This window comes from Bubalus kerabau, chromosome 5 (assembly GCF_029407905.1).
Source record: "Bubalus kerabau isolate K-KA32 ecotype Philippines breed swamp buffalo chromosome 5, PCC_UOA_SB_1v2, whole genome shotgun sequence".
Classification (NCBI taxonomy): Eukaryota; Metazoa; Chordata; class Mammalia; order Artiodactyla; family Bovidae; genus Bubalus; species Bubalus kerabau.
The window spans coordinates 6,478,106-6,539,034 of NC_073628.1; the positions used below are offsets into that span (position 1 = coordinate 6,478,106).

Genomic DNA, 60,929 nt, shown 5'->3' on the forward strand with positions numbered 1-60,929 from the left:
TGGTTTAATCTCTAGGTCGTGTCTGACTCTTTTGCAACCTCACGGACTGGAGCCCACCAGGCTCCCCTGTCGACGGGATTTTCCAGGTAAGTATACTGGAGTGGGTTGCCATTTCCTCCTCTAAGTGATCCTCCCAACCCAGGGGTTGAACCTGCATCTCTTATGTCTCATGCATTGGCAGGTGGGTTCTTTACCACTTAGCGCCACCTGGGAACCCCACTGTGAACAGAGATCACCCCAAATACTGATCTTTAGAGACGTGATCTTCTGAAATGGTGAATATCCTTCATAAAGATCTGAACTCATACAAAGAAAATTCCCCCCGGATTTTCATTTTAGTAGACTTCCTGGAAAACTGTTTACATATACAACAGAGTTAAGGGTTCTTGGTGCAGATAACTATAAACAGATTTTTCCTCTTTTAGAAATTGTAAGGTGAGTGTGAAGAAAAAGGGAGCAAGCTGGGCCTTCAGGCAGAGAAAGATTTATTATAGGAAGAAAGAAAGAAAGTGACTGGCTTTAGAGAGAAACCAGTGCTCTCTTTTTACAGCCAACCCTTCTTATATCCTATCGATGGGAAATTGTGCCCCAGAGGGAGGGGGCCTCAGTTTGCCTTTAGCCCACAGATGGGGTCTTGTGGTCACGTAGTCGAAGAGGTCTCATGGTTGGGTGGTCCTGTAGTCTTGAGAAATTGGCACCAGCAGGGAAAAACAGGATATCTCCTTAAGGAAAAAACAGGATGCCCACCAGAGCAATGTGGCCACTGTGACTTCATCCCTTGTTTGTCAGGTCACCACAGTGGGCCATTTTTAACTACATGGTATGAGCCCCTTGTGAATCCTCACAGAAATAATCAGTGGCACATTAGACAGCTGTGCAGGACATGGAACTATTCTCAGTAACGTGGGACTGTCTTGAACACTGAAGAATGTCTAGCACCGCTGGCTCCTGTCTACTAAGGACCAGAAGAGCTCCTGCTGAGTCGCTTCAGTCGTGTCCGACTCTGTGCGACCCCATAGACGGCAGCCCACCAGGCTCCCCCGTCCCTGGGATTCTCCAGGCAAGGACACTGGAGTGGGGTGCCATTTCCTTCTCCAATGCATGAAAGTGAAAATTGAAAGTGAAGTCGCTCAGTCGTGTCCGACCCTTAGCGACCCCATGGACTGCAGCCCACCAGGCTCCTCCGTCCATGGGGTTTTCTAGGCAAGAGTATTGGAGTGGGGTACCATTGCCTTCTCCGAAGATCTCCTATCAATGTGATAAACAAAAATGCCCCTACAAACGTCCAAATTCAAATTTCCAGGGACAGTAGATCTCCTTTTGAGACCTTTGGTGTATGTGAAAGCCTAGCCATCTAATCTCTGCTTTATTAGCCTTCTCTTTCTTAGCTCCCCTTCTCCACCAAACACCTGGGCTTTCACACTCCATTTCTCATCCCACCCTTTAGGACTCTCTCTGCTAATATTTGTTTGCTGCTAGGAGGTTAGAACTGATGTGATAAATGAGGTGCATTCCTATCTTCTTCCTATGTCTACAAAAAGGCTCAGGGGGGATTCTAGTAAAAGATAACAAAGTAGATGGACGTGTGCTCATCTCCTCCTGCAAGAGCACCAAAATCACAACTAGCTGTTGAACAACCATCGACAGAAGGACACTGGAACCCACCAAAAAAAGATACTCCAGGTCCAAAGAGAAAGAAGAAGCGAGACGGTAGGAGGGGCACAATCACAACAAAATCAAATCCCACTCCTGCCGGGTGGGTGACCCACAAACTGGAGAACAGTAATACCAAGAAGTCCTCGCACTGTTGTGAAGGTTCTGAGCCCCACATTACTTTGCCAACAAAGGTCCATCTATCAAAGCTAGACAGAGATAAAATGTTAAAAGCAACAAAGGGAAAACAACAAATAACATACAAGGTAACTACCATCAGGTTATCTGCGGATTTCTCAACAGAAACTCTACAAGCCAGAAGGGAATGGCATGATATATTTAAAGTGATGAAAGGGAAGAAACTTCAACTAAGAATACTCTACCCAGCAAGACTCTCCAGCAGATTTGATGGAGAAATCAGAAGCTTTCCAGACAAGCAAAAGTTAAGAGAATTGAGCACCACCAAATCAGCTTTACACCAAATGCTAAAGGAACTTCTCTAGGCAGAAAACAAGAAAAGGAAAAGACCTACCTACAGAAAATAAACCCAAAGCAATTAAGAAACTGATAATAGGATCATACATACTGATAACTATCTTAAATGTAAATGGATTAAATGCACCAACCAAGAAACATGGACTGACTAAGCAGATGAAAACATGTGCATGTAGGCACTTCCACTTACCGCATCACTCTGCCTGACCCCTCAGATTGTATGTAATTATCTTATATTGTTAAGTTAATCATGTTCCCGTTATGGCTTGCAGTTGTAATTATCTTTTATTTTTTTGTCTGGCTGTTGATTGTGAAAACTGATGAACATTTGTCACTGTTATGATTATGTAACTATTACTCACTTAATACCACAGTATCATGATTAGTCAACAGAAAAATAAAAGAATTCTATATCACCAAAACTATCACTTAATAGAAAAACCTGTAATCACTTTTAAAAATCTAGATGCATATCAGAATTATCTTGGAATGTTTTGAAAAATACAAATGCCCTGGTATTGCTTTTTTTCCTCCAAAGCACCAGGTATCTTTCTAACGAGCAGCCCTGTTTAAAAATAACTGGACTGTGTGAGGATCTTTTACTTTTCTCTAGTCTGTTTCACTTTTTCTATTTTATATTCAGTCGTCCCACTTCATTTAGTTTATGTTTTCCAATTTCTCCATCTCTTCTTTTTTTATATATATTCTTTCTCAAGTCTTTCTCAAGCATAGTAGAAAAACGTGTATACATGTATACAAAAATAATATGTACTATATATATATAAGAAAACTTATGAATTTTTGCCAAACTAAAAAATTTATGACATTTTTATTCCACTTGTTTGACTTAGTATGAATATAATGCTAGATTTCTAATTAAAAAAAGATATGCAATAAGCAACAAAGATTTATTGTATAACATAGGGAACTATAGTCAATATCTTATAATAACCTATAATGAAAAATAATCGGAAAAATAATATATTGTATATGTATAACTCAATCATACAAAAAAAGAATCCTACTTTTTGAAATTTAGTAATGTCTATCTTTCTGCCAGCTTTTCTAATGTCCTATGGATATCTAATAACAATGCATGAGATACAAATTTTTAAATATACTTGTGTAGGATATAAGCTTAATATAAATTAATATAAATAGAGATCTATTATATTTAACTTGTTAATGACATCATTCAAGATGCTCCTATTTTTATTTTTCTGCACTTGATAAAATATTCTCAGAGAAATGTTAATATGTCTATGATTATACATTTCTTCTGATTTTTGCTTTATGTATCTTTGTTTCTTTGTTGTTAAATGTCTAACTGAAAGTTGTTCAGTCATGTCTGACTCTTTGTGACCCCATGGACTAGTCCATGGAATTTTCCAGGATAGAATACTGGAGTGGGTAGCTGTTCCCTTCTCCAGGGGATCTTCCCAACCCAGGAATCAAACCCAGGTCTTCCGCATTGCAGGCGGATTCTTTACCAGCTGAGCTACTAAGCCTGGTTTTGATGGTTTGGAAATAGATGGGGAAACAGTGGAAACAGTGTCAGACTTTATTTTTGGGGGCTCCAAAATCACTGTAGATGGTGACTGCAGCCATGAAATTAAAAGACGCTTACTCCTTGGAAGGAAAGTTGTGACCAACTTAGATAGCATATTGAAAAGCAGAGATATTACTTTACCAACAAAGGTCCATCTATTCAAGGCTATGGTTTTTCCAGTGGTCATGTATGGATGTGAGAGTTGGACTGTGAAGAAAGCTGAGCGCCAAAGAATTGATGCTTTTGAACTGTGGTGTTGGAGAAGACTCTTGAGAGTCCCTTGGACTGCAAGGAGATCCAACCAGTCCATCCTAAAGGAGATCAGTCCTGAGTATTCTTTGGAAGGACTGATGCTGAAGCTGAAACTCCAATACTTTGGCCACCTCATGCAAAGAATTGACTCATTGGAAAAGACTCTGATGCTGGGAGGGATTAGGGGCAGGAGGAAAAGGGGATGACAGAGGATGAGATGGCTGGATGGCATCACCAACTCGATGGACGTGAGTCTGAGTGAACTCCAGGAGTTGGTGATGGACAGGGAGGCCTGGTGTGCTGTGATTCATGGGGTTGCAAAGAGTCGGACACGACTGAGCAGCTGAACTGAACTGATGTCTATCTTCTTTGTGAATTGTACTTTTTATCATTAAAAATATTCATCTTTGCATCATTTAAAAATACATAATTTAATAAATTTAAAAAAAAAAAGATTCACAGGGGCTTCCCTGGTGTCTCAGTGGTAAAAAATCTGCCCGCCAGTGCAGGAGACTCGGGTTCGATCCCTGTTCCAGGAAGATCCCACATGCCCTGGAGCAATTAAGCCCGTGGGCCACAACTACTGAGCCCATGTGTGGCAACCACTGAAGCCCACTCACCCTAAAGTCCGTGCTCCACAGTAAGAGAAGCCACTGAAATAAGAAGACCTCTCACGGCAAGCAGAGAGTAGCCCCACTTGCTGCAACTAGATAAAAGCCCACAAGCAACGGAGACCCAGCACAATAAAAAATAAAATAAAGTAAAACCTTCTCAAAAAGGCTCAGAGAGGTAATTTTCTCATAGTCTCACAGCCAATTTGAAGTGGCCAAGCCAGAATTAAAAGCTGGTCAGTCAGTCTGAACCAAAAATCTACGATTTTGCCCTCTTTCCTCCTCACTGTCTCCTACCTCTCAGGCTTGGGGAAACAAGTCTTATGAAACTGAAGTATTTCACTTACTGGGTAAAATTTTGATAAGTTGCCCACCATTCCTGAAGGTGGTGATGTCTGGAAATGATTCAGATTATACAGTTGTTAACTATCATTTTCATAAATCAGGTGAAATTCCCAGAAGGAAATCCTGCTGTTGGCCTCACTTTGTCTTACAAAGTCCAATTTCATCCCACCATGTCCTGGCTGTTGGGGCATCCCCTGGACACTTTCATTTCTGGGCAGCATTTGCTTCAGTGTAAATGCAGACTTTCTCAAACCCTAGTGGCAGAAGAAGGTAACATCCACACCTTATCCTGGGACTTAGGGATGAGTGGCCATTCACTGAAAATTCAGGTCTTTAAAGATGTGCTGCGGGAATGCTCTGGCAGTCCAGTGTTAGGACTCCGTGCTTTCACTGCCATGGTTCAATCCCTGGTTGGGGAACAAAGATTCTGCAAGCTACACAGTGTGGCCAAAAAAAAAAAAAAAAAAGTGCTACAAATTTTGCACGCCATTCCTAATATCTGGGGGATGTTCCAATAGAAAATAAAATAAACTTCATCCCAGTGTAGACATTGACATAAAAGGGCATACTTTTCCAGCAAAAGTATTCCAAAGATTCACCCACATATCCCAAGATCCTTACCTAGACCTACTGAAGCAGAAGCTGGGACTGTGCATGGTCAACTACCCCCCACCTCTCACTCTAGACCCCGGGCCACTGGTGATTGATCACTTTAGTTCATGAGTGTGCCTGGAGGAACAACACTCTGTTTATCCTGACTTTCAGTGGCACCCCTCTTGTACTCCAGGGTCTGCAGAGGCCATTTGAGAAACAGAATCTCTGTCTCTATTAGAACTGGATTCAAATCCTGTTTCCAACTTCACCCTTTCTGCAACTTGGGCAAGTAACTGAATCTCTTGTTTTATTTTAAATTAATTTGGCTGCACCGGGTCTTAGCACAAGGTATCTTTGTTGTTGTTGTTGTTTTAAGATTTACTTATTGATTTATTTTTCACTTTTGGATCCATGACCCCTGCATTGAGAGCCCACAGTCTTAGCCACTGGACCACCAGAGAAGTCCTTGAATCTTTTGTTGTCTTAGTTTCCTTATTTGCATCATAGCTGTGGGGTGGTTTTGTGGGGTGGTTGTGGGGTTCAACGGGCTGATACATGTACATGTGCTGCAAATGCTGAGTGCCTAGCATGTAGATATGCTGTGCTGGCCTCAGTCACTTCAGTTGTGTCCAACTCTTTGTGACCCTATGGACTGTAGCCCACAAGGCTCCTCTGTCCATGAGACTCTCCAGGCAAGAATACCAGAGTGGGTTGCCATGCCCTCCTCCAGGAGATCTTCCCAACCCAGGGATCGAACCTGGATCTCTTAAGTCTCCTGTATTGCAGGTGGATTCTTTACCACTGAGCCACCGGGGAAGCCCAAGCATGTATTATTTTTACTGTTGTTAATATTTTGAGGTACTGGGGGCACACCTGGGGAACACTCATGGCAGACAGACTCCTGAGGTGACCCCCATGACCCCCACCTCCTGAGGTCCACATCTTTGTGTACTCCCCTTCCCACCCCTTGTGTATGGAGAGACCCATGACTTGGTTCTAACCAACAGAATTCAGCAGAGGTGATGGGTACATGTGATCACATGTGTGACTGTATTAGACAAGATATTAATAGCCTCGCTTTCCCTCACCTGCTTTGGGGAAGCAAGCAGCCATGGTGGGAAGATCCACATGGTAAGGAGCTAAGGGTGGCAGACAGCCACCAGCCAGGAAACAGCTGAGGCACCAGACTGAGGTCCCATGAGGGACTGAATGCTGCCAGCAGCTGCACTGGGGCAGGAGATTGATGGGTCCCAGGGCAGACAGTTGGAGTTTAGTTTCTGTGGACTGATATTCCAAGATGAAAACAGCAGGATGATCGGGGGAGGAGGTCGGGCTCTGCCCAGACAGAAGACAAGAGACCCCATATTTCTCATCCTTGAAGTCAGGAGACCTCTCCGACTACACATGTGCAGAAAGACTCCTTGGAGGTCATAAGGGGAGTGATGCCAAGTGATGCTAACCACCCATAGACCTCCTGGGTAGAATCCATCTTGACCAAGGGATGTGTATGCACACATGGGAGGATCCTGAGTTATACCAAATATGGACTCTGAACCAGGTAAATCAAAATGACTGGCCAAAGGAAACGTGGAAGAAATGTCCCACAAAGCTACCACGAGGACACAAATCTGTCTTTCTCTTGAGTCCACCCATGTGTCTATCCACAGGTACTATACTCTCTTTCCTCCTAATGAACACTTTACTTGTTTCTCTACTGCGAGGAGCTGGTGGGAGGACCTCCACCCATGGCAAAGGTCATGAGGAAGGAGGCTCGACATACGCAAAGGCGGGATCGAGCCTCAGGAGTCCCCCTGGAAATTCTTGAGCATCTACCCCCATAACTAGAGCCTGCCTACTTTACTACTTTGTGCTCTCACCTACACCTCTGACTTTACGGGGGGTTGTCCCCCACCACCTCTTTCGGAGAAGGAGTTAACTTAGAGCTCCAGTTAATAATAATTCCTGGGCGTGACAGGAGTTTTCCAAACTTACAAACTCCTCTGAAGGTTCTCTAGCCTGCCTGACAGGCTTGTCCGGCCACATGTGATTGCTCACAGCCTCCCAACTGTGAGAGGCATGAGATGCTTTAAACCTTCTAAAAACAGGTTCCTTAGAAAAGTTAGAAAACCATTAGTATAAGTATAGTGGGCTGATTAGAAATTGTATTGGTGAAGGGTTTTTCATTTGTTGAGCCAATGTTTGTTGCTAAGTCTCCACATCACCTGCCCTTACACACATTAATGAATATATAGAAGAAATAAGTATTAATCTTTGATATAAATCACGTTAGACCTTAGGCTAAGTAAATTCTTTCCTTAACTAAAACCCACTACACCCTCACCCTATAGGAATGTAACTTTATTTGGGTGGCGTCTGTTTCAAAAATAATCACCCCTGGAGAAATAAGTGTTCTGGTTGACTGACCGCTGTCACAAGGAGAGGGTCATAAATTGTCAGCAGGCCCCCCTGGCCAGAAGATGATGTAACACCCCTAAGACCTCTGTATACATTTGTATGAAGCACCTGACTTTAATAAAAGTCAGGACTTCTGTCCCCACGTGACTTTTGCATAACATCTCAGTGTATAAAAGTAGACCATGGAAAATAAAGAATTGGGATCAGTTCCTCGAAAGACTGGTCTCCCCATGTCTCTCTCTCTCTCAAACTCTGGCTGAGTCTCCATGTGGAGCACAGAGCCCGCCATGCTTACTAATTATGCCTGGGTTTCTAAGATCCGACCGGGGAGGCCTCAGTGTCTCCTCTCCTTCGGGAGAACGGAAGGATGCCTGCGGCCTACGTAAGTGGTGCAAGCTTCTTGTCTTGAAGTTTTATTGGTTTCCCGCGTAAACCAAGATACTCAGCCTCTTTTCTCCACTGAATTTTCCTGCTGAGCTATCCTCGTTCTATTACTCTTTATATCTTTGATGAATATTTAAATTAATCACCGAAGCCATCTTCCCTTCGAATACCCTGGATCAGCTGGGGCCGGACCCCGGCACTCTACGTGCTGTCTTTATGGGAATTCTTTTCTGCAAAGCCAAAGGGCCAGGGCCTTGTCACTGACCGCTGATCTGGTAGCGGGATTTGGTGCTCTCATCACCCCTACCCAACCTCAGTCTCTGGCCAGGAACTGAACCCTTACTTCAAACCGCTGCAGGCCAAGCTACCCAGGACCAACATGAGCTTGGAAGCAGATCCTTCCTCAGTCCAGCCTTCAGTGAGACTGCAGCCCTAATCATTCATTTTGTGTCAATGTTCCACACAGCAGTAGAGAACTACCATCCCTCTCCTTTCAAGTTCTTCATTCCTATAATTCTCCCCTTTCTCTCCTGAATCATCAATATCTCCCTTCCTATTTCATTAAGTCATAAGCATGCTCTAGGGTCTCTCATCTTAAAAACGCTTTTTTTTTTTCTTTGACTGTGCCCTGTGGCATGCAGGATCTTAGTTCCCTGATCACAGATAGAACTTGTGTCACCTGCAGTGGAAGTGCAGGGTCTTAACCACTGGACAGCCAGGGAAGTCCCCCAAATACTCTAGAGATGTCCCATGCTCCGCCCCCTCCCCCAGTACTGTATTTCTCTACTCTGCTCCATGGCAAAAATTATTGAAATCTTTGTCTCCATTCATGCCCATATTTCTCATATTATCTCCTCTTCTTCTTCTTTCTTTCTTTTTTTTTTTTTTTTTGCTGCACAATATGGCTTATAGGATCCTAGTTCCCCTAACAGAGATTGAATCCGGGCCTCTGAGTGGAAGCTCAGAGTCTCAACCACTGGACTACTAGGGAAGTCTCAACCCGACACTCTTTAAAAAAAAATTTTGTTTTAAATTTAGTTATTTATTTCATTTTTGGCTGTGTTGGGTCTTTGTTGCTGTGCGTGGACTTTCTCTAGTTGTAGTGAGCAGGGGCTACTCTCTAGCTGCAGTTCTTGGGCTTCTCATTGCACTGACTTCTCTTGTTGTGGAGCACGGGCTCCAGGACACACAGACTTCAGTAGTTGTGGTGCCAGACTTAGTTGCTCCTTTGCATGTGGAATCTTCTGGACCAGGGATCGAACCTGTGTCCCCTTCACTGGCACACAGGTTCTTAACCACTGGACAGTCAGGAAAGTCCCCAGTCAAGCACTCTTAATGAGATCCCCAGTGACCTACCTGTTGCCCAATCCCCTCATCTTGTCCTCTCCATGGCTTTCAATGCAACCAGCCACTTCCTCTTTCTTGAAACCCACTCTCTTCCTCTACTTTCTTGACATCACTCTTTCTTCATCTTCCTCTTCACGCAGTGTCCATTTCTTCCCAGTCTCCTCTGCTGTCTCCCTCTTTTCAGTTCAGCTTCAGGAGACCCAGGTTTGATCCCTGGGTCGGGAAGATCCCCTGGAGAAGGAAATGGCAACCCACTCCAGTGTTTACTTGCCTGGAAAATTCCAGGGACAGCAGAGCCTGGTGGGCTGTGTCCATGGGGTGGTAAAGAGTCAGACATGACCGAGTGACTAACACTCACTTTTTCTGAATGTTGACACATCCCTGCTTCACTTTCCTCATGTGTAATCATACAGTTTCTCTCTTGAAAGTTGTTGTAAGAATTGCCTGAGATGCCATACACATATGTGGCTTAAAAAAAATCCTCCTTTCCCTCCATGAATTACAAGTATGCTGTCTTCCCTTATTCTGATGAGATGAGCCACCCTTTCCTCTAGATACTTGTCAGGTGTCTCCAGTGACGAAGAAACAGACTTTGGGGAAGATGACTGTTTCCCATGAGGGTGAACTATGACACCAATCTCTGGAAACTCAGATCTAAGAAAAGTCTCACTGCTTCTGCTGGGCCTAAGAAATTCCTGTTTTTAATTCATTCGGCTTTAGATCTTTCAGAAGGAGGAAGTTCACAGGGCTAGGAGTCTAGGAGTACAGAGACAGTGCTATTGAGTTTAGTCAGGGGCAATGGGCGTGGGTCAGGAAAGCCTCCCTGAGAAGTCGTCCTCTAAACTCAGAGCAGCGAAGTGTCTAGGAGTTTGAGCAGTGTGAAGGTTCCAGAGTGTGCAAGAGCTTGAATTTCTGCAAATAGAGTGTCACTGGAGTGTCAAGTGCACAGCACAGGATAAGGTCCAAGACCTGACTGGAGCTTGAAGGGCCTTGGAAGTGAAAGTGTTAGTCGCTCAGTCCTGTCCCACTCTTTGCAACCCCATGGACTGTAGCCCTCCAGGTTCCTCTGTCCATGGGATTTCCCAGACAAGAAAATTGGAGTGGGTTGCCAAAAAGTCTCTTCTGTTTCCTCTCCCACAGTTGGTAACACCTTGGAGAAAAATTCCTTTTTCTCATCTATCTCTCTGCTAGACTGTCAGCTGCTAGCAGGCAGCATTATGCCCAGCGTATCTGCTCATGCTTCCTGTTGCTCCGCCCCGGAACACAGCAGTGACTGCTTGAAGGAATGAAAGAAGGGCCCCAACCCTGTGCACTGTTGACATGTTTGTGTTTGATCTGCGCAACAGCCCGTGACACTGCCAGTCCACGGAATATTAGCTGCCATCCTGCTGATGAGAAGGGGGGCCTCAAAGAGGTGATGGAGCTGTGAGCTCAAGCTCTGAAGTCCACTCCCTGCGTTCAAGTCCAGCCCTTTCACTTAGCAGATGTTTGACAAGCCACTTAGTCTCTCTAAACCTGCTGTTCTTGCTGCTGCTGCTGCTAAGTTGCTTCAGTCGTGTCCTCTGTGCGACTCCATAGACGGCAGCCTACCAGGCTCCCCCGTCCCTGGGATTCTCCAGGCAAGAACGCTGGAGTGGGTCGCCACCTCCTTCTCCAAAGTGTGAAAGTGAAAAGTGAAAGGGAAGTCGCTCAGTCGTGTCCGACTCTTAGCGAGCCCACGGACTGCAGCCTACCAGGCTCCTCCATCCATGGGATTTTCCAGCAAAGAGTACTGGAGTGGGGTGCCATTGCCTTCTCCGTCTAAACCTATATTTCCTCAATTACTAGATGGGGATAATAACATTTATTACTTCACAGGATTGCTACAAAGATTAAAGGGAGAGGGCATATAACCTGCAACATAATAATAAGTATGCAATAAGTGGTAGTTGTTTTAATTCTCTGGCCAGTATCGTTTCCTGTCCTCAAACAGCAGTTCCCAGACCTAAGAAGATCATTTCAAGGTCGGGGATCGGGCCACGTCTCCCCAGATCACGCTGGTTTTGCAAGACTGCCTACTGTCGAAACTGGGTCCAGCCCGCCGGTCTTGCACAGCCAGCGCACCCACGTGCCTGGCGTAAATAAGCGAGCGCGCAGGCGCCCTCGGCCGGCGCCCATTGGCCGGCGCACCGCGGCCCCGGAGCTTGGGGAGGACTAGGGCCCCCCGGCCGCGGGCTGCTCCGCCCCGTCGGTTGGTCCGCGCGTCCGTCCGTGCGTGAGTCCGGGCCGCCAGCTTCGCCCTCGTCATGGCACCCCGGCTGCAGCTGCTGTTGCTGCTGGGGCTGCTCTCGGCCGCCGCTCCGGCCTCCAGCAAGCCCCCGGCGGCCGGCGCGCAGGCCTGGGAGCTGGCGTCCCCGGAGCTGCGGGAGCCCGCCCGCTTCGCCTTGGAGATGTACAACCGCGGCCGGGCTGCCGGGACGAGGGCCGCGCTGGGGGCCGTGCGCGGTCGCGTCCGCCGGGTGAGGACGCGCTTGGGGCGGGGCTCCTGGGTCCGCGGTGAGCGGGGCTCTAGTCCGAGGGTTGGGAACTTTGGGCCTGACTTGGGGCGGGGACGTTGGACTTCTAGTGATGGGGAAGGGGGAAGAGGGCACGGTGGGGCTGCGGGCCCCATGAAGGCTGGACAGATGAGAGGGTGGCCGTGCCGCCACTCACCCGCCCTTCTGTCCAGGCGGGCCGGGGGTCCCTGTACTCGCTGAAGGCGACCCTGGTGGAGCCGCCCTGCAACGACCCCACGGTGTGCCAGCTCCCGGTGTCCAAGAAGACCCTGGTGAGTGATGGGGTTCCTGCCATTCCCTTGCCCCCAGATCGAGTCTGGCTGTAGCTGGGACGATCTGTCAAGTCAAGGGGGCGGGATCTGAGGCCGCATCTACCCAACCCTGTCACTAGCCAGGCCTGGAAGGGTAAAGGGAGGGGGTCTGGATGCTCGCTCCTGGACGGTGCCTCCTTTCCACTGTGGGCGAGATTGCCTTCGAGATTGTCCTCATCTGAGGACCCTCCAGCTCCATCTTGCCAAAGGCCTTGCTCTCCTCGCAGCCCCCTGACTGGCATCCTCCTTCCTTTTCCTGCAGCTCTGCAGCTTCGAAGTCCTAGACGAGCTAGGAAAACACATGCTACTGAGGCGGGACTGTGGCCCAGTTGATACCAAGACTACAGGTGCTGGGAGGGCCCAGGGGTGCTGGGATGGTTCAGATCAGACTTCACTCAGGGTTCAGTCCTGCTTCTCCTCTCTTCCAACTCTCTCCAGATGACAGAAATGAGACTTTCAGTTCATTCCTTCCACTGCTGAACAAGGATCCCCTCCCCCAGGTGAGGAGCCTTGTCTGTCTGGGGAACTGGCTGCACCTTTCGTTCACTCTCTTCCCTCTACCCTGGCCTGGGGCTCCCACGTCTGTCTGAGAAGGACTGCTTGTAAAGACTCCCTCTCTCTGTCTTTCCAGGACTTTTCTGTGAAGATGGCTTCGATCTTCAAGGACTTTGTCACCACCTATAACCGGACATATGATTCGCAGGAAGGTGAGGACCTAGCCTTGGCTGGATGTGTCCTGATCGGATCAGGACCTCCCCTCCAACTTGGCACCTTAGTGTTGGAGTAAAGGAAAGGGCAGAGGGACCCCTAAGTCCCCCCGTGTTCTTGTTTAGCCTCCCAGGACTTGGCAGTCACCTCAGGGAGCTGGCGCTTCTCCCATCTGATTTTCCTAGTCAGAAGCCATAGATCTCCATCATTCTGGGTAGAGTGGGTTGGGGCAAAGGCCATATTTTCTCTGCTGGAGGACCCCTGGCTTGGTGGCCTTTTCCCATGACCTGTCTTTGGAGCCCTGAGTTCTGGTTTGGGAAGATCCCCTGGAGAAGGAAATGGCAATCCACTGCAGTACTATTGCCTGGAAAATCCCATGGACAGAGGAGCCTGGTAGGCTACAGTCTATGGGGTCACAAAGAGTTGGACACGACAGAGCAATTTCACTTTTCATACCTGGGGAGTCATCGCCCCATTTTGGCCTCACTCTTATCACTTGCAGATCTGGTCCTAACACCCACTCCAGGGTTCTGCCCTTCTCTCTTTTAAAAAAAATATTTATTTTTATTTATTTAATAATAAATAAATATATAAATAATAAAATATACTATATTATTAACATATCGATAATAAACATAATGTTTATAGTAGTAAGTATTATAAGTATTTAACACTAAATACTTGTTTTATAAATAAAATTAAATATTGAATTATAGTATTTAAATATAATAATTTAACTATTATTATAAATAGTAAAGACCTGGCTGCACCAGGTCTTAGTTGCAGCATACAGGATCTTTATTTTTTTTTTTTTTTAATTTTTTAAAATTTTTAGCTCCCCCCGCCAATGCAGGATCTTTCAAGTGTAGAATACGGGATTTAGTTGCCTGACCAGGGATTGAATTCAGGCCTCCTCCTTGGGAGCGTGGTGTCTTAGCCACTAGACCACAGGGACGTCCCTTGCCCTTCTTGAAATAAGCTTCAGACATGATCCAGGATCCACTGTTCCCCACGGAAACCCCTGCCTCTTATCCCCAAGCACCTCTCCTTTATGATCTGCCTGGGGTCCAAGCCTGACTTCTGCTTGTTGGTCTTCAGAAGCCAGTTGGCGCATGTCCGTCTTTGCCAATAACATGGTGCGGGCGCAGAAGATCCAGGCCCTGGACCGTGGCACAGCTCGGTATGGGGTCACCAAGTTCAGTGACCTGACAGGTAGGGGTGGTGGCCAGAGCCCTCACGGTGCCTGGAGGAGACAGGGCCTGATCCCAAGGCCCCTGGGTAGGACTGGCTTCGAATACTCTTTTCCCACCCCCACCCACCTCTGTCCACAGAGGAGGAGTTCCGCACCATCTACCTGAATCCCCTCCTGAAAGATGCGCCTGGCAGGAACATGCGACCAGCCCAGCCTGTCACCGACGTTCCTCCGCCCCAGTGGGACTGGAGGAATAAGGGGGCTGTCACCAATGTCAAGGACCAGGTCGGACCCCGAAGAGGCGAGGGTGGGACGTGCGGGCTGCACTGGCCTTTGGAAGGGACCCAGCCCTGACCTGCCCGTCTCTTGCAGGGTATGTGCGGCTCCTGCTGGGCCTTCTCAGTCACAGGCAACGTGGAGGGCCAGTGGTTCCTCAAACGGGGGACCCTGCTCTCCCTCTCTGAGCAGGGTGAGCCTCCTGCTGTGCCCCCCTGTCCCCAGCCCAGCCCCTCCGGAGGGCTCCTCGGGACCAGTCTTCTGTCTCCTAGAGCTCTTGGACTGTGACAAGACTGACAAGGCCTGCCTGGGCGGCTTGCCCTCCAACGCCTACTCGGCCATACAGACTCTGGGTATGCATTCACGGGGCTTCAGGATGGGGGCAGGAGCACAGCTCCCTCCCCCGGAAGTCACTTTGTGAGGGAGGGAGACACGAGCATGGCAGTCCTGTGACCTGGGTTCAAGTCTTAATGCTGACCCCTGACTGGCTGAAGACCTTGGGCAGGTCAGCTCTTTCAGAGCCTCACTTATCTCACCTGTGAAATGGGCTTCCTCGGACTCACTTGGTAGGATTGTCTTGAGGGTCAAGTGAGGGGAAGGTATGTCAAGTTCCTGGTGCATAGCAGGGGTCTTGCTATTTTCACTGCTTGGAGGCCTGTATTTCTAATGCTGCTAAACTGAAGAGCAGAACAGCGCCCCCTTGAGGGGAGGTGTTGACCTAACCTGGCAGTTCTGTTGAGCAGTGGGCTGCAAAGGTGGGAAGAGGAGGGCTGAGGGATTGAGGTGGCCTACAAAGACTGGGGAGGGAGCCTGGCAGGGGTCTGGGCCAGACTGGGAGCAGACAGTCAGGGCAGGACAAGAAAGCCAAGATCAGGAGTCCTAGGAACACTGCGGGGAGTCAGGACTCAGAAGTTGGGAGCTGGGTTCCCTCTCTGCCACATGTCTCATTGGAGGCTGCCCCATGCCTGTGGGCCTCAGCTGAGCCATCTCGAGAAAGAGGCCCCCTTCAGAGAGGATGGCCTGTGGCCTGGGGTAGATGGAGAACACGAGGCCTTGTGTACGAGGGGCTCAGCACAGCCCCTGGCCAGGAGCAGACAAGTACGGTGAGCAGAGCCCACCTTTCCTTTAACTTCTGATCTGCTGGCCTCCCTCCCCACAATCCCAGGAGGGCTGGAGACAGAGGATGACTACAGCTACCGAGGCCGCTTGCAGACCTGCAGCTTCTCTGCAGAGAAGGCCAAGGTCTACATCAACGACTCAGTGGAGCTGAGCAAGAATGAGCAAAGTAAGGAAGGCCGGTGGGGTGAGGAGAGGCCTGGGTCGGGAGGCTGGGGCCTGGATGCCCCCTGACGCTGGCCCTCCCCCGTCTCAGAGCTGGCGGCCTGGCTGGCTAAGAACGGCCCCGTCTCCGTTGCCATCAACGCCTTTGGCATGCAGGTAGGGCCCCAGCCTCGTTGCTCCGGCTCTGACTGACTCCTCCCTCACTTCTTGGAGCTGGCCCCTAATTTTTTTTTTTTAATGACTTTATTTATTTATTTTTGGCTGTGTGGGTCTTCGTTGCTGTGTAGGCTTTTCTCTAGTTGTGGCACATGGACTTCCCGTTGCAGTGGCTTCTCTTGTTGCGGAGCACGGGCTCTAGGTGCTCGGGCTTCAGTAGTTGCAGCACGTTGGCCCCCCCCGCTCTTACTCTCCCCCCTCAGTTCTACCGCCACGGGATCTCCCACCCCCTGCGCCCCCTCTGCAGCCCTTGGCTCATCGACCACGCCGTGCTGCTCGTGGGCTATGGCAACCGTGAGTTCCGCTCGCCCCTCTGCCCATCCAGCCCGGGCCACAGCATCTCAGGAACCTTGTCTCGGGCTGTGGGCCAGGCAGGATCACCCATTCTCTCTGTGAATGGGAGAGCCAAGGGGGTGGGAGGTGTGAGCAGTTGCGGATGGGTGGGCGTCTTCCCCAAGCCCCAGAGCTGCTCCCGGTTTCTGGGAGCATGGTAGGTGGGCCTGTCTTGCTTTCTTCTCTTCCCCTAGTACCTGTCGCCCAGTAGGCCCACAGCAGACAGTGAAGAGTGCCTAGTGCCTGGGGCCCTGGCTGGAGACTCGGGGGGCCTTGGCTGGAGACTCGGGGGGCCCTGACTCTCCCTGCGCTCCGCACTGCCCTGCCCCCAGGCTCTGCCACTCCCTTCTGGGCCATCAAGAACAGCTGGGGCACTGACTGGGGTGAGGAGGTGAGTCTTGGCTGCTTGGCCCCTAGCCCTCCAGCCCCTGTCCTGCCCTGGCGCCCTCACCGACACCCCTCTTCCCCCCAGGGTTACTACTACTTGCACCGTGGCTCCGGGGCCTGTGGCGTGAACATCATGGCCAGCTCAGCGGTGATAAACTGAGGCGCACCAGTGCAGAATCTGGTGCGGACCAGAACGGCCCCTCCCCAGGAGGCACAGCTGGCCGAGGGACGGGCACCGGGGACCCCAGGGTGAGCAAAGGCCACAGGGACACAGCCCTCCCCCCACTCCCACCCTGAAGTTCCCCAATAGCACCTTTGTTGAATGGTGGTAGCTAGGAGGACTGGGGTGAAGGACGATGTCTTGGCAGCCGAAGCTGGGGCAAGAACCCTGGGCTTGGGCAAGGAGCAGATGGGAAGAAAACACTCTGGTCTTAAAACCAGCTCTGTCCTCAGCAGGCTCTGTCTTCCCACCCCAGTTTTCCTCTGAAGCTGTAAATTTTCTGGTTCCCCTGGACTGGGGGACCATGTTGCCTTCCACATCTAGAGAAACTTGTCACCGACCTTTTCTAACACAATAAAGAGGTGTCCTGGACCCCAGTGTGGTGTGAATGCTCAGACCCTGAGGGCCAGGAGGGGTGCTGGGGAACCCTAGGGTCAACGTGGGGCAGCTGATCCTGCCCAAAAACCTGAGGGCCCAAGCTTCTGCCTTAGGAATCAATCGGAGATGGAGAGGGGCCCACGATGGATCTTTATTGAGAAACACTCGGCTCTGTGGCCCTGGCTCCAAGGGATGGGTGGGATCAGCCGGAGGGAGCACCCTCTCTCCGGACTTGAGTAGGGAAGCTCGGGGGTCAAGGTCAGAGGTCACTCTCCCCGTAGAGGGCACTGGAGAAGGCCACGTAGTCCAGGGCTCCAACTGGAGCCCCGGCCCCCTTGTAGGGCGCCATGCGGCGGATGCAGTACTCAGCCTGCTCCGCCGGGAGTTCCCGCCGCAGCTCCTCGGCGGTGATGTAGTTCTGGGGGAGAAGAGGGTTTGAGGGCCCCCAGGTCCCAGTCCCCACCCTCCACCCACCAGCTCCCCAGACCCCCGCCAGGGACTCACCTTGTCTCCCGCCAGGATCTTGAACGAGGCCACAACCTGCTCAGCCGTGTCCGTCTCGGCTGTCTCTCGGGTCATAAAGTCGATGAAGGCTTGGAAGGTCACAACCCCAGCTGCGTTGGGGTCCACCATGGTCATGATGCGAGCAAACTCCACCTCCCCCTGCAGGGTTAGAGGCCGGGCACCGTGCCCGGGGAGTGCATAAGCCAGGAGGGTTCCTGGTGTCCCCCTGGCTTGACGACGCCTGTGACAAGGCGGCCCCCTTTTTCCGTAGAAGGTCCACTGCAGCCTTAGCTCGGGCTCTGGGAAACCCTTTCCACTGGGCTGAACTCTGCTTCCTGCCCGTGGCGATGCCCTGCTCCTGCTGCTCCTGACCTCTTCCCCACGCCCCTGTAGTGCTCTCTCTCTGAGGTGGACATGTTGCAAGCTCAGGCTCTGGAGTCACACAGAACCAGCTCCAAATTAATTTACCTCTTTGAACTTTTGTTAGCTGCCCCCCTAGGAAATGGGGTAATTCTCCCCAGCCCCAGGAGGTGGATGAGGAGGAAATGAAGATGTGAAGGTGGGAGGGACACAGTGGGTGATCACTGCAGGAGGAGCTGATGCGGCAGCAGGTGAACGAGAGGCTCCGGCGGCAGTTTGCAGCCCAGGGCCTCGGGCCCAAGGGCCACAGAGGGAACCCCTGGACAGGGCTGGAGGACACTCACCAGGTCATAGCCCATGGAGATGAGGCAGGCCCGGAAGTCATCAGGCTCCATCATGCCGTTCCGCTTCTGTAGTTGGGGAGCAGATGTCAGGCTCGGGCCCCGATCTCCGCCTCCCAGCCAGCCCCCAAGTCCACCACCCCACAGGGTGAGGCCCCTGCTGACCCGGTCAAAGTGGTTGAAAGATGCCCGGAACTCGTTGAGCTGCTCCTGACTCAGGCCCTTGGCGTCTCGGGTCAGTACCTGGTTCTCCACCTCATTGATGGTGCGGGCGATGGAGGTGAGCAGCTGCTCCCAGCCCACGCGGATGTGCTGTGAAAGCAGGAGACAGGCCGGGTCAGTGGGCGGCCAGTGCCTGGCCACGAGCTCTGGCTCCACCCCCAGTTCACCGTGTGACCCCGGGCAAGTCCTCCCCCTGCTGGACCCCATCGGGAGGTTCCACTGAGTGACATCCAGCGGCCCTTCCTGCCATAAAGTTTGATGATTTATTACGTATTGATCAACCAGCCATGGCCGCCCCAGGCTTCCCCACAGCACCGCTTTCCTCTCAGTCCTAAGCGATATGGTCCCACCTCCATGCTGTAGACCGTGTGCTTGTTGTCAAACACCAGACTCTCCTGCAGCAGCTGGTGGTCTCCCTCCAGCCGGTCGATGTTGCTCTTGTAGTTGATGATATTCTGCTCCTGCTGCCGCAGGCCTGCCATCTGCTCCTCCAGAGAGCCAGCCATCCCCGCGGCTAGGCGCCCCACTTCCTACAGGGGGACCGGGCAGGATGAGGGCTTCCAGCCCCTGGTGGCCCCCGGCCCCCATCTCCCAGGTTGGCTCCCTGATCCAAGCCTTACCTCCACCTTCCCCTGGATCCAGGGCCCGATGGCGTTGGCCTGGGCTGCAAACTGCCGCCGGAGCCTCTCGTTCACCTGCTGCCGCGTCAGCTCCTCCTGCAGCATCTGGTCACGGCTGGGTACCAGCTTTCGGACCTGGAGGGAGGGTGGTGGTGTCAGGGGCAGCTCAGGAGTGAGGGGAGGGCTCCAGCCCCTCACAGGGCTCCTTGCTCTGAGCCAAGGGCTCTGCGGAGGGGGCAAGCTCTGAGCAGGTCACTCAGCCTCTCTCTGCTCATTTCCTGGCTGTAAATGAGGGCCCATGCCGACACTCTTAACAAACTTAGATTGTTCTGTACAACAATCTGGCCCCCACCCCAGATCTAATTCTGCTTTAATCAGGCCCAACAGGAAAATGCTGTCACGGCCATTTTACAGAGAGGGCCAAGTCAGGCAAGGGGACCTGTCCAATGCCACGTAGAGTCTGTGTCAGACCACAGATCCGGAGGCGGACTTGATCCTCTGTGTCTCAGACACCTGAGATTCTCAGGGTGGTTTAGAAGACGTCTGAGCAGGAGGGAGGCGGGGAAAGGCCACCGGCGGCACTGACCGTGTCCCACTTGGTGTTGATGTCCTGCGGGGTGAGGGCGATGTAGGGGTTGGTGGAGCTGGGCCGCAGTCCGTACGTTTGGCAGATCTTCTGGATCTCACCCTGGATGCCCAGGATGGCGCCCCTCTCTCGGTCGGCCTCGGGCAGTGTTGCCTTGAACTGGTCGTGTGCTGTCACCAAGCTCTGGGGACGACAGGCAGGAAGCATCAATCAGCGCCCCTACCTCCTGCAGGCAACAAAGGATGGCCAGGGGCTCTGGGCCGTTCACCAGGGGCCAGGGCAGCACTGGCCAGAGAACCCAGGCCTCCTGACTCCTGGCACTCTAGAACTGGGCTTCTTCTCTGGCCCCCCATTCCCCAGGAGCCCAAAGGGGTGGCCGACAGAAGACAGGCCACTTCCTTGTCATCCCATCCAACCCTGGCACACCTGGAGCCCCCGCACCCACCTGGGTCTCCTCCACCGAGTGCACCAGCCACACGTCCTGCAGGTCCTCCACGGCGCCATCCAGCCAGTTGTTGAAGGGCGCTGCCCGCCGGGCAAACTCCAGCTGTAGCTGATCGATGGTCTCCAGGAGCTTCTCCATCCGCTGGGGGCCACAGGGATGGCCAGTTAGCAGCCCGCCCAGCAGGCCCCTCACCCTCCTCCAGCGTCCAGCCTTCACCCCCGGGTCCCCAGCTTCACCTCCAGCGCATCCCGCCTCTTCTGGGTCAGCGTGCCCAGGTTGTCCCACTGGTCGCAGATGGCCTGGCAGCGGCTGTTCACCGAGGCTGCCTCGTGGTAGTCCAGCTCACTGGGGATGGGAAGGGGGTTGTCCGCGGAGCCAGATTCCAGCCCAGATTTCTGCCTGACTGTCCCTTCAGGCAGGACTCTGGGCCCAGGGGTGGTGAAGGCATAAAGGAGCCAGGGTAGATGGGGGTGAAACAGGGCTTTCCTAGAGCAGGGCCTTCTCAGTGCATGCCTAGGAGAAGGGGGTCCTCAGCTCCAGTCCCTGTAAAAGTTTGGGAGGAGGGGCGGAGCCTGGAGTGTCCAGGACAGGTTTACAGGAAGGACGTGGTAGGAGGCCAAGGCTATGGTGAAGGCCTGGCCGGCCCAAAGCTGCAAGGAGACGCCAGCTTAGGGGATAGGGTTACAGGAGGAGGGCAGAGCAAGTGGTGCTGGGAAGGACAGGGGTACCAAGGTAGGGTTATTAAAGAGTGAAAGGTCTGGAGGGCTTTGGGAGCAGGGGCAGGGCTTGAGGCCGAGGGGCGGGGCCTGAGGCCGAGGGGTGTCGTTCCCTGCCGGGGGTGGGCCCAGCAGACTCCATGCCTACTTGAGCTCCTGGGCCAGCGCAGCGATGTGCTCCACGCGGTCCTGGTGCGCCGCCAGGTCGCTCTCGAAGGCCTCGTGGCGCCGCAGCAAGGCCCGCACCTCCTGCAGCGAAGCCGTCTCGTAGTCCCTCTGGCTCAGCATGTCCTCCTTTCCTGCATGGAGAGAAGCCCGGCTTGCGTCACCCAGGGGCAGATACGCAGGAGCAGGGGGTCCGAACCCCGTGTGTGACACTGGAGATTCCCCATCCGTGAATGTAGGTGATCACTCCTGCCCAGCCTACACCTAGGGGTCTGCTCTGAGACGCCAGTGAGATAAAGTGAAGAGAAGCTCCTGTTCCAGGGCATGGCTCCTGCGTGACATCAGGGTCCTCGAGCTTACATGATCTGGAGTGGCCCTTGGTTCCCTTCTGGTATTATTTGATTGCAAATACCAGAAGGGACTAGAAAAGAGGTCTCCAGCTTCCTTGCAGAACCCCTACCCTTGACCTGTGCCTTCTACCAGGACCCTGTCCCCCTCCCACCAGGCTCCCCGCAATCTGCACAGGACACATTCAGGCCCCAGAGCCACCTACCCCGGGTCCAGGCTTCATGCAGGGAGGCCTTCTGCTGGAACTTCTCTGCCAGGTGCTGCAGCCGCTGTAGGCGCCGGATCTCGGAGAGCAGCCAATCCTCATAGCCCTTCTCTGCCTGCTCCAGGCCCCGCCATGCGTTGGCGATGTCCTGCAGGCCAAGCAGAGAGAGGCGCCCTCCATCATGGTTCACCCATTATACAGATGGGAACAGAGAGTCCAAGGGGATGTAGGCAGGGCCAGGGGTCCCCCTCTGCCCCCCTGCCCCGGCTCACCGAGACCAGCTTGCCCTCAGATGGCATGAAGGCCGGCCGGTGGCTCAGCCGCAGCTTGGTCTGCAGCGTGTTGAAGTTAATCTCCAGCTGGCACTTCTCCTGCACGCGGGGCGGCTTGTGCAGGCGCCGGTAGTCCCGGAAGTCTTCCAGCTTGCGCTGCATGGCGCTCATGCTGGGCTCGCCCACGCGGTTCTCCAGCCACGGCACGGTCCGGCGGATCCATTCCAGCAGCTAAGGGGTCCAGGCAGGGGCAGAGCACAGAGGGCTGAGTGGGCCTGCTCACCTTGCCTGTCTCTAGCCATGCCCAGGCTGTGGCCAACAGGCTGGGCCTTGAGCAGAGGAGGGGTCCCCACTAGTCAGAGAAGGAGCAGGATGGTTATATTCTGAGTGCAGGGGCCAGCGTAGTTGGCCCAGAGCAAAGGGCCGTGAGAATGTCTAGAGATGAGTGACTGAATGGATGAATGAGTGGATGGCAGGAGCCTGGATGGGCAGAAGGGGGCAGGAGGTGGGTAAAGATGGCAGGAGGAGGCTGGAGGAGGCCAAGGCTACTCTGAGGAGAGGTGGGCTCTGCAGTCCAGGCTGGGGGTCAGCTGGGATGGGAGGAACAGCAGGGCTGGGATGGGGGAGCAAGGGCAGGAGGGGGAGGCCCTCTGTGGCCCGTCTTACCTCACTGGCCAGCTTTTCATATTCCTCCATCAGCTTCTCGTTCTCCTGGTTCACGGCCAGCACTTTGCAGATCCTGTTGGCGGCTGTCTCTGCCTTTGGTGGGAATGGGCAGAAAAGCTGGTATTAAAACAGGACACCCCCGACCCAGACTCCCTCTGCAATCCCTAAACCCTGAGTCCATGCAAACCGAGAGGATGAAGGCCTCATGCCTTGTAGGGTGAGGAGGGAGCTTCCAGGCCAGAGGCTTCTGTGCCTGAGTGCCCCAGGGGTCGAGTATGTGCAGCTGGGACAGTGGTGCCCCAGTGGGGCCTGGCACCTCCAAATGTTGAGGGGCTGCCAAGGGTGGGCCACACGCCCAGCCCAGGTGGCAACTGTTGAGCCCATTACCTGCTCCGCCCCGGCGAAGGCGTGGTAGAAGCAGGAGACGTAGGTCATGATGGCCTTCTCATCAGGCTTTGGGGTGTTCACAATGTCTGCGGAATGGCAGCCAGGTGTCAGTTGGGCAAAGCCAGGGGTGGGGAGTGGGCTCATGCCCCCACCCAGGCAGAGAGCTCCCTCGGGATGGGAAGGGGCAGAGACATTTAGTCATGGCCACCAGCTGCCCCAAAGCCAGCTCTTCCCTGGAGCCTTCTCGGATCACCCCAGGCCCCAGCGACCTCCTCCTCGGTGGGGTGAGGACAGTATCAAGGTGTGGCTAAGTGAGCAGACCCTGTAGCCCTCATGAACCGCCAGTGTCCACTGCCTGCTGTCTCTAAACAGGCCATGCCTCTGGCTGACTGGCTGGCTGGCTTTCCTCCAAGTTCACATCCGGGGTACCAGGCACAGTACCAGAAAAGGTTTGCTGGTTCAACTACTAAAGCCTTTATGGGCACAGGGACAGGAGGCAGGACTCCCCTCAAAGGAGCTCCCAGCATGAGTGACTATCATGTCACCAAGTGACCCAGGTAACTGGGATGTGAGGGTAGAGCCATTACATAAGGGCCAAGGTGGGAGGGGCTGGTTCCACTGGATGAGAGGGACAGGGGACCAGATAAGGGCTCCTGGAGAAGGGGAACAGTTGGCAGGAAGGGTCCTGCCCAGGGAGCAGGGGGAGGGGTGGGGCGGAGCATCCCGGGAGGAGGGAGGAGCATAGACAAAGGGGCGGAGGTGGGACAGTGCTGCCTGGTGTGGAAGTGGAGTCCTCGCCGGGGTGAGGCTTACTCTCACCTTCTGCATCCAGCATCTTAGGGATGTCCAGGTACTTCTCGGCCACCTCAAAGGCGGTGTTCAAGTTGCCGATGGGGTCGTCCTAGGTGGTGAGAGGGGAGAGAGGTGAAAGGTCATCTGGGACAGAGACTGGAGAGTCGGGGCTGGGACTAGGGGGGCGTACCTTGCGCAGTTTGGCATAGTCAATGAGGTCAGGGCGGTGTCGGTGGATGAGAGCACAGAGGGCCAGCCCATCCTTCCAGCTGGACAGAGAGAAGGGGGGTCAGGCCTGGGTTCAGGCCAGGGCCCTGCCCTCCCCTGGTCCCAGGAGCCCTCCTATCTGGATGGCCTCATCTGTGAAATGGAGTCAGGTTCTAATTCCTTGCTTGGCATTTAAGGCCCTGATTACCAGCCATGGACCATTTCCTCCAAGCTCATCATGATTCCCTTACCCTGGGCTTATGCTACACCACTTTCTAGGAATTTTTGGCCTCTGGGTCTTTGCTCACAAGGCTCCCTCTGGCTGGAACACCCTTCCTGGGATGTCTCCGGTGCTCCCTCCTCCAGGAACTCCCCCTCACCCTCCTGGATTCAGTTCAGCATTGACCGAGTCCTGCCATTTTCAGACGCTGCTGCAGGAACTTGGCTGTGACCTCTCCCCTCCCTGGCTCTCCAGGGCCAGACTCCAGCTCTGTGGCCCAGAGCCCAGCAGAGGCCCCGCATGCTGGCCGGAGGACGGACCTGGTGTGGAAGTTCTGCACGTTGACGTTGCGGTACGGCGCCGTCTTCCGCTGACACCACAGGAGCAAACCTTCCTTGGCCGAGGTTTCTGGGCAGGGAAGGGGGTGAGCGTTGGTTGGGAAGGGGTCGGGGCCACCCCTCATCCTCCCCGCCTCCCCACCACTCACCTTCCACGGAGATGTCCTGGATGGCAAAGCGAAGGATGATGGTCCAGATCATGCCCAGGGTCATCTTCAGGTTCCCGTCAACAATCTCTGTGGGGTGGGGGGTTGGGGACATGCTCCACCTGACCACCAGGCCTCAGCCTCCCTCCCCTTTGCCCTGCCCTCTGGCCCCTTGTCTGCATTCCAAGAGCCCCACCTGCCACCTCCTGCCACCTCCTCACCTTCAGCACCGATGGACACCAGCTTCACCCCCTTGCTGGCAATGAAATCCAGGGCCTTGTTGACATTGGCGATCTTGTGGAAGCGCATCTTGCCTTTGTCTGGTCTGGGCAGCCTCTCTCCTGGGTGTGAGAGGAGAGGTCAAGGGTCAAAGGTCACAAGAGGAAGCTGAAGACACGGTCCTCAAACGTCCCCCTCCCTTAGCACATCCCCTCCAGCACTCGGCTGGCACTGCTCCCCCAGCTCTCTGGGTTCCCCTGGGTCCTGGGGTCCCTGTGCACTGATTTGCACCCCTCACCTGAAATAACCTCCAGAAGCAACATGAGTTTGAGGCCATTGCGGAAATCCTCCTCGATGTTCTCGATCTGGGTGCCAGCCTTGCGCAGGTGTGAGTTGCACCAGGCAGTGAAGGTCTGGGGGCAGAGGACAGTGCTCAGACCCTAGTGCTGAGGACAGCGCTCTGGCTCCTTGGTCAGGGTAGATCTCAGAGCCGGAGGCCCTGGATGCAAGTTCCAGCTCAGCCACTCACTTGCTGTGCATCTGGGGCCAGCCCCTGTCCCTCTCTGAGCTTTAATTCTGAAAATGGGGAGAAATGGGGTCTGGGTCCCATTCAGATCCCAGTGTGGATGCTGCCAGGACAACAACAGCTTTGGCCAGTCTCCAGCCAGTGTGGGGCCCCCTGAGACACCAGGGACACTGCCTTACTAAAATTGGAAACATTCCAGGACGCAGCACAGATGGCTTGGTGGGTTTTGTCTGAGGGACTGTGCATCTGTGTTATTATCGTCTCAGCCCCACTGACCTCCTAAGGCTATTGTGAATTGGCCCCCAAGAGGACCATAAGGCTGCCGGAGCTTTGCAGGCCCTCGAGGAACAGTGGGACACTGAGGTGCAGCCTGACCTGGTTTCTGGAGGAGACTATCCGCCCTCTCCGGCCAGGGCCTGCTTCAGCCTCAGCCTCTGTCTGAGATGGGAGGGGTGATATATGCTGTGTGCCTTTGGGGGATGGCAGTGATTTAGAGCCTGGTGCACAAGTTTCTACAACCTCCCAAGGCCTCAGGCCCCGGATTCTGCCCTCAGCTGGCAGTCCTTGGTAGAATCCATACTCGGACTCCCACCCCAGCGGAGCTACTGTGACCTGGGATGTGCCCCTCGCCCTCTCCTGGGCTCAGTCTCTCTGTTTGTAGAATTACATTCACAGTCAATGATGTCTCAGGTTCTTCCTCCCCTGATCTTGCAGGATCCTGGAATTCAAAGCATTTCCCCCTCCCATCCGCCCCCCCAAAAGCAGACACCCCAAGGAAGTTATTTGGAATTCTTTCCCTCAGGTGTATAAGTGGGTGCTGAGCACTGATTGATGCCACCCCGAGCACAGGAGAGTGCTGTTGGATTCTCTGTAGATCCTTCCTGCTCTGGAGTCTCAGATGCTCTGGGTCCAGACAGGGCAGGGGGAAAGGCAGGTCTGGGCGAGGCCTCCATAGTGGAGGAAGCAGATTCCCTCAGAGGACAAACATGACTTTTAATGAGATTTGGTTCCTACCCTAAAGGAACGCACAGGCAATTAAAGAGTCCTGTGGGCCTGTGAAGTGCTAGGAGAGACTAGCATTGAGGAGCTTAGGGGAGGTGTTCTTCAAACCTCTTGGGGAAAGTGAGTAACAGATCAGAACTGTGATGGAAGAGCAGGAGTTACTCAGACAGGGACGGACGGGCAAGGGCATTCCAGGCAGGGAGAGCCGCAAGGGCTTGGTGATGAGCAACAGTTGCTAGGATTGTGGGGCTACAGCTATCTGGGCACCGCTCTGGGGATGTTGGGGTATAAATGGTGAGAGGCGGGCCGGAGGGGCAGCAGAGGCCAGGTCATGCACGATCTTGAGTGCTAAGCCAGGGAGTGTGAACTTGATCCTCAGGGCAACAGGGAGGGAGAGGGGCAGAACTGTGTTTTAGAAAGTTCATTCTGGTTGCAGAGAATGGCTTGGCAGAGCAGAAGGGAGAAGTGAGGAGGTGGCGACTGAGACCGGGGTGAGAGAGGGTGTCAGTGAGTGGGACGGGTCAGGAGGAGGGGGTGAGATGAAACATTTGTCCTTGCTAGACTCTAAGCTCTCTGAAGCAGGGGCTTTATTTCATCCCCTGCTGAATTTCTGACACCTGACACAGTGCCTGGCACATACTAGGACCTCCCTAAGAAATGTTAAACAACTGTTTTCAAATGAGGCTGAATAAAGAGGACTCTGGTGTCAGATTGGAGGAGACAGGAGTGCTCTAAGATATGGGGGAAAAGCAGGGATGGGGCGGGGCTAAATTTGAGCACAGAGATGTTCATTACATTGTAATAAACACTGCTGGATGAGAAACAACTGGATTATCCAACTTCAGGGAACACTAATGAATTTACAGAGAGTCTACACGGGTGTAATCACTGATAAGTGGATGAAGTGGGTGGCTGTAAGTTGGGTTGGAAGGATGTTCCTGATACTTTGATGAAAGCGAGGTACAGACTAGCCTGTGTCTTATGAGGGGCCTGTGAGCCTGAATCTGGGAGAGGCCTGGGTGGGTGGGGGTGGGGTGGGGAGAGGCGTTGCAGAGCAGGTGGCAGCGGGAGCCAGGGGCAGGGATGACATCACTGGGAGACTGCTGGACCCGAGGACCACAGCCCTGCTTGGAGACAGGTGCAGAAGGAGCCTGGGGGGAGGCGGATCACCCGGTGCACCCTAGCCGAGTCAGCTGAGCCTCCCAGCCCCTGGGGTCACCTCCTGTCATCTAACTCAGAGGAAGTGCTCTGATTCTAAATCCGGGATTCTCTAAATCCTGCAGATCCCACCAAGCACCCCTGTTCCTCGCCCTTTTCCTGTGGTCACACACCGTTGGCAAGTGAGGAGTCTGATGACCTCACAGTACCCCCTACCCCCAGCCTGCCACTCCACAGCATTTCCTCACTCCAGGCCCAGATCACTTTCTCTTCTGGGTCCCCAGGTGTCCTGCCCCCTCCATCTGGGAAAGTCCAGGAGTGAAAATAGATCGGGGAGGGGAGGCCTGAGTGCCCTACAAGGCTGGACCTGGGCAGCAGCTGCCCTTTCAGCTCCTCCAAGGCGCTGCCTCAGCACAAAGTGTCCATCTGGCCTGAGAGTCAGGTTACCTACCGCGAAAGGGAACCCAGGGCTCCCCTCCTTCCCGACCTTGTGGCCTTTTCAGCAGATTCAGGGCCCCTGGGGTGGGGAGGAGTATCTTGGAAAAGAATGGGGGAGGGACAGGCAATGGGCAAAGACCCCCAGGTTGCCTAGGGAGGGGGACTGTTTTCTGACAGTATATGATGTGGGTCCTACCTCAGCCTCAGTTTCCTCACTTGACAATTGGGATAGAGTGACCATGGACATCACGCTGGACAGAATATAGCGAGGGTGGGTAGAAGTCTGGGATGGTTACCACTTCCCCCATACTCTTAAGTCCACTAGTTGCCTAGCTGCATGTCCTCAGATGGGGTCTGGGAATATTTCAGAAAAGGGGGGCGGTGTGTGGAGAAAGATTGATTTTTCCCGACCCCACCCCAACCAAACTTGGATCTCCAGGGCTTTACCCAAACCATATTCTTTAGCAAAACTGGGCCCGGGTGAATGAACCCTTGCCGGGGTGGGGATCCCAGAAATCTTTCTTGTCATCCTAAACCCCTCATGAGGGTCCCGAGCTCTCTCATCGGGCTCTGGTGGACAGCAAAGGATTGATGGCCAGAGCCCGGGCTAGGAAGTGGCACTGAGGATAAAACAGGCTCTTGCCCCTGACCTACTGAGATGCCAAGAACAAACCGCCTGGCTTCTCAGGCCTCAGTTTTGCCATCAGGAAATGGGCTAGCACTCACTTTCCGCTGCTGCTTCTCCCAGGCCGGGTCCAACAGCAGGTCGCGGTCCCAGTCCTCCTCCTGTTCCATGTATTCGCCGCCCCCACGGCCGCCCGCGAAGGGCCCCTCCCCGGTCCCCAGACCCTCGGGCTGCAGAACCATCATCATCTTGTTCGGGATCCTGGCTCCGCTCTGCTCGGCGCGCTCCAGAACACCGGGGCCGCGTTAAGTAGCGCCCGGCCCAGCCCCGGATCGGATTCGCGCTAAATATGGGGGAGGAGGGTGGGGCCGGATGGGGGCGAAAGCGCTCGGGTCGGAACCAGGCAGGAGTTTGGCCTGGGGCTAAGAGACTGCCGAATTTTGAGGCTCTGGGATAGATCCAGTGGCGGAGAACCGGGATTCGCGTTCTGGCTCCGCCGCTTGGGCGCTGTGTTGACTTTGAGAAAGCCACGGGCCCTTTCTGAGTCTCTTTCCCTATGTGTACAACGAAGATGACGAGAATAATCGTGGTTGCAGATCGCTTTAGAAGCTGCCTTTTGGACCTCCTCCTCACCCTTTTCCTGAGCCGCGCTGGTGGGAAACAGGGACCACTATTCCCATTTCACAGTCAGAAACACCGAGGCGCCGAGCTGTTTTGTATGTTTTCTGGGGGTGATGAAGGGAGACACTCGAGCATGAAGAGGGATTCCAAGCCAGCTGGATGGGCCGAGGCAGGGCTATTAATATCGGGCTACTGGGGGAAGAGGGGGAATGTGCTGAGCCGGGAATCCCCGACGCCACCAAGGCTGCAACTCAATCCTGGCTTGCTGGCCACCTCTGCCAGCTTGCCGGGTGGCCGCGGGCGGACCGGGCGTTCGCGGGAGGGGCGGGGCTATAACGCGCTCCCCTACCCGGCTCCAGCGCCAATGAGATTCCAAGCATCTCTTTGGCTCGTTCGGCCGTCCAATCACATATCCGTACCTGTGGGCCCGCCCAGTGAACCGGAACGCTCACGAGCCCCTTCCGAGCTTCTATTGGTTGTAGCAGACGTCCGTTTGCCACTATCCCTGCCTCAATACGGAAGCGGCGGGGTAGTAGGGGGCTCCTACCGTTAGTGGGTGCAGGCCATGGGGCAGCCCTGGGCGGTGGGGACGGCGGAGGCGGCTCCCGCGCGGCTGCCCCTCGTGCTCACCGCGCTTTGGGCCGCGGCGGTGGGCCTGGAGCTGGCTTACGTGTTAGTGCTAGGCCCCGGGCCACCTCCGCTGGGACCCTTGGCCCGGACCCTGCAGATTGCGCTGGCAGCCTTCCAGCTGCTCAACCTACTGGGCAACGTGGGGCTGTTCCTGCGCTCGGACCCCAGCATCCGGGGTGTGATGCTGGCCGGCCGTGGTCTGGGCCAGGGCTGGGCGTGAGTGGGGCTCGGGATCTGGCGCGGGGGAGAAGCGGGGGAGAAGCGGGGGAGAAGCGGGAGCTTGGCGCAGGGGGAGGGCCCTAGGACCTGAAGATGTTTGAGCCGCTTGTTAGAACCAGAGAACTCTTTTACAACCAGAAGGCAGAACGAGTTTCATTCATTCACTTACGAATATTATTGAGTACATTATTATGTGCAGGGTACTATTCCAGGCACTGGAGGTACAATAAAACGTATTCCTGATTTCAGTGGGGGAGGGGACAGATGATAAACTTCAGGCTCGTAAATAAATAATGTAGAATGTTAGAAGGCGTTGGTGGTCAGGAAACAGAAAGAGTGCAGTCTCAAATAGGGTGGTCAAGGTAGGCTTCATAGAGAAGGTGGCGTTTGAGCAAAGACTTGAAGGAGAGGGGAAAGTTAGCCTTATTCATCTGGGGGAAGAATGTGCCAGGCAGCAGGGACAGGCAATGCAAAGGCTCTGAGGCAGTTGTATACCCAGCATGGTCAGGGAACAGTAAGACAGCCAGTGTGGCTGAGGTGATGTGTGGGGGCGGGGGGGGGGGGGGGGGGGGGGCGGGTGGTGGTGGAGAAGAGAGATTAAAGATATAAAGACTTTGTAAACAGACTTTGAAGACTTTGCTTTTTACCAGAAGTGAAATGGAGAGCCATCTCGGGGTTTTGAGCAGAGGAGGCATATGATTTAGATTTTATTATTTCTTTTTCTTGGTCTCACTGCCAGGCTTGTGGGATTTTACTTCCTGGACCAGGAATGGGCCAGTAGTTGCCGCCCATTGAACCCAGGCCCTCAGCAATGAAAGCGAGGAGTCCTAACCATTGGATTGTCAGGGAATTCCCGATTTAGATTTTTAACAGATGTCTGGCTGCTGGGGCAAGACTCCAGTAGAGGGGATAAAGGTGGAATCAGGGAGACCGACTAGTCAAGAGGCTGTTGCAGTAATTCAGGGCAGAGTTCATGGTGACTTGGACCAAGCTGGTAACAGTGGAGGACAAAAATTTGCTCCCGGACGTTAGAAACCAGCCAAAGACCTCAGAACGGGGGTTGTCAGACCTGCTGTGCTAGAAGTGGAAAGGCTTGGGAAGGGGTGTCCAGCATGCATTTACTCCCCGTGAGGGACCCAGGGCTTAGCGAGGGCAGGGGCTGTGCCTGGCTCTCCAGGATGTGCTCAGGGGCTGATCCGGGCACCATGAGGGGCTCTCCAAGCTGCCGGAGGGACTGACCCTGTGGTTCCTTCCCTGCAGTTACTGCTACCAGTGCCAAAGCCAGGTGCCGCCGCGCAGTGGGCACTGCTCTGCCTGCCGTATCTGCATCCTCCGCCGGGACCACCACTGCCGCCTGCTGGGCCGCTGTGTGGGCTTCCACAACTACCGGCCCTTCCTGTGTCTCCTGCTCCACGGTGCAGGCGTCCTGCTGCACGCCTCTGTGCTGCTGGGCCCGGCCCTGTCGGCCCTGCTGCGAGCCCACACACCCCTCCATACCGCCGCCCTGCTCCTGCTGCCCTGGCTCATGTTGCTCACAGGTGGGGAGCCCTGGATGTGGGGGAGTGTGTGTGTATGGTGGTGGGGTCGGGGGGAACCTCCCCACAGAGGCCGAGGCCCATCCTGGCAGGCAGTGGAATTCCTGGCGGCTTCTCCAGGTAGTGCCCTAGGGACCCAGTCCCAAGGTCAGTTTCTGGAGGCAGGGGCAGCCGGGTATTCACGTGGGTGTGCAGTCTGGTAAAACACAGGGCCTGGACACAGGTACAGAGTTCTAGCTGAGAGTCAGGGTAGGAAATACTGGTGGGATTTCACTGGGCAGGGCAGATGGGATGGTGAGGAAGTATTCTCAGTAGGGAGGTGGCATTCATACCTACAGAAGCAGCATGAACACAGGCTTGGAGGTTGGGAGCAGGGAAGACATTTGGTGGGAAACGTGAGGATTAAGGCTAGGATGGTCGATGAGGACTGGCTGGTGGAGGGCCTTGAATGTGGCGTGAGGAGATGGCCCTCACTTGGCTGGGCAGTGGGGAGCCAGTGAAGGTTACAGGCAGGCAGAGGTCCAGTGTTTGGAAGTTGGGAGGGGACGTCTTGGATCAGGATGCTGCTTGAGAGGCTGTGTTCTGGATGAACACACTCTCCTCCAACACCACCGAAAACAGAAACCCCACTGGTTTTTCACGCTTTGTCCTCTGCCCCACGTGATGCTTCGGGCTTCCTCTCCCTGACCCCCTCTTCCTGAGCTATCCACAGTCCTCTCTGTAACCTTGTCCTGCAGTTACTAAACTTCCGGACCACTCCGAACAGCGAGTATGTCTCCTTATCCTGTCCAGGCCCAGCTCTGTCCCCAGGACCCCCTCCTTGTGGCCCTGGGGAGACCTTGGGAGAAGGCCCAGTGGGGTGGTCAGGGACTTCCTCCGCCAACCCTGACTTCCTGCACTGCCCTCCTCAGTGACCTCCCTGCCTCCATGGACACTCAGGCCCTCAGCTGCTCCTCTCTGAACCCATGACCCCTCTTGGTCATCCACGGTCTTCCACTTGCTCCCCACAGTCACTGAAGACAGTCCAGCACCAAGTCTCTCTCAGCCCTGGGCCTTGTTGAGTGCATCGGCATCTGAAAGTCTGGGTGAATGGCCCCAGTGGCCCAATTTCTTATCTTCTCCTCCCAGCCCATCAGAATCCAAAATGTGTCACCTCCCAAATCACCCCATCAGTCACCCCCTCTCTGCTCCCACCTCCTCTCCTACCCAGCTCTCACTCTTTACTCCGTGACATCCGCTCCGGAGCTCCTGGGCCTCACCTTTCTGTCCATCAGCACCTTCCACGTTACCGCCCCAGGTCCCGCATAGCGCCCTCATTTCCACCAACCTCCTGCAGCATCTCCAGCTTCTCACCTCCATCTTCCTTCCGCTGTGCCTTCCTGGCTTTTCCTGGCTTCTCTGTGTCAGCCCTTGTGTCTGCTGAGAGCTGCCAGACATGCCTGGTCCTTCGTGACAGCTGACACCATGTCACGTCATGGCTGCTGACCTCAGCAGGCCCTCAGTAGTTCCTGGTTGTCCTCCACTGCAGCTCAAACCTTCTCACTTTCCTGTCTTCCAAACCCCCATCTCTCTTAAAAATCCATCACAGAGCAAAGTAGTTCAGAATTGGCTGTCCTGTCCGGGGGTGGAAGCTGACTGCCCCAGCGTCCCCGGGTGCCCAGCCCCTCCTGCCGGCTCGGAGGCCTCACACTATGGGTCGCCTCTCCTCTGGCCGCTCCAGGCTCCCTCCCCGGGCTTCCTTTGGGTTTTCCACCTGGCACCAAGCCTCTGTCATCCCATGTCCTCCTCCTCCAGCTCACCCTTTCTGTCTTCCATTAGCTGCCAAGTCAAAGAACTCGCCTGGGCTTAGAGGCTACTTTTCCTTGCCTCTTCCCACCCCTGTTCTAAACTGGCCCTGCCCCCACCCATTCTCCAAGATTGCCACAGTCCCCCAGCCTCTGTCTCCACGAAACCCAGAGGAGGCTTCTGAGTTGTCTTCTTGCTTCAAGAGACCTTTCAGCCTCATACCTCTGATGGCCTTCTATCTCCTGAAAGGGCTCTACCTAGATGTCACCAACAGCTTGTACTTTGAGTTCCCTCCTTCCTTTCTGGTTTTCCTCTCTCTGGTCCCCAAGGACCTGGTTTCCTGGCTGAGGCACTGTTCTCATCTCTCTACACACTCTGCCAGGTCCAGAACCGCCTGGGTACCAAACACTCACAAATCTGCACATCCAAGCTGGGCTTCTCTCCTGAGCTTCCAGAATTATCCACTCACTTGTTTTGCAAACATCTCTCCATCCTGCCTCAGGACCTTCAAACAGAATATTTTCTTCCCTCTTCAGCTAGCAAATACCTCCTCAACTTTCAGGTGTTGTTCAGTCACTCAGCTGTGTCCCATAGACTGCAGCATGCCAGGCTTCACTGTCCTTCACCATCTTCCAGAGTTTGCTCAAACTCATGTCCATTGAGTCGGTGATGCCATCCAACCATCTCATCCTCTGTTGTCCCTTTCTCCTCCTGCCTTCAATCTTTCCCAGTATCAGGGTCTTTTCCAGTGAGTCGGATCTTCGCATCAGGTGGCCAAAGTATTGGAGCTTCAGCTTCAGCATCAGTCCTTTTAATGAATATTCAGGGTTGATTTCCTTTAGGATTGACTGGTTTGACAAAACGTGGTTCACTGCAGAAGGGAATGGCAAATCACTTCAGCATTCTTGCCTTGAGAACCCCATGAACAGTATGAAAAGGCAAACTTCAGACACCACCCGAAATAGACAACACTCTCAAAATAGATGAAGTTTATTTTCCTGAGCCTCTTAGTAAGTTTGCATGTCATCTACCCACCCCACCAATAGGCTTTTTTATAAGCTAATTTTTGCATTTTAATTCATTCACTCATTGTTTCTGGCTGCACTGGGTCTTCTTTGCCTCAGCAGGCTCTCTCGTTGTGGTGAGCAGCGGCTACTTTCTAGTTGCATGCGGGCTTCTCATTGCAGTAGCTTCTCTTGTTGCAGAGCAAAGGCTTTAGAGTGTACGAGCTTCAGCTGTTGCAGCGCCCAGGCTCTAGAACACAGGCTCAGTAGTTGTGGCACACAGGCTTAGTTGCTCCATGACATGTGCAATCTTCCTGGACCAGGGATTGAACCCTGCATTGGCAGGTAGATTCTTTACCATTGAGCCACCAGAGAAGCCCAGCTCTTTTTTTTTTGAACTTTTTATTTTGTATTGAGCTATAGACGATTACCAATGTTGTGACCGTTTCAGGTGAACAGTGAAGCCAGCTCTTTTACTGGAGAAAAATTCATATAGCATAATTGTAACTTCAGTTACTAATTGTAACTACAATTACAATTACTCGTAATTGTAACCATCCTCAACTGCACAATTGTCTCTAGTATACTCACAGTGTAGTCCAGCCATCACCACTGTCTAATTCCAGACCATTTTCATTGCCCTCAAAAGAAAGCCTCTACCCCTTAAGCAGTCACTCCCCAGCCCCTGGCAACCACTGATCTTCTGTCTCCATGGATTGCCTGTTTGGGACATTTCATATAAATGGCACCGTACAATACATGACCTTTTGTGTCAGGCTTCTCTTGCTTGGCAAAACATTTCATGGCACCTTGCAGTTCATTGGTTCAGCTGATACTTACTACCTGTTATAGATGAGGATGGTCCAAGATGCTTCTTCTGTCGTCACGCCCATCACAGCTGTCGTTAAGTAACTGAGACATGATCTCTTGAATCTCTTGTGAGTTCCCTGAGATCGGAGATGCTGGCCTGGCATTCGTGGGGGGTGCTCACAAGGGTGTGGTGCAGGAGTGAAGGTGTGTCTAGGGCAGGGGACTGTGTGTGCCCCGTTCACCGCTGTGTTCCCGTTAGCCAGCACGGGCTGGCCAGGGAGCAGCGACTCTGCAGGTTGCTGAGCAGAGGAATGCGCCCTGCTTCATAGAGGGAGGGAACGGGAGGAGGGCAGGAGCCGGCTCTGGAAGGGCTGGGCCTGCTGCTACTCCCTTACCCTCTCTGCTCTCTCCCTGCAGGCAGAGTGTCTCTGGCGCAGTTCACCCTGGCCTTTGTGACCGACACGTGCGTGGCGGGTGCGCTGTTGTGCGGGGCCGGACTGCTCTTCCATGGGATGCTGCTGCTCAGGGGCCAGACCACGTGGGAGTGGGCTCGGGGCCAGCACGCGTATGACCTAGGCCCCTGCCACAACCTGCAGGCAGCTCTGGGGCCTCGCTGGGTCCTCGTCTGGCTCTGGCCCTTCCTGGCCTCCCCGTTGCCGGGGGACGGCATCACCTTCCAGACCGCAGCCGACGTGGGACTCATGGCTTCCTGACTCCAGAAAGCACCTGAGCTTGTACAAGCTGCACAAGGCGAGCGGAAGAGGGGACTCATAACTCGTTTCAGGCCCACCCCCACCCCCAGCCTCAGAGGGAGGCAGGTTGGTACTTGATGCCTGCTTTCAGCAACTCCCATTGCCACCCTTGAGGTTGCCCTTGCCCAGCTTGGATTCCTAGGGTCCAGGGCTTGGGCCCCGGGATTCAGCCTCTGCCAGTGGCCCCTGAGGACCATGAAAGGTCTGGGAAGGGGCTGCTTGGCCTGCCTGGCTGCCCCACTGCCAGGTCAATAAAGTGCCCACTTGGTTCTGGGACTCCCTCCAGCTTTGTGGGTTTTTGGTCCTCCTCGGTGGCCCAGGCTGCTGTTTTTCTTTCCTTTGACTGTCAGGCCTGGGAACCACAGAATGCCTGAGGGTGTGAGGATCCAGAGCTCTGCCTCCTGTGGCCTTGGGGCAGGGGGGCTGGGGAGTTGGGGTGCAGCAGGCTAAGGCAGAATGTGGTGATCCAGGGTATGAGAACCCACAATTCTTCCCCAGGTTGAGTGCTTTATAGTGAGGAGCTTTTCAACAGCCACAACCTCACTGAACTTGTCTCCAGCTAACCTGGTACCCTGGGCAGCAATTATGCCAGTGAAGAACTTAATGCTGTGAGAGTTGATGTGATAAGATTTCACAGGGTAGTAAATGGAGGAGTCCGGATATGAAGCCAGATCTTTGCACTTTGTACTTCACCCTTTTTTGCCTGACCAAAAAAATCAAAGGCAGAGAAATCAGGGTGGTGGGGGGAGGGATATTTAAGCATCTGTGCAAGATGGTGCCGAGATGGCTAAGCTCCTCCTCTCTGGTCTCTTCAGGAGCTCCTTGTTAAACACTTATTTAAATATAGTAAGTAGACACTTCCAGTTACATGTGGCAAGTTTAGCTTTGTGAGTTTACTTGTTTCCTCTTAAAATCTAAAATGATAATAAAGAAATGAAAAATGATGTAAATTTACAAAGAGAAAATAGGGAGACAGCAGTAGACCAAAAAACCTGACATTTTGAGAGATGAAAAGCGGATAGAGGCTCATTTACTTTCCTAGAGAACCAGACGCTGCAATTAAGTGTTCCCCGAGGGAGGGGCTGAGAGGCCACCAAATCCCCCACCCCCCACCCTGAGCCCTGGAGAGGATCTGGGGTTCCACCAGCACCATGGAAGGCGAGGTCGGGCTGACAAGAGGGACTGTGAGGAGCAGCTAGGATGTCCCTCCCCCAGGACCCACCTGACCCCTTGCAGCCAAGCAGCTGCCCCACGGGGGTGGAGGTGTGGGCTTCTGAAGCAGCTTTGTGTCTTGGGGGAACTGGGGAGGGTGGGGGTGAGGGGCTGGACCAAAACTGGGGTTAAGTGAAAATCTACAAATGCTGCTGGGGCAGGGGTTGGCCCTCCACTGACACAGCAGGCTGCCTTCCAAGAACCCTCAGAGAAGCCCAAGGCTCTGCCCACGTCCCCGAAGGTTTGAGCTGCTAGGACTTCTTTGCTTTTCTGAACAGCGTGCAGTATTACTATTTAACTCTGGTAGGAACTTGGTGTAGCTGTCTCTTTGTACATAAGCACTGGCAGACTTCCCGTTTCCTTCTCTGCTTTCCCCCCATCCTCTAGAATCTTTTCTTGTTTTGTTTGGTTTTGAATTAAACAGTGAAGAGGTGCAAGGAAATATTTCAGGACAAAGAACACCCTCCCTACCCCCATTTCAGAAATGGATACCTCGACTTCCCTGGCAGCCCCGTGGTTAAGACTCCGCGCTCCCAATGGATACCCTGTGGTCCCTGCTGTGCCTCTCCCTGGTAGAGGACGCACTGTGCTGTCTCAATCATTCCCTTGCTTGCTCTGTGATTTTATTATAGATGTTTTGTTTTGCGTGTTTCTTTTATATAAATGAAGCTATACCATGTTTATTTTACTGCAATTTGCTTTTTCCTTTAATACCATGTGTCTGAGATTTATCCAAATTAACATGTGTAGCTCTAAGGCATTCCTTTTCCTTGCTGTATAATGATCCATTGAATATACAATTTATTTTTCTCTTTTGTCTCACTGATTGTTTTATCTACCTGTGTGTGTTCCCCTAAGATCTATACTTGGCCCTTGCTCTTCCATATAAATTTTGGAATCAGCTTGTTACATCCTACCAATAAAAACCCCTTTGAAATTGTGATGGAACCCAACTGAATCTATATATCAGTTTGGGGAAAATCAACATCAGCATGAGATTGAAGTTTCCAGTGGTGAACATGGTGTATCTCTCCATTTAATGTTTTCAATAAAGTTGCTTTTTCTCAAAAATTGGTTAAACTTAAGTACTCGATATTGTGCTGCTGTTATTCATGGCTTATGAAAATAATTTTTTATGTCCAAGAAACCTAAAATTTATGATTTGCTTGAAAATTCTGAGTTTTCTGTATGTATAATCATCTCTATGAAAAGGTACTTTTTATATCTCTTATTTTTCTTGCCTCTCTCTGTCTGGGTGGAGTAAAGTGTGGGCATCCTTGACTTGTTTCTGACATTAGAGGGAATAATTTCAGTATTTCACCATAAAATATATTTGCTGGTTTTTGTAAAAAAGTCTTTCATTAGGCTGAGAAATTTCCCTTCTATTCCAAATATGTTGTTTTTATCCTTTTATTTCATTCACTGCCTCCTAAAAATGGCCTAAACATGGATTTTTACATGTTTTCTATTTGAAGTATTTAGTCACTTTTATCTATTTTAATTAAGTTATTGGATAAATTTCTACCCCTTTGTTTTGTGCCATCGCCTGTCTTTTCTAGTTTTTTACTTTTTTATTTAAAGTTATTTTTTACTGGATGTAGAATTCCAGGCTAATAGTTATTTCCTGTCAATATATTGAAAACTTTGCTGTCTTTATGGTCTCCATTTTGTTGTTGTCCTTACTGTTCCTTTGAAGATACTTTTTGTCTCCAACCGTTTTAAAGGTTTTTTTCTCTTTGGTATTCTGCAGCTTTACTGGGATGTGTCCCAGTGTTGTTTTCTTTGTACTTATCTTAATGGGATTCCTTAGGGTTCCCGATTCTATGAATTGATGTCTTTCATCTGTTCTAGAAAACTGTCTTCTCTTCAATTCTCAGTCATCTCTCTGTCCCCACTGGAACTCTGATTAGACCTTCCTACTCCATCCCCCTCTTATATAGCTCATATTTTCTGTTTCTGGCATTCTGGATAATTTCTACAAATCTGTCTTCCAGTTAAGTCTTTCTTCAGCTTCTAAACCAACCTACTGAAGTTTTTTTGTTTCTGTTTTTAGTGGTTGTACCCACTTATCTGTTGAGTTTTACATGTCAAATATTTTATCATTTCTAGAAATTGTCTGGTTCCTTTTCAGATTGGCTTATTTTATATACTCTTGCTGTCTTACATTTTAAGTTTCCTTTTTCTTTAAATATATTGAAAACACATATATTGTTTGGTAATTCCAGTACCTTAAGTTTCTGAGGCCTGATTATGCAGGTTTATTGTTTGCTCTTGCTCATAGTGCCATATTTTCTTGCAGTTCATGAGTTTTGACTGTGAATTCATACTTTTTGGAATTTTATCAATGGGGAGTTTTTGAGATTGAGTTAAAAGTAAATTCCTCCGCAGAGGAAATACATTTATCAGTTGCCTGATGACAAACCAACCTGGCACTTTAAATTCTCAACTAGGGGTGGTTTGGATCACCCAGGTATTGTCAATTCAGGTTGCAGACTTACTCAGGCGGGCATGTGGTTAAAAATTCTCAGGAGAGATTCCCCCCACCCCCCAACCCTTCTACCCAGTACTAGACTTGGAAATAGGCAGTTTCTTTTGTTGATTCCATTAAGATTTCAAAGAACCAGCTTTTGGTTTTCATTGCTTTTTCTCTATTGATTTCCTATTTTCGATCTCATTGATTTCTGCTCTTTTATTTTGGATTTACTTTTGCTCTTCTTTTTCTCGCTTCCCATGGTGGAAATGTAGATTATTGATTTTAGGTCTTTTGTCTTTTCTAATATATCCATTCAGTGCTATAAATTTCCCTCTAAGCAATGCTTTCACTGCACCCACAAATTTTGATAAGTGTTTTCATTTCAATTTAGTTCAAAATATTTTAAAATTTGAGATTTCCTCTTTGACCCATGTATTATTTAGAAGACTACTGTTTAATGTGCAAGTATTTTTAAATTTTCCAATTATTTTTCTGTTACTGATTTACATTTTGGTGTGAGAGCAGACACTTCATGATTTCTATTAAATCTGTTCAAGTGTTTTTTATGGTCCAGAATATGATCTGTCTTGGTGAGTGTTCTATGTGAGCTCCAAAAAAATGTGTATTTTAGTGTTGTTGAAGTAGTCTGTAGATGTCAATTAAATCCAGTTGATTGATGGTGTTGAACTCAACTATGTCCTTGAAAAGGTACCATAATTAAAGACTGAACAGAGAACAAAAAGAGCTGAGAATTAAAATAACAGAATTTTAGGGAATTCCCTGGTGGTCCAGCAGTTAAGACTCTGCTTCCACTAAAGAGGGCGCGGGTTCGATCCCCTACTGGGGAACTGAGATCCACATGCCACGTGGTGCAGCCAAAAAATACAACAGGATTTTAAGAACCGTTGCAGAGAAGAGCTGAAAGGTAAAAACCTCTCAGAAAATAGAACCAAAAGATAATATAGGAGAAGACAGAAGAAAATCAGAGGATTCAGTTCTATTCTCTCTGGAATTATCATTTATCAGACACTGGGCTTCATCAGGATTCCAGAGAGAACAGAGAAAATGGGAAGAAATCACTCAAGAAACACTTTTCTGGAATTGAAGGATGCAAGCCTCCACCCCGCAGCATAACAATAATGACACACGGTAATTGTCAGATATTTCAGAACCTCAGAGAAAAGTCAGAAGCAAAAGTGCCATGGAACCTCTTAACGGCATTACCAAAAATCAGAATACGACGGCACACTACCTTAAAAATGACTTCCTTACATAAAAATGACTTTCACCTTCAAATTTTCGACCCAAACTATCACATACATGTATGAACTGAATAAAATCTTCAGACAAATGGTGTCTTAAAATTTTTAACTCTAGTGAGTTTTTTTAAAAAGATTCTTTTAAAATTAATTATTTTTTGGCTGTGCTGGGTCTCTATTGCTGCGTGGCGTTTCCCTAGTTGGAGCGAGCAGGGGCTGCTCTCGAGTTGCAGTGCGCAGGCTTCTCACTGCGGTGGCTTCTCTTGCGGAACACAGGCTCTAGGGCATGCGGGATTCAGCACTTGCGCTTCGGGCTCTAGAGCGCAGGCTCAGTAGTTGTGGTGCGTGGGCTTAGTTGCTCTGTGGCATGTGGGATTCTCCCGGATCAGCGGTCAAACCCAGGTCTCCTGCATTTGCAGGCTGATTCTTTACCACTGAGCCACCAGGAAAGCCCAACTCTAGTGACTTTTTAGAGAAGGTACCCCTGGATGTGCTTCACCAGGTGAGGGGTAAAAGAACTACGAAAAAGGACACAGGGTCCAGGAATTAAGGAATCTGGCCCAGAACATGGCAAACAGAATTCCCAGAAGTGCTTCTGCAGTTCTAGTGAACAAACGGCGCTCCCTGAAGCAGGGGTGAAGGGACGCACCTGGAGGACCTGTCAGACCCGGTCGGAGAAGAGCCAGCAGTTGGTATACACAGAAAACTAAGCAAAGGAGAAAAAAACAGGGCAACTATTAACTCCATGAAAAATAATACACTAAAAGGTAATTTAATTACAGCCCCATTCTTGGCTCTGCAGTGGACAGTCACGTAGTAATCTAAATAGTGAATATGGATTTACCTAATTGGGGAGAAAAGGAGAGGGCAGGGTGCTGCCACAAGAGAGCTAAAGCCCCATCTATTATGACAGGGAGCCAACAAAGATTGTATAAGCATATTTAGAGAATAGCTAACAGAGAGGGAAATGATTGTAGCAGGGACACAGTACTGAGGAATGGGAAGAGGCTGTTTTCTTGTTATAAATTGCCTGATTCCATAGTACCCAGTGGGGCTTCTCTGGTCGCTCTTGTTATAAATTGCCTGATTCCATAGTACCCAGTGGGGCTTCTCTGGTCGCTCAGACAGTAAAGAATCTGCCCGCAGTGCGTGAGACCCAGATTCGATCCCTGCATCAGGAAGGTTCTCTGGAGGAGGAAATGGCAACCCACTCCAGTATTCTTGCCTGGACAATTCCATGGACAGAGGAACCTGGCAGACTACAGTCATGGGGTTGCAAAGAGTCAGACGTGACTGAGCGACTCTTAGTACAAATAGAGTACTAAGTAGGTACATGTTTTTTGACATTAAAAAAAGGCACCACTCTCCTCATCCTTAATGTCGTTTCTTAGAGCTCTAGCTAGCGAGGGCACTGGGATCATGCACTGCTTTCTACTTCGTACTGCTTTATTTACACTGTCCACATCATGCGGTTCATGTGTTTTTAAGTAATAGGTCCGTCTAGTCAAAGCTATGGTTTTTCCAATAGTCATGTATGGATGTGAGAGTTGGACCATAAAGAAGGCTGAGCGCCAAAGAATTGATGCTTTTGAACTGTGGTGCTGGAGAAGACTCTTAAGAGTCCCTTGGACAGCAAAGAGATCAAACCAGTCAATCCTAAAGGAAATCAGTCCTGATTATTCACTGGAAGGACTGATGCTGAAGCTGAAGCTCCAATACCTTGACCACCTGGTGTGAAGAATTGACTCGTTGGAAAAGACCCTGATGCTGGGAAAGATTGAAGGCGGGAGGAGAAGGGGATGACAGAGGACAAGATGGTTGGATGGCATCACCAACTCAATGGACCTGAGTTTGAGCAAGTTCTGGGAGATGGTGAAGGACAGGGAAGCCTGACGTGTTGCAGTCTATGGGGTTGCAGAGTCAGACACGACTGAGCGACTGAAAAACGACACAGTATCACATCATGTAAATTCATATTAGGGCTTGGGCCTCGGGATCATTTCTCCACTTGCATCATCATGGATAACTATGAGGAGACCCCGATTGAGACTTCTTCGTTCCGAGTTCACACAGTTCATCACTTCACAGGGGTGAAAGGGACTGTAAGGTCATCTGGCCTTGCCACAGTGACACAGCTCCAGTGACAAGGGGCTTGATACCTTCTGGGGCAGGGCCTTCCATCTCCGATGAGCTCTCTTGGAAGGTTGAAATCTTCAGGTTTGGTTGAAATCTGACTGACAGTGACGCTCCCTCTACCTGTCTTTCCATTTCCATACTGAACTTCCTCCTCATTCCCCCGAGCCTCAGTCAGCTCGATCAAGGAACCCCAGGCCACCCCGACCTAACTGGTCTGTTTGCGAGTGGCTGGACCGTGCAGACAGGAGGGGATGGCTCTTGCTTTGGTCCAGACCCCTTAATTCTCTTGACCTCGCCCCAAATGCTTTCCCTGTGGAGAGCGTGGATGTGGGCTGTCCCTCACCGCTTCCAGCCCAGAGGCTGTTGTCTAGCAGAATCCATCAATGTGGGGCCCTTGATCTCAAGAGCAAAAGTTCTGTGCTTATTCCTGCCAAGTATTCCCTTTCTGGAGCTGACTCCTGGTTTCTTTAGAGGGGCTGCCAAACTCTAGGATATTAGAGCAGAATCTAGTCAAACCGCCTCCTTTTACACTTGGGGAAATGGAAACACCAGAAACTTGGTTACTTCCCACAAGCCTGAGCTGTCTGCCAAGCCTAGGCTGTACCTGGTCAAAAGGCATAGGCCCTTCCTCAGCGAACAGGACTCCTGGCTTACAAATGGCTGAGGGCGGCCTTGGGTAGCGCTGACCCGAAAGACAGCTGGCAGGCCAGGCAGTCTAGCTAGGGCACTCCAGGAGGCACCAAGGGCCCAGACTGTGCGTCTCTGACCCCTAAGATCTTAACATGCACCTTCATTCAATCCCTGATTCAACTAAGGCCTACGCTTTTCCAGCAAATCTCACACATAATGGCCACTGCCCGGTGAACTTGCCACTCACCTGACTGATCTGGGCTCCAGGGCATAGAAGAGCATTTTGTTGGGCAGTTCTAGGCTTCTGCCTCCCAAGCCGCCTCCCCAGGACCCCAGAGACACCCCTCCTGTGTGCCCTGACCCCACCTCTGCTCTGTCAAGCTGAGCCTTCCTCTCCTCAGGCCCCTAGCTCCCTGCCCAGGCACTCTCTGCCCTCCTGCGCCAGCCTCTTCCTTGGCAATCTTCATGGAGCATCACAGGCCTGAGACCTTGGCTGAGCCCAAGACTTCAGAAAGGCCCCCTGTGGGAAGGCAGCTATTCCCGGGGCCCCTGAATAGAAAGAGGGGGAGATCAGAGCATGTGCTTTGCCTGCAAGCTGAGCTGGCAACAGCCAAGCCTCTGGCACCCCAGGGAGCAACAGGGGGCTCAGTCTCACCAAGAAAAGCCTCTGACTGTCCGGGGCCAGGCCCCCGCCAACTCTGCAGCAGCAGCAAAGGGACGTGCCCAAGGAGAGTGGCAGAGGAGAAGGTGGGGCCTATGCCCTCATCTCAGCGTAACTGCTGCAGAACTCTTCCTTTGGACCTGGGGATGCTTTCTGGGGGTAAGTGGGGACAAGAGCAGAGTGGCAGGAGCCCACAGGGCCAGCGCCTGGGTTTTCCTGAGGAGGAAGGAGCTCACTGACCTGTGCTGCGGGTCACCCGGTGGTCGGGGTAGTGAGAGAGGGGCGCGAGGAGAGGAGAGGGAGGCGGCAGCCCGGCGTGGTGCCGCACAGGAGCGAACCTGGGACTATGGACTCTGCCCAGCACAGTGGAGGCGGCTGGATTCTCCTGGTTCTGATTCCACTGGGGCTTTAACCCCAGCATGGGGTCAGTCAGCTGCCAGCCCCTCACTCATGGGCATGTTGATGTGGGCACTCAGCAGGGGTGTGCTCTGGCCTTCTCGAAGCACCAGCACCTACGGAGAAGGTGGCCATGGCAGTAGGGGGCATTCTGCCTCCCCCTCCGCTCCCCAAGAAGGCCAGCACGGCCTGGTCTGTACCGGCCCCAGTGTAGGGCTCGGCCCAAGGGGAGGGGAGCCTCTGCTGTGCAGATACCCAGCCCTTCTTGGCAGCCACCCGGGACCTTGTCCACACTCACTCACACTCTCCCCTGCACTAGTACCAACTGGCGACGTACCTTGATGATGTCTGAGATGCCCTTGTCACTAAGACTCTTCACAAAGGTCTCCAGGGGGTAGTTGAGCCCTGGCACCAGCAATGGGACCTAAGTTTGGGGACAAAGAGGTCAGGAAGTCAGCCCTCTTGCCAGCCAGTGTTGGGCAGATTTCAAAGCACTGTCACCCTGCTGTCCCAGCTGAACGTCATAGCCTGGCAGGGCGGGCAGGGGTGACGGGCCCGTTCAAGGGGCACACGGCTCAGTGGGGGAGTGAACGCCCCAGGGCTGCATGTGTGTCCATAATTAAAGGTAAACTTTTTTTCTTTTTGGCTGTGAGGCACAGCATGCTGGATTTTAGTTCCCTGGCCAGGGATCAAACCCTGCAGGGGAAGTGTGGAGTCTCAATCACTGGGCTGCCAGGCAAGTCCCTAAACCTCTTGACCTCCAACCAAGTCTAGGGCTATTTCTTCCACATACCAAAGTCCTTCTCGGTTTTTGGTCCTTCCAACTAAGGCTCAAATGTGGACCTGGGGAACACCAGGTGCTTCATTCTGGAAGGTTCTCCTTGGGGTCCTCATTCTTGTTGTGGGAGGGCTGGGCAGCAGGGCGGCTCTGGGACCCCCAGCACCAACGGGCTTCTGAGGGAGGCATAGGTGGGGCCCGGACTCTCACTGTTGTCCCAGCACCTTCCAAGTGCCGCCCTCAGACCCGCGCAGGCGGGGAGAAAAGCAGCTGGGGCAGCCAACCTTGGGGGCTCTCCTCAGGGCCCCTGCTGCGCCCTAGCCTGCCCTGTAGCTGCAGCCACTTGCCAGCCCCCTCACCTCTGACCTGTGGCCATCTGATCAGGCCCCACCCCACCCTTTGTCACGCCAGTACCTTGAAGAAGGCCCGGGGCAGAGCATAGAGCACCTCGTTGTACAGGAAGCAGACCACCAGCCCCAGGATGGGGCGGGCTGTTGATGTGTTCTGCAGGTGAAGGGTGAGCTTGAAGGTGGGGCCCAGGCCCTGGACCTGTGGAGAGGGCGAGGAGGGGAGAAAGCACTTAGGACCTCATGGGCTTGGGTGCTGAGAAGGTCGACCCCATCCCTGCCCGCCTGCTTCCTCATCCGCGTCCTCAAGTCACCCTCCTCCAACTGCTCTAAAGCATTGTCCATCAGAAGGCCCAGAGCTCAGAAACTTGGTTCCGTGGGTACAGAGTTGAGCAGCGGCCTCGGGAGGAGAAGGCGGGCGGGAGGCAGAGCTGGCCTGGGTGAGCAGGCCCGGCTCCCACCTGCGCCGCCCCGTGGCCCTGCCCGTCTTCAGGGCCTGGCTCGCCTCGACCGCAGGTCCTCTGGGGGCAGGGTGATTTCACTTTCTCCCTCTTCCACCCTGCACTCTGTAGCCTCTTCCTCTCTGGATCTCTCCACTGTCTTCAGGCAGAGAGACTAGAACCCCAACTGGATCAGACCGCACACCTCAGGGAGCCACTGAGAGCTGGCTGGAGGCCTGAGGACCTTGAGGTCAGGCATGTCTAAGGGCTCCTCGTCCTCCTCGTGCCTGTGTAGGTCCTGGGACAGCCCCATCCCTGCACCAGGCAGTCCGATCTCCTCGGGCTGCCGGCAGTTACTGAAGTGAACAGACTCCTGAAGAGTCCCTCCAGGCTCCTGGGAAGAAATGTCCCAAAGTGATGACCTGGGGGCCAGGTCCCACGTCTGGGGGCTTGTCTGAGGTCCCACGTGGAACGAGGGGGCTGGAGAGTGTGCCTGCTCTGCGGCCAGCTGAGGGGAAGAGGCGGCACAGGTGAGAGAAGGCGAGAGCACCCACGGAGGTCTTGGTCCCTGAGTCTGTGGGCAGGTGACCAGGGGCATGGGCCTAGTTGCCTTGGAACCGGCTCTGGCCTGAGGGGTTCCTGCCCACCCCTGACCTCTGCCCCTCTGGCCCTGAGGTGGCCTGACCACCCCCTACCCTGAGAGCTCACCACAGCGTGCAGCTTGAGCGGCTCCCGGGCCGTCAGAGACACGGGGCTCAGGCTGGACTCAAGGGCCTGCACGTAGGCACGGGCCGCCCGGAGGCGCAGCAGGTAGAGGTCTGCCTGGAAGGTCCGGTGCATGGCTGAGGGGAGGGACACGAGGGGCTGATGGTGAGGCGGGAGGTGGGCAGCGCGGGGAGGAGGCTCCCACTTGGGCTGCCGTGGGGAGAGGGTGAGAGGAAGGCACGGTGAGCAGAGGCTGGGAGCGTGCAACAGGAGGCCGAGGTCCCACAGCCAGCCTCTGGATGCTGTGGACCACTCCCTGCCCCTCTGCCCGGCTTCTCCCACCACCCGGCCGCCCGCGCAGTCTTGGCCTCCTTTGTTGGCTCCTGGTTGAACCCAGGCAGGGCCCTGTGCCTTTACCCAGGCCTCTGCCAAAATCGCCCTTCCCTGTCCCTGTCTGTAATCATCTTTTAGAGTCAAATCCAATGTCATCTCTCTCTAAAGCCTTTGCCAGGCTCCCGGGCAAACACATTCTCTTGTGCGCCTCAAAAGCACATGAACAGAGACTTCCGCACCTGTCATGCAATGTGAAGTTAGCAAGGTCTACTGAGCTCTTTGGGTAGGGACTGGCCTAATCCAAGGCACTTGACACAAGGCCTGGCATAATCATAGGTACTGAACGAACAAAAGAGCACGAAAAATTAAACAGGAAAAGGAAGAACCTTGCTCAAATTCTACTGCTCTTACGAGAATTCCTGCACCTAGAAGCGGCTGCTCCCTCCTCTGAACTCGAAGGGCAGCTGCAGCACCTTCTACCTTGAGCTCTAGTTCTTTTTTGGCAGGGTGTACCTCGTAGGCTGTCTCTGGGCGTCTAGAGGCATGAGACCTGCCTGGTTCGCCCAGGTCTCCTCCTACTGCTCAGGGCACCCAGGTGGCATTCAGCCAGTTGCTGCTGCTTTGGACCAATTGAGGAGGAGGAGGGGAGGGACTCGGCCTGAGCCTTACCGGTGCCAGCTTCCCGCTCTCGCAGTGTCTGGTCCACGTACAGCCGGGTCTTCCGGGGCACGTTGAGTTTTATGGCCTGGCTTGGTGGGGGGCCAGCCTCACCACCCGCCTCGGCAAACACCGCTGTGCGCTTGAGGATCTTGATGATCAGGCCACCACCTAGGAAAGGAGACAGACGGCATATGTGTCCTCCCCAGGCCCACCCGACAGTCCCGTTCTTTCTCCCCAGTCTGCCTCATGTTGATCCTCTTCTGTCTTCTTGTTGAGACTGTGGGTCTCTGAAAGGAATGAAGTGTGTCCTGCCAGTAATGCGTTCATTCATTTAGCAGTTATTTAGTTGCTTGGGCAAGCCACTGGCTTGCGGGATCTTAGTTCCCTGACCAGGGATCAAACCTGGGTCGCCCGCAGTGGAAGCATGGAGTTCTAACCACTGGACCGCCAGGAGAGTTCCTAGCAGTTATTTACTGACTATTTTGATGTTCCTGGCATTGTGGCAGATACTGGGGTGAATTGGAGACACAGCCAGGGCCTGGCCCCAGGTAGTGACATCAAACTGCTAATGAGCTGTCCCCAGTGAAGACCCAGCCCCAGACGGGATGGTGTCTGCAGGCAGGCCTTGCTTCCCAAACCCAGGCCCACCTGTGTTCCACATGCACCTCTTCCTTCCCAGGGTCCGGCCTGTCCCACAGACTCCCACCTCTAAAACCCTCACCAGGCCTGACCCCCTTACCTAGTGTAGTCATGATAAGGGTGTTATCCTCCCGCCCATAGCGGCCAAAGCAAAGGCTGGTCACTGCCTCCTATGGTGGAAACACCAGAGTTTAGTTGGGAAAAGATCTCAGTGAAGAGAACAGGACTGGGAGGAGCGGGGACAAGGGTGGCAGACCCCACATATGATGTACGAGGTGAGATGTGAGGTGAGGCCGGGGGCTATGCTGCCTCTGAAATATTTCCTGTATTTCTAATCCCCCACCCCGCCCCCTGCTCAGTCATGGCCATAGTTCCAGACTGAACATCACTGGCCTCTGAGTTCAGCTTTCTAACATGTCTCCCAGCCGTCTTTCTCCCCAGTCTGTCCTTCAAACAGCTGCTTCCGTTGCTTTTCAAAATACAAATATGACCATGTCTATTCTTGGCTGAAAAACCTCCAATGGTTTTTGCTCTCCTTGTTTACACATTCAAGGCCTTCCATATCTGACTCCAACCTGCCTTTTCTCTTTGTCCTTTCCCCAACTTGTACACCACACCGCCTGCCCTCCCGAGAGCCTGTGGTCCAAACCAGCTGCTTTCAAATTTTATATTGCGACATATGACACTTTACACATATGTACACATGAAAGTTTCACACATGATACACTGTGAACTTTTTTCTGGTTCTGATACTGGTTCATTAAATCGATCTGATGACTCAAAACTCTGTTTGAAAAACTCTGGTCCAAATTCATCAAACTACCTGGATTCCTTTATCAAGAACACTCATGCCTCTCAGCCACTATTCATGTTATCTCCAGTCTGGAATATTGCACCTTCATTTATCCACTCCATTTCTCAAAGCAAACTGCTTCGAGGACCAGCTGAATTGTCATTTGCTCTGTGAAATGGCTCCTGAGTTCCATCCCTATGTATCTCTCACTGACCCCCGCCTCCATCCCCAGTCACTATAGTCTGTCTCTGTGCTTTTTCTGGGCTTTGGTCTGCTTTAGTCTGTCTTGTATTTGAATCAGCTGTGTTTCCGGCTGGCTCGCACCTTAGGCTGCAAGTCCCTCGACAATAAGGATTCGGTCATTGTATTATCCTTTCAATACAGTGAGTTGTGCATATGAGATACTCAATGAACGTTTTCAAAATACATCAAAAGTTAAGGGTGACAGGGGGAGTGGGATCAGGAGAGGCAGTGAGTGAGCCCCAAAGGTGGGAGCGGGGCAGGGAGGAGTCAGCAGCTCACCGGCGTGCGGATGACGTTGAGCAGGACCTTGTCATGGTAAATGCGGACCTCTTCGTTGGCCAGCGCAGCCATGACGGCCTGCAGGCCCCGGAAGCGCTGCTCCAGGAGGTTCATGGCCAGGATGGCTGCAGGCATCTGCACTGTCCACAGCCTCTTACCCTGGGAGGGAACAGCTAAGTGTCTGCTGGGGGCTCAGCGCTGAGAAGGGGAAAGAAGAGGTGGCTGGAGTTGCTGGGAAGGGAATGCCAGAAGGGCTTGCCTGCTGAGGGGGACTGAGGAGACGCGGGTGGAAGGCTTTGGGGGTGCTTGCCATGCGATCACACCTTGTAGGTGAAGCCGTGCAGGCTGTCTTGGTTGCTGCCCACCACCAGGACTTTGTGTACACCGACAAGCCCCACAGGCTGGGCGCCCAGCTCGATGCAGTACTTGGGACGCTTGGAATCTCTGTGGAATGAAGACACACACTCCTAGCCCCAGGGCTTCCCTGGTGGCTCATATCGTAAAAAATCTGCTTGCAATGCAGGAGACTCAGGTTCTATCCCTGGGTTGGGAAGATCCCCAGGAGGAGGGCATTGCAACCCACTCCAGTACTCTTGCCTGGAGGGCTACAGTCCATGGGATCGCAGAGTAACTGAGCGACTAATGCTCACTCACTCACTCACTCCCAGCCCAGAAACCTTCTCTCCTGCCCTGGCTGACCCTCCTCTTTCCAGGCCCCACAGATGATTCTGGGAGCAGCCTTGGCCCACAAGCAGAGGACCCAGGAACGAGTTCCACCTCTAGGACTTAGTAGCTGCATGACCTTGGATAACAGAATGTGTATTTTCCCTCCTGGTCTTCCTCCCAACTTCACTATGGTGATCTGTGTGATAACTTGGCATTAACCAGTTTACAGCGAGTGTAGCTCAGGTGACAAAGTAATGGACTGAGATTCCATTTAATATAATAGTTTAGTAATTTATCAGAAAAGCAAGAGGAGTTTGCTCTGTGTGGATGCAGAGTTTTCAGTTTCCTGGCAAGTGAATCTTATTTCCCTTATCCATAAAGACTCTGGCCCACCTTTCTTAAGTCTAAGCCAGAGACATCGCCCATCTGAAGACTCATCTGAAGAGGTTTCCGTTGCTCTCTGGGCCTAATCCCAATCTACCCTCTGAAATGGACATGGATCATGTCATTCATCGCATCTTCTGAGTCAAACCCCATAATGGTTTTCCATTCCCCTGCAGATGAAACCCAGAATCTTCACCATGTCCTACTAGGTCCTGTGTGAGTCGACCTGATCTCTATGTCATCTCTTGCCACCAAGCTCAAGTGGCACATGCCAATGCCTTTCCCACCGAGTTCGCTTACGTGCTCTCTGCCTGTAACTCTTGCTCCACTTTTTTGAACTGGATCCTTCTTAACCTTCAAGTAATCTCTTCAAACAGGCATTTGCTGATCACCCTGACCCTCTTTTATCCCTCACTGAGCCAGTACTTTTCCTCCATAGCACGTATCCAATTTGTAATATAATCTTGGTCTTAATATGTCTTCCCACAAGGGTAGGGACTATGTATTTTGTTCATCAATATATCCCCAATACCTCATGCAATGCTTAATTCATAGCAGGTACTCAAAAACATTTCTTGAATTAAAAGAATGACTGTTAAGAAACATCCAACTAATGCATAAGGACATTTCCCGCAGCTATAAAAGCAGCAGAACAGATAGGAAAGGCCGCTTCTGTCTAACAGCGGGCCACGCTGCTCGTGTCGCAGCCGCCCAGCCGAGGCTCTCACTTTGCCGGGCCCCACGGGACAAGCCCCCAGACAGCCCTTACGCTCCAGGGCTCTGCCTCCTATGAAGTTCTGGGCTCTTTCCAGTCCCACATTCTCGCTCCAAAGCCCTGCTCATCTTGCCAGCCCTCGAAACCACTAGGTTTCTGAGATGTTCCTTCTGACCCTAGAGAGCTCGGATGTGGCTACCTTCTCAGTATATAGATGCTCCCGTTGCGGCAGGCAGCGGCAAGACGGAACTCCACATCAAACTGGCCAGAAGCCTCCAGGAAGACAGGGACACTGGGGAGGCTCATCTGCAGAGAGACTCAAACACCCCGGTTTCTCTGGAGCCCCAGCCCCTCCCTGACCTGACGCCACTCCTCTAAGTGCCCCTCTCGTCACTCACACCCTCCTGGGCACAGTTTAAAACAAACAGTTTCTCTGGAGGGGAACAGGTAGCAAAACCTTTAAGTCTACTTTAGGAATGCATGTAAGGAGGTATTTAGATAAGCACACAAAGATGTTTGGCAAGGAAGCCTGCTGTGGTGGCGGTTAATGATAGCAAGAAACTGAAAATAACTTAAACATACAATTGGCAACAGGGTAAAGAAATTACAGAATATTTATATAATTGATGTTAATCAGCCTCTGCAAAGGCTGACATGGTTTAATATGGACATGGAAAGATACTGATGAGCTACTGCTGCTTGAAAACAGCAGGTTTCAGGATCCTACAGCATGGGCTGTTTTTATACAAAAAAGAAAAAAATATTGAAAGTTATATACCTGTGTCTAAATATGAAAATGTCTACAAGGACTTGTGCCAAAACTTTCACAGAAGACATGCATGAGTCGTAGGATTTGGGGTTGTCTGTCTTCTTTATGCCCGTCTACATTTTACAACTGTCTACAATGAACAGGTATCACCAACTATCAGAACTAACTAACTGGGGCAGGAGATTTGGGGAAGGGGAGGGCATGGAGCCTGTGCCTTGGGTGTGCACAGGGCCAGGCCCACACTGACCTTGGCCAGGATGGTGAAGGCCTCTGGGTCTAGCACCAGGAGCTCCTTGTTCTCAGTGCCCAGCACCAGACAGGACACAGCGTCCTCGTCAGCCAGGTTCTTCTTTAAGGTGGTCATGGTGGTGATGACTGTCTGCAGAAGGACTCCAGGGTCACCCAGGAGATCCCCTCACACCATCTCTCACCCCAGCTCCTCCCAGGACGCCCCAGAAAGAAAGAGGGCAAAGGAAGAAGAGGAGTCTTAGAGTTGTGACAGAAGATTTATCTACAAAAGTGTTGATTGCAGCAAACCTAATTTCCTAACAAAAGAGGATTCTCTAAGTCAATTATAAACTGTCTGTATGATCAAAAACCATATGGTCATTTACCAAAATCAGATTTTAAAAGAAGATTCAATGACAGGGAGAATGTTTCTAATGTATTAAGAGAAAATACAGATTAAAAGTTACATTAGTATTATCCCAGTTTAAAAAACATATATATGAATAAAAAGAACCGTGGAAAGCTAAACCTTTAAATACAAACACTGGTTATCTCTGGACAATGACAGGGTTTAATTTCTTCATTGGGCTTTTCTGCAGTTACAGTGGGCATATGTTCTTCTTCTAATTGTGACTGGAGAGAAAACAAGAGAGGAGATGATCCCCTTTTAAGGAATTTCTCCTGTGGAAATAATTTAGCGGGACTAAAATGTTTCTCTGGATAAAGCTGTTCACTGAGTGACTATCTTTAAGATAAAAAAAAGAGGAATCCTCAAAGCCTAGAGGAAGGAGAAAAGTTACAGAAATGTGGATGCTAGTGGCTCCCAACCAGGTAGCCACGATGCACACCTGGGGAGACGGCCTCCCCCACACTGCATCTTTTAAGCAATACTTAACTCACTTCCTGATTTTAAAAGTACTCAGAGATAGTGACAATTGTGGATCTGGGCTGCTGATCAGCAGGAGAGAACAGTGTTTCTCAGGGAATGATCTACAGCTAGCCAAACATGGAGGCATGTGTTGGTCAACGTGTTCAGCTCAAATGTCCTCTATAGCAAGTGGGTGGTTCCTATGTGGCTTTCTGAAATGCAGGGACAGCTCTGAAAGCCCATCCCTGGACAAGGCTCAGCCCCCAAGGTCAGGAACCACTGGAGCTCATCAATGAGTAGGTCTATCAATAAAGTCATTAAAATCCTAACTAAGAAAAATATGAAGTGAATAAAAAGAAGACACTTCTTGACCAATGATCTGCACCGAATAGTTAAATTATGAATGAATAACGAATCATCAATGAAATGATCAAGGGGCCACTAAAAATGGAGTTCTTCAAGACTAATGCTCAAGATACAATGTTATGTGCTCAAGGGAAGCAGGATATAAAAGCCTATTTATGAACAAAATGTATCAAAATGGTAAGAGTACTCTGAGTAGTAAGAGTATAGTCACTTGTATTTCTCCTTTGTATTTCTATTTTCAAAATTTTCCCTAATGAAAATATTTTACCTTTACCACCAAAATGATAAAAGTTACATAAGTTACATAACTGTATCTATCAACTCAAAGCTGTCACTGCTAACTGAAATGGAGAAGCCCTGCAGACTACATAGGCGGCATAGGCTGGAAGGGAAACGGCAAAGTAAAACTAGTCAGGTTTGGCTTTATATGGTCTGTTTAAAAAACTGTATTTTTTACAGGGAAATGAGAGGGGGCAGTACCTGCCGCCTGATGGACTTGGACTTGTGCTGGTTCACAAACGCCTCCATTTCACTCAGCTCCAGCGGCAGAAACCTGGACACACACAGTAGGGGCATCTGTGCGCCCGGGGCCTGCCTGCCCTCCAAGGCCACTCCGCAGCCTCTCCCCCTGCCCTCCCAGGGAGCTTCTGGAGCCCTGGCCGTCCAGAGGGCCCTTACCTGAGTGACTGTACAGACAAAGGCACCTCTGCCTTCTCCCTGTAAGGAGAGGGACCATCCCAGCAGGTTGAGTTGAGACACAGGTCCAGTGTGGGGGGAGGAGGGTGTCAGACAGTGGGCTCTGGGATGAAGGAGTAGGAACTGGGGAGTGAGGGAGGCACATGAAGGGGACAGTGGGCTCTCACCTGATGCCCTCCAGCATCTCCTTCAGGGTCAAGGGGTCAATCTGGTCCTGTGCCACCACGGGAAGAAGGTAGAGCCTGTGAGCTCCAGAGCCAGGCAGGGAATGAGGCCCACCTGCAGCGGCCACCTCTGCCTTCTTGCTCTCATCCCCCATGCCACTTACCTCTTTGGCCTGATTCCAAAGGTCTTGTTCCAGGGGGTTTGTAGGCAGCAAGGGCAGGCTGAACTTGAAGTAGGGCTTGAGATTCTTATACACATACACACAAGGGCCTGATGCGATTGCCAGTGCTGGAGTCCGGGGCTCGTGTGACGCCATGAGGAAGCTGACCGCAGCGGCTGGCAGGTCGGGCAGCGGCTTCTGGCTCACCACTGTGTGTCCTTTAAGCACCTTCAGGCGGGGCTGCCGCCCATCTGGGCCAAGGTCTCCCATGGCCAGCTGCAGAGACAGGCTGCTGATTCCAGGCTTAGGGGCTAAAGACACCCCTACTGCCCCTCTTCCTGGGCTTAGCTTTTGGCTGGTGCACATCCGTATATACTCAGAGTGTACCACAGGTGGGTGGGAGGAGGGCAAAGGCTTTGCAAGCTGTGTGACCTTGGGAAAAATGATTTCCTGAGCCAGTTTTCCCACCTGCAAAATGGGAATACCTACCACATGACAGGGGCTTCCCAAGTCGTGCTAGTAGTTAAAAAAAATTAAATAAACCTGCCCGCCAATGCAGGAGACCAAAAAGACTCAGGCTCAATCCCTGCTGGGTCAGGAAGATCCCCTGGAGGAGGGCATGGCAACCCACTCCAGTATTCATGCCTGGAGAATTCCATGGACAGAGGACCCTGACAGGCTAGTCCATGGGGTCGCACAGAGTTGGACACAACTATAGCAACTTAACACGCACCCGTGCACACTGCAGGACACTTGTAGTGCAAGTCAAAGGAGACAGTGAACCACAGAGCCTAGTGAGGAACAGGGGGCAGCTGATACTTTCAGTATTTGTTCAGTAAATGTTTCTTCAGGGCCTGCTCCATGCCAGACCCTGTTCTACACACTGGGACAATGACTGAGGTCACTGGGGGGCCTGAAACTCATATGTGGGCTCTGAGGCCTGGCTTCCAAACAGGAAAGGAGCAGAACCAAGTGCAGAGAGTGGGAAGTGTGCAGAACCAAGTGCACAGAGTGGGACGTGCAACCCACAAAGGAGACGTGCAACCCACAAAGGAGAACCAAGCTCTTGTATTTCCACCCTCCAAGCCACTGCAGCTGCCATGCAAGCCCATTCTCCTGAGTGAAGCCTGCAAGGCCCCTCTGATCTGGATCCCAACAGGTTTTCTATCACTTCCCCATCCATGCTATGCTCCAGCCAGAATGCAGGCTGCCACTGAATGCCTGGGTTCTGAGCATGCTCAGTGTGCCAGAAGCCACACCACTAACTTCATGTTCTTTTATTTAATCTGAGCAACAACCTGTGAGGTAGATAAAATTATTAGTGCCAATTCACAAATGAGGAAACTATAAGGCTTAGAGATGTTAGGTCAAAGTCACACAGCTAGTAGGTGGTACAGTTAGGTCTTGAACCCAGGTCTGTCTGAATCCAAAGCCAGTGGTCTTGGGACCTCCCTGGAAGTCCAGTGTTTAAGACTCTGCCTTCCAATGCAGGGGGCACGGGTTTGATTCCTGGTTGGGGAACTAGGGTCCCACATGCCACAGGGTACAGCCAAAAATTAAAAAAACAAAGCTAGTGGTTTTAACTACTATTTTATATTGGCCTCAACTTTCTAATGTTCAATTTCAGTTCAGTTCAGTCGCTCAGTCGTGTCCGACTCTTTGTGACCCCATGAACCACAGCACACCAAGCTTCCCTATCCATCACCAACTCCCGGAGTACACCCAAAGCCATGTCCATTGAGTTGGTGATGCCATCCAACCATCTCATCCTCTGCCATCCCCTTCTCCTCCTGCCCTCAATCTTTCCAGCATCAGGGTCTTTTCCAATGAGTCAGCTCTTCACATCAGGTGGCCAAAGTATTGGAGTTTCAGCTTCAACATCAGTCCTTCTAATGAACACCCAGGACTGATCTCCTTTAGGATGAACTGGTTGGATCTCCTCGTAGTCCAAGGGACTCTCAAGAGTCTTCTCCAACACCACAGTTCGAAAGCAATCTCCTCTCTGCAAATACGCTGTGAGTTTGCAAGCGTCTCTGCCTCTGTCTGTGCAGTTCCCTCTACCTGATGCCCTCCCCTCTTCCGTGCCTTCTTGACACACTTCATTCATCCTTCAGCACAGTTCACGTACCACTGCCTCCTCCTGCCTCCAGTTTAGGGCAGAGGAGCCTGGCAGGCTGCAGCCCCTAGGGCTGCAAAGAGTCAGACACAACTGAGCAGCTAAGCACATGCGGTCTGTGATTTCTCTACCCGTCACTGCTGTCAACCCAGCACCAAGGATACACCAGGTGTTCAGTCAACACTGTGGATGAATCAAGGACAGTATCCGTATTTCCTTCTGACTATGGACTGATTCATTTCTCAAGTTAGTGTCTGCACAACAATTTACACACAGTAGAGGTTCACTGTGTGTGTCAGTAGCTTAGTTGTGTCCGCCTCTTTGCAACCCCATGGACTGTACCCCGTCAGGCTTCTCTGTCCATGGGATTCTCCAGGCAAGAATACTGGCGTGGACTGCCATTCCCTTAACCAAGGGGTTCACTGTATGCTTGCTAAATTGTTGAATGCTCTATGGACAGGGATTTGGGGGCCAAAGCCAGGAATCTTACTGCACTGTCCAAGCAGGATATCACTCCTTTCTAGCTGCCATCATAACATATCCATTGTAGGTTCACTGCCCTTGGTGAGGGCTGAGCTGTAATGGAACATGTGATGGGGAATTTAACAGGCCCAGGTCTGCCACCTTTTACAAACTCGGTAAACTCAGCCTTTTGGAATCTATTTTCCCACTAACAAAATGGAGATAAACAGTATCTATGTATGTGAAAATGCCTCAAAGAGGGTCTAGTCCAGAAATGATTACTCAATATATGTTAACTTCCTTTCTTCTAGATCAATAATTTCTAAACCTTTAAAAAAATCTGTGCCTTTAAAATTTTTTATTTCTTTACTTATCTTTATATTTTTATCTTAATTTTAATCTTTTTATTATGAAAAACTTCAGTCATATACAAAACTAGAGACTCATATAACAAACCCCCAAATAGTCATCATCCAGCTTCAAGATGATCAGCTCACGGCTAACCTTAAAATGCATACCCTTTTGATAAACATAAAACTCTCAGTCTCCTCCCTTCTAAATTCCCTCCAGATTCTAACGCCCCAACCCCAACCATGGGATGCACCCTTCCAGCGAAGAATTAACGTCAACAAAATGAAAAGGCTTTGTCTTAGTATAATCTCCAGCAGCATTTTGTTTAGCTGTACTTTCTGCAGTCTGTCATATGAAATCAACAGGTTCTCTCCACTTCCACGTTAAAAATAAAGTGTAACACTAAACGTGCTTTTTCAAAGTGCACATGAATTCCAGATTACGTTGAGCTTCTTTGGAACTATCAGGAAACCTCACTTCTGGGGTGACAGGCTTACCTTGTACTCCCCGTCCCCGTGAAAATCGGCCAGCGCTGGAAAACATAAAAAGGGCCATAAACCAGGGTCTCAGCATCCTAGAAGCTTAACTCTATGACCATCTGACACCCCGGTCTCCCCAGAACCAGGGTTCCTGGTCCCAGAGACTCACCCAGGCAGGCGGAAAAGGTGTGGATGTTCGCCATGGAATCGCTGAGTGAGTCCAGCCATTTAGAATTGGCCTCACTGCTGGGAGAAGAGAGACAGAGTTGGGGGACGGGGGCGAGGGCGGAGCAGATGATGAATTCCAAGGGAAGGAAGAACATTTTGCGGGAACTGGTTTCTGGGAATGAGGTATGTAGGGAGCTCTGAACTAGGGGTACAGAGTCTGGGTCCAAGTTCCGGCTCCCCCACCGCAGCGCTCGAGTCACCCACACACACCCATTCACTCCCTGGGTCTCAGTTTCCCTATGTGATCTTTAAAGGACTGCCAGCGCTGCTGAGACTTGCAGGAGCCCAGATCCCAGGGACCGGGGCACCTTCTTTACATATGTAGGAAAAGGGGTCTCAAGGATCGCAGCCTTCACCTCTCGCCTTTGCCGCCGTCTGAATCCGACGAAGACGTAGCAGCCATCTTCCCAGGCGTCACCCTGGCAACCGGCTGGGGCCAGCCGCCGCGCAGTGCCCAAAAGCTTCCGGGTTGGGGGGAAGCTCGCGTGTCAAGGTTCCGGGCGCTCAACTTTCCGGCCCGGGACAGAGAGACTCCTGAGCAAGTTGCGCTGGTCCTTGCCGGGGTTTCTACCAGCTGAGATGCAATCCCTCGTTCCGACTTTTATAATTTATCTCTGATTCTTCCCATCAGGAGCTTCTAGGCCCTGCACCTCTGGCTCAGCCACGGGCCCCTCGAGCTTTGAGGCCTGGAGAAGTGCCCTTCTCCGGTTTATCAACAGCAAAACTAACTCGTCCGCTCATCCTCACGGTTACCTGGGTGGAAAAGGGTCCGCGTCCTTTCTTCCCTGCTTACTCTCGAGGTCTAGGATAGAGAAACAAAACCCAAAGTTTAAGGGATTAACTCCTGGGCTTCCCTGGTGGCTCAGTGGTAAAGAAGCCATCTGTCTGCCAATGAAGGAAACACCTGTTCCGTTTAGAAAAAGATCTGGTCTGGGAAGATCCCACATGCCACAGAGCAACTGTGTCGGCCAAAACTTCTGACTCTGCCCCTCTGTGGCAAGTATTGAAGCCCCAGTCCTAGAGCCTGTACTCCAGCAGCCAAAAATAAATTAAAAGGAAAAAAGACAGATTAAATTCTAGGATTGAGGTGTTCCAATTTTTTTTGTTGTTGCTGTTCAGTCACTCAGTCCTGTCCAACTCTTTGCGACCCCACAGACTACAGTAAGCCAGGCTTCCCTGTCCTTCACTATCTGCCGGAGTTTGCTCAAACTCATGTCCATTGAATCAGTGATGCCATCCAACTATCTCATCCTCTGTTGCCCCCTTCTCCTCCTGCTTTCAATCTTTCCCAGCATCAGAGTCTTTTCTAATGAGTCGGCATTTCACATCAGGTGGCCAAAGTAATGGAGCTTCAGCTTCAGCACCAGTCCTTTCAATGAATATTTGGGATTGATTTCCTTAAGGAATGACTGGTTTGATCTCCTTGCTGTCCAAGGAATTCTCAAGAGTCTTCTCCGACACCACTATCGGAAAGCATCGGTTTTTCAGGTCTTAGCCTTCTTTATGGTCCAACTCTCGCATCCATACATGACTACTGGAAAAACCATAAGTGAAGTCACTTCAGTCATGTCCGACTCTGTGCGACCCCATAGACGGCAGCCCAACAGGCTCCCCCGTCCCTGGGATTCTCCAGGCAAGAACACTGGAGTGGGTTGCCATTTCCTTCTCCAATGCGTGAAAGTGAAAAGTGAAAGTGAAGTCGCTCAATCGTGTGCGACTCTCCGAGACCCCATGGACTGCAGCCTTCCAGGCTCCTCCATCCATGGGATTTTCCAGGCAAGACACACGTGCCTCAGTTGACTGAGGAAGCAGCAGGTAACTCCAAGGGAAGAAGGCTGAGACCTGCACTCCACGGAGTCTGGCAGCTCACCTCCTCCTACAGGAACCCACTGCTTGAGATGCCCAAAAAGAGAGGACTGCTCCGCAGGCACCTGCACTGTGTGTGAA

The 60,929-nt window shown here is 52.0% G+C and overlaps 4 protein-coding genes across 9 annotated transcripts; 2 read left to right on the forward strand and 2 right to left on the reverse strand.

Moving 5' to 3' along the window:
* Positions 1 to 11,809: 11,809 nt before the first annotated feature.
* On the forward strand, positions 11,810 to 17,495 carry CTSF (cathepsin F). 2 transcript variants are annotated; one of them, XM_055580736.1, is made up of 14 exons: positions 11,810 to 12,143; positions 12,353 to 12,451; positions 12,753 to 12,837; positions 12,929 to 12,990; positions 13,122 to 13,197; positions 14,300 to 14,410; positions 14,530 to 14,675; positions 14,763 to 14,859; positions 14,939 to 15,019; positions 15,832 to 15,951; positions 16,039 to 16,103; positions 16,367 to 16,457; positions 16,829 to 16,887; positions 16,969 to 17,495. In XM_055580736.1, the coding sequence occupies exons 1-14, from the start codon at positions 11,931 to 11,933 to the stop codon at positions 17,041 to 17,043; spliced, it is 1,380 nt and encodes a 459-aa protein (XP_055436711.1). In that variant the 5' UTR covers positions 11,810 to 11,930; the 3' UTR covers positions 17,044 to 17,495. The 2 variants fall into 2 exon arrangements, with proteins under 2 accessions (XP_055436711.1, XP_055436710.1); XM_055580735.1 differs by having other exon boundaries at positions 11,811 to 12,143; positions 14,297 to 14,410.
* A 113-nt stretch (positions 17,496 to 17,608) lies between these two features.
* On the reverse strand, positions 17,609 to 29,283 carry ACTN3 (actinin alpha 3). 2 transcript variants are annotated; one of them, XM_055580731.1, is made up of 21 exons: positions 29,091 to 29,282; positions 25,539 to 25,653; positions 25,243 to 25,362; positions 25,025 to 25,111; positions 24,858 to 24,945; positions 24,301 to 24,379; positions 24,138 to 24,219; positions 23,319 to 23,404; positions 22,932 to 23,024; positions 22,266 to 22,496; positions 21,994 to 22,141; positions 21,424 to 21,574; positions 20,796 to 20,904; positions 20,560 to 20,700; positions 20,115 to 20,297; positions 19,529 to 19,663; positions 19,259 to 19,438; positions 18,852 to 18,998; positions 18,690 to 18,755; positions 17,986 to 18,144; positions 17,609 to 17,899 (listed from the first exon to the last, which is right to left on the reverse strand). In XM_055580731.1, the coding sequence occupies exons 1-21, from the start codon at positions 29,235 to 29,237 to the stop codon at positions 17,741 to 17,743; spliced, it is 2,706 nt and encodes a 901-aa protein (XP_055436706.1). In that variant the 5' UTR covers positions 29,238 to 29,282; the 3' UTR covers positions 17,609 to 17,740. The 2 variants fall into 2 exon arrangements, with proteins under 2 accessions (XP_055436706.1, XP_055436705.1); XM_055580730.1 differs by having other exon boundaries at positions 18,690 to 18,998; positions 29,091 to 29,283.
* An 811-nt stretch (positions 29,284 to 30,094) lies between these two features.
* ZDHHC24 (zinc finger DHHC-type containing 24) lies at positions 30,095 to 38,964 on the forward strand. 2 transcript variants are annotated; one of them, XM_055580737.1, is made up of 3 exons: positions 30,095 to 30,456; positions 31,720 to 31,997; positions 36,011 to 38,964. In XM_055580737.1, exons 1-3 carry the CDS (start codon positions 30,176 to 30,178, stop codon positions 36,304 to 36,306), a joined length of 855 nt encoding a protein of 284 aa, XP_055436712.1. In that variant the 5' UTR covers positions 30,095 to 30,175; the 3' UTR covers positions 36,307 to 38,964. The 2 variants fall into 2 exon arrangements, with proteins under 2 accessions (XP_055436712.1, XP_055436713.1); XM_055580738.1 differs by lacking the exon at positions 30,095 to 30,456 and adding an exon at positions 30,513 to 30,680.
* A 1,522-nt stretch (positions 38,965 to 40,486) lies between these two features.
* Positions 40,487 to 60,366, reverse strand: BBS1 (Bardet-Biedl syndrome 1). 3 transcript variants are annotated; one of them, XR_008714519.1, is made up of 18 exons: positions 59,339 to 60,366; positions 58,924 to 59,000; positions 58,773 to 58,807; positions 55,350 to 55,622; positions 55,189 to 55,235; positions 55,004 to 55,042; positions 54,806 to 54,878; positions 53,111 to 53,242; positions 52,294 to 52,400; positions 50,653 to 50,773; positions 50,330 to 50,488; positions 49,115 to 49,184; positions 48,385 to 48,543; positions 47,386 to 47,519; positions 46,305 to 46,439; positions 45,450 to 45,536; positions 45,055 to 45,228; positions 40,487 to 41,995 (listed from the first exon to the last, which is right to left on the reverse strand). XR_008714519.1 is itself a non-coding variant. In XM_055580733.1 (17 exons), exons 1-17 carry the CDS (start codon positions 59,383 to 59,385, stop codon positions 45,142 to 45,144), a joined length of 1,779 nt encoding a protein of 592 aa, XP_055436708.1. In that variant the 5' UTR covers positions 59,386 to 60,366; the 3' UTR covers positions 42,082 to 45,141. The 3 variants fall into 3 exon arrangements, 2 of the variants coding, with proteins under 2 accessions (XP_055436708.1, XP_055436707.1); XM_055580733.1 differs by lacking the exon at positions 40,487 to 41,995 and having other exon boundaries at positions 42,082 to 45,228; positions 58,924 to 58,997; XM_055580732.1 differs by lacking the exon at positions 40,487 to 41,995 and having other exon boundaries at positions 42,082 to 45,228.
* Between the last annotated feature and the right edge of the window lie 563 nt (positions 60,367 to 60,929).

Coding starts and splice junctions, on each gene's coding strand:
- ACTN3 (XM_055580730.1), bottom strand. CDS start 29,237: ATGATGATGGTTCTGCAGCCCGAGGGTCTGGGGACCGGGGAGGGGCCC. Junction 18,999..19,258: donor ACACGGTCTACAGCATGGAG/GTGGGACCATAT, acceptor CTGCTTTCACAG/CACATCCGCGTGGGCTGGGA. Junction 17,900..17,985: donor AGATCCTGGCGGGAGACAAG/GTGAGTCCCTGG, acceptor CTTCTCCCCCAG/AACTACATCACCGCCGAGGA.
- ZDHHC24 (XM_055580737.1), top strand. CDS start 30,176: ATGGGGCAGCCCTGGGCGGTGGGGACGGCGGAGGCGGCTCCCGCGCGG. Junction 30,457..31,719: donor GGTCTGGGCCAGGGCTGGGC/GTGAGTGGGGCT, acceptor CCTTCCCTGCAG/TTACTGCTACCAGTGCCAAA. Junction 31,998..36,010: donor CTGGCTCATGTTGCTCACAG/GTGGGGAGCCCT, acceptor CTCTCCCTGCAG/GCAGAGTGTCTCTGGCGCAG.
- CTSF (XM_055580735.1), top strand. CDS start 11,931: ATGGCACCCCGGCTGCAGCTGCTGTTGCTGCTGGGGCTGCTCTCGGCC. Junction 12,144..12,352: donor TGCGCGGTCGCGTCCGCCGG/GTGAGGACGCGC, acceptor CCTTCTGTCCAG/GCGGGCCGGGGGTCCCTGTA. Junction 16,458..16,828: donor GCTCGTGGGCTATGGCAACC/GTGAGTTCCGCT, acceptor CCCTGCCCCCAG/GCTCTGCCACTCCCTTCTGG.
- BBS1 (XM_055580732.1), bottom strand. CDS start 59,385: ATGGCTGCTACGTCTTCGTCGGATTCAGACGGCGGCAAAGGCGAGAG. Junction 58,808..58,923: donor CACCTTTTCCGCCTGCCTGG/GTGAGTCTCTGG, acceptor TATGTTTTCCAG/CGCTGGCCGATTTTCACGGG. Junction 52,401..53,110: donor CCTTCACCATCCTGGCCAAG/GTCAGTGTGGGC, acceptor GTCTCTCTGCAG/ATGAGCCTCCCCAGTGTCCC.